Below are 63,552 nucleotides of genomic sequence, written 5' to 3' on the forward strand. Positions count from 1 at the left end.
CTCTCTTTGTCTCCGACCTCTTTCGCATCGCTCTCTCTTCCAAAAAAATTAAGATTCTACATCTGTAGTATTTAGGTTGCAGCAGAAATGTCCTACAGCGTTTTACCTCAAATCCATCCATCTATCCCAAATGGCACCCTATTCCCTTTGTAGTGCACTACTTTTGACCAGGGCCCATAGGGAAGAGAGTGAGGGTCCCTCCATTGTTTCTGCAGATGGGGGATTTGCTTTGATCCAATGTGTGTTCTAGCAAGGAGAGAACACTGAGAACCTGGTCATGATCCCTTAGCTCATCAGCCATAGACAGACACAGACTCATTCCCAGGCCGCTTTTGGGCCTCAAGTTTACGTTTTGAAGGTGAAGTCAAGCAAAAGCAGACAGGATTCCGTTTGCAGCGTACAAGGGTTCCCTTTTCATGTGTAGGGGAACAGCGTGAACACAACCCTGACAAATTACTTTTTCCTTTTCACCGGCTGTGACACACACACACACACACACACACACACACACACACACACACACACACACACACACACACACACACACACACACACACACACACACACACACACACACACACGTGTCTAAGTCACAATTCTGTGGCTGCCACCAACAGACGACAGGAGTAGATAGGGGGACTGGTTGTTATTTTTGGCGTTGTTACATTACCCAGCATGCTTTGCTGCCATCACCCCACCGCTATGTCACTGCGATGTTTGAGGAGAGGAGAGGTGTGAAGGCGCTCTAGCCAAGCTTTTCTCATTACTCTCCCTGGCCTCTTCACACTGCAGCTGGGATGAGTTTTTTGCACCTTTAGACCAGCTAGGATTACTCACTCACACACACACGTTCAGACTCACCTCAAACTCCCTTCCAAAGACTGTGAAATGACGAATGGGATAGAACATCGGGACTGGGCTGGCGACTGGGTTCAGGAGAATTACAGAGAGAGTTGTGGTTTGGTGAGCGAGTGTTGGGCTTATGGAGTTAGATAAGTATCGGGATTCGTTTTACTCCCCTATGCTATCCTACAGTATATTCCACTATACCCAGATGCTATGTTGCTGCCAAAAGTTCAGAGTTTCAAACTAAAAATAAATTGCAGTGGATATCACTCTTCCTCCCAAGACAGAGACTCTGGTCAAAAGTAGTGCACTACATATGGAATAGGGTGCAATTTTGGACGCGGCCAGGAATACATTTTTTCGATGACAACACATGATTGTTTTTCTGTTATGATACTGTACTGTACCTGCAAGGCTGGCTATGCAACCAATGTCACCCCCTGCTGATGTAACGCACGCCCACTGACAGACACGCCCTCCTAATGAGCGTTATGTTTCAATGTAGGTGGGCAACTTTCTAATAGGACTAAGTCCTCGCACGCTGTTGGGAAACTGAAAGAAAGAAAGAAAAAAAGAGCTAGAATTCGTGTTCAACTAGGAATGTAAACTGCTGTAAAAATATACTGTGTCTGTAAAATGTATATAGTATGTATAAGCTGGAAGTAGAATCCTAAGGTTTGCTCCAATTAGGGGAGGGATAGTAGGGTTAGGGGAAATAATAAAGGAAAATCTATATTTTTAAATGAATATACAGTTACAGTTAAAAGTTTTAGAACTCCTACTCATTCCAGGGTTTTTCTTAATTTTTTTACTGTTTTCTACATTGTAGAATAATAGTGAAGTCATCAAAACTACGAAATAACACACATGGAATCATGTAGTAACCAAAGAGTGTTACTTTTTACAAATATATTTTATATTTCAGGTTCTTCAAAGTAGCCACCCTTTGCACACTCTTGGCATTCTCTCAACCAGCTTCATGAGGTAGTCACCTGGAATGCATTACATTTAACAGGTGTGCCTTGTTAAATTAATTTGTGGAATTTTATTCCTTATTGCGTTTGAGCCAATCAGTTGTGTTGTGACAAGGTAGAGGTGGTATACAGAAGATAGCCCTATTTGGTAAAAGACCAAGTCTATATTATGGTAAGAACATCTCAAATAAGCAAAGAGAAATGACAGTCCATCATTACTTTAAGACATGAACGTCAGTCAATCCGGAAAATGTTAAGAACTTTTTGCAGTCGCTAAAACCATCAAGTGCTATGATGAAACTGTCTCTCATGAGGACCACCACAGGAAATGAAGACCCAGAGTTACCTCTTCTTTCAGATAAGTTCATTAGAGTTACCAGGCTCAGAAATTGCAGCCCAAATAAATGCTTCACGGAGTTCAAGTAACAGACACATCTCAACATCAACTGTTCAGAGGAGACTGCATGAATTAGGCCTTCATGGTCGAATTTCTCCAAAGAAACCACTACTAAAGTACACCAATAAGAAACCCATGCAATGGACATTAAACCGGTGGAAGTCTGTCCTTTTGGTCTGATGAGTCCAAATTTGAGATTTTTGTTTCCAGCCGTCGCGTCTTTGTGAGAAGCAGACAAGCTGAACACCTCCAGGCTGTGTAAGGGCTATTTGAACAAGGAGAGTGATGGAAAGCTGCATCAGATGCCCTGGCAATCACCCGACAATCACCCGACCTCAAGCCAATTGGGATGAGTTGGACCGCAAAGTGAAGGAAAAGCAGCCAACAAGTGCTCAGCATATGAGGGAACTCAAGGGAACTTCAAGAGTGTTGGAAAAGCATTCCAGGTGACGCTGGTTTAGAGAATGCAAAAAAAATGTGTGCAAAGCTGTCATCAAGGCAAAGGGTGGCTACTTTAAAAAAATATATAATATAATATATTTAGAATTGTTTAACATTTTTGGGGGGTTACTACATTATTCCATATGTGTTATTTCATAGTTTTGATGTCTTCATTATTATTCTACAATGTAAAAAATTGTAAAAATAGAAAACATAATTTGGAATGTGTAGGTGTGTTCAAACCTTAGATGGTACTGTATAAAAAAGTACATTGTTTTCCTTTTTTTATCATATATAATACAGTTGAAGTCGGAACTTTACATACACCTTAGGTTGGAGTCATTAAAACTCATTTTTCAACCACTCCACAAATTTTTTGTTAACAAACTATAGTTTTGCCAAGTCGATTAGGACATCTACTTTGAGCATGACACAAGTCATTTTTCGAACAATTGTTTACAGACAGATTCATTCACTGTATCACAATTCCAGTTGGTCAGAAGCTTACATACACTAAGTTCACTGTGCCTTTAAACAGCTTGGAAAATTCCAGAAAATTGTCATGGCTTTAGAAGCTTCTGATAGGCTAATTTACATAATTTGAGTCAATTGGAGATGAACCTGTGGATGTATTTCAAGGCCTACCTTCAAACTCAGTGCCTCTTTGCTTAATATCATGGGAAAATCTAAATTAATCAGCCAAGACCTCAGAAAAAAAATCTGGTTCATCCTTGAACAATTTCCAAACACCTGAAGGTACAACGTTCATCTGTACAAACAAGAGTACGCAAGTATGAACACTATGGGACCACACAGCTATCATACTGCTCCGGAAGGAGATGCGTTCTTTCTCCTAGAGATGAACGTATTTTGGCATGAAAAGAGCAAATCAATCCCAGAACAGCAGCAAAGAACCTTGTGACGATGCTGGAGGAAACGGGTACAAAATTATCTATATCCACAGTAAAACGAGTCCTATATCGACATAACCTGAAAGGCTGCTCAACAAGGAAGAAGCCACTGCTCCAAAACCACCATAAAAAGCCAGATTACGGTTTGCAACTGTACATGAGGACAAAGATCGTACTTTTTGGAGAAATATCCTCTGGTATATAACTATAACTAAATATAACTATTTGGCCATAATGACCATAGTTATGTTTGGAGGAAAAAGGGGCAGGCTTGCAAGCCAAAGAACACCATCCCAACCGTGAAGCATGGGGGTGGCAGGATCATGTTGTGGAGGTGCTTTGCTGCATGAGGGACTGGTGCACTTCACAAAATAGATGGCATTATGAGCAAGGAAAATGATATGGATATATTGAAGCAACATCTCAAGACATCATTCAGGAAGTTAAAGCTTGGTTGCAAATGGGTCTTCCAACTGGACAATGACCCCAAACATACATCCAAAGTTGTGGTAAAATGGCTTAAGGACAACAAATTCACGTTATTGGAGTGGCCACAAAGCCCTGACCTCAATCCCATAGAAATTTGGTGTGCAGAACTAAAAAAGTGTGTGCGAGCAAGGAGGCCTGCTAACCTGACTCGGTTAGACCAGCTCTGTCAGGAGGAATGGGCCAATATTCACCCAACTTATTGTGGGAAGCTTGTGGAAGGCTACCCAAAATGTTTGACCCATGTTAAACAATTTAAAGGCAATGCTACCAAATATTAATTGAGTGTATGTAAACTTCTGACCCACTTGGGAACGTGATGAAGGAAATAAAAGCTGAAACAAATCATTCTCTCTACTATTATTCTGACATTTCACATTCTTAAAATAAAGTGGTGATCCTAACTGACCTAAAACAGATGATTTTTTTACTAGAATTAAATGTCAGGAATTGTGAAAAACTGAGTTCAAATGTGTTTGGCTAAGGTGTATGTAAAGCTTCCGACTTCAACTGCATATGCCGTTTTGCAGATGCTGTTATCCAAAACATCTTACAGTAGTACGTTCACACATTTTCGCTCGGCAGGCCCCAGTGGGAATCCAACCCACAAAGAGTGCCTGTCAATATTGACATTTGTCACGATGTTTTGAGTGTGGTTTCTCCTCTAGTTTAACAAGGAAATACGTTTGTTTGATGGTTTTTCAATGTTGAGTTGTTTTCTACAAAGTGCGCCCCCACGCCGCCTCCTGCTGTGCGATTTGTAAGTGACAACAATAACACATTACTTCTAAGAGAGACAAATTCCTTTATACCAACCCCCATCTGTTTGGCTCCCTACTGACCCAGAAAAAAAGAGAGAATAAGAGCGAGAGAGAATAAAAAGAGGAAGCATAGAAAATAACTGCCCCCATATTGACTCTCGACTACCCTCATTCCAAGACTAACTTGCTGTGAGTCTGTTGTTATCCATTCCACTCATCCTATTTCAATGGTCTCCGTTAAACTCATAATGACTCAGGTTCCCATTCCTCCCTTCTTTTCCCAACCTCAGCCAATGAGCAAATAATAGAATGTGGAATCTATTTAGTCTTTCTATGGCTATCTATCTTTTCTACGGTCTGTCTCCTCCAGGCGTTCAAACTGGCTCTCTCATCCTCCGCCTGCTGATGATCACATAGGTTTCTGTAGATCTAAATGCCACTATGTCTATGGTCCTTCCCTGATTGACACAACAGTGACATTTCTATCTGTAGAATTTCCATTCTAACTCTAGGGCCGTTCCCTCCTTATCCCTCCCAGCTGATGACCAAACACCCGTCGAAGCGTCTGGGCTGCGGCTCCGAGGGAGAGAGGGACATCCGGGAGCACGCCTTCTTCAGACGCATCGATTGGGAACGTCTCCAGAACCGCGAGATCCAACCCCCCTTCAAGCCCAAAGGGGTGAGTCACACACACATACACACAACCAACCCATGTCTGATTAAAATGAGGTTTAAAAAAATTACATTGTACAAGTTGTTATTCGCTTTGGTAATCTATATTTCCTCTTAAATGCAAAATTATTGAAATGGTGGCGCAATCGTAGCTTTGTATTCATTGGTATGTTTGGCCCGTTGTCACGCACAATGGACATTTACTCCACTGAGGAGTGTGTGGTTGCTTACTATCTGATGCGATCTCAGTCTCCCATTCAGATGAGTAACAACACCCACTCACACACACACACTTTTATGTATACACAGACACATACACACACGTGAACATACTTACACACACACACACACACACACACACTTACAAACTATGCAAACGTGTACAATAGAGACACACACACACATAGAGACACACACCTGTGAATGTCTGGCGGCCATCTGTCATCATAGTAGGGCCCAGGCAGACTCCCACCTGGTCTGTTGTCAGATCAGATTGGCCTGCATCTGAATGGTGTCTGTTTGGCAACTCTCACAGGTTACAGTCCATTCCGGTCCAGCACCATTTGTTTAGCATGGCAAAACCCCAGTGGCTATGGTCTCTCAGTCGTCACACTGAACAAAAGACAACCTTTTCTAACGACAAAAGCCTCGGCATGGGCTACAATACAATAATGCTAATTTTATTCACATATACATTACCTTTCAAAAGTTTGGGGTCACTTAGAAATGTCCTTGTTTTTTAAAGAAAAGGAAAGATTTTGTCCATTAAAATAACATCAAATTGATCAGAAATACAGTGTAGACATTGTTAATGTTGTAAATTACTATTGTAGCTGGAAGCGGCTGTTTTTTAATGGAATATCTACATAGGCGTACAGAGGCCCATTATCAGCAACAATCACTCCTGTGTTCCAATGGCACGTTGTGTTAGCTAATCCAAGTTTACAATTTTAAAAGGCTAATTGATCATTAGAAAACCCTTTTGCAATTATGTTAGCACAGCTGAAACTATTGTGCTGATTAAAGAAGCAATAAAAGCAATAAAACTGGCCTTCTTTAGACTAGTTGAGTGTCTGGAGCATCAGCATTTGTAGGTTCGATTACAGACCAAAATGGCCAGAAACAAAGCACTTTCTTCTGAAACTCATCAGTATATTATTGTTCTGAGAAATGAAGGTTATTCCATGCGAGAAATTTCCAAGAAACTGAAGATCTCGTACAAAGCTGTGTACTACTCCCTTCACAGAACAGGGCAAACTGGCTCTAACCAGGATCGAAAGAGGAGAGGGAGGCCCCGATGCATACATGAACAAGAGGACAAGTACATTTGTGTCTAGTTTGAGAAACAGACACCTCAAGTCCTCAACTGGCAGCTTCAGAGGAACTCTGCCTAGGAGGCCAGCATCTCAGTCGCCTCTTCGCTGTTGAGACTGTTTTTTTGCGAGAAATTTCTAAGTGACCCCAAACTTTTGAATGTTAGTGTAAGGTCGTGGCCAAAAGTTTTGAGAATGACACAAATATTAATTTTTGCAAAGTCTGCTGCCTCAGTTTGTATGATGGAAATTTGCATATACTCCAGAATGTTATGAAAATTGGTCAGATGAATTGCAATTAATCGCAAAGTCCCTCTTTGCCATGCAAATTAACTGAATCCCCCCCAAAAAACATTTCCACTGCATATCAGCCCTGCGACAAAAGGACCAGCTGACATCATGTCAGTGATTCTCTCATTAACACAGGTGTGGGTGTTGATGAGGACAAGGCTGGAGATTACTCTGTCATGCTGATTGAGTTTGAATAACAGACTAGAAGCTTCAAAAGGAGAGTATTGCTTGGAATCGGTGTTCTTCCTCTGTCAACCATAGTTACCTGAAAGGAAACACGTGCCGTCATCATTGCTTTGCACAAAAAGGGCACAGGCAAGGATATTGCTGCCAGTAAGATTGCACCCAAATCAACCATTTATCGTTTCATCAAGAACTTCAAGGAGAGCGGTTCAATTGTTTTGAAGAAGGCTTCAGGGCGCCCAAGAAAGTCCAGCAAGTGCCAGGACCGTATCCTAAAGTTGATTCAGCTGTGGGATCAGGGCACCACCAGTACAGAGTTTGCTCAGGAATGGCAGCAGGTAGGTGTGAGCGTATCTGCACGCACAATGAGGCAAAGACTTTTGGAGGATGGCCTGGTGTCAAGAAGGGCAGCAAAGAAGCCACTTCTCTCCAGGAAAAACATCAGGGACAGACTGATATTCTGCAAAAGGTACAGGGATTGGACTGCTGAGGACTGGGGTAAAGTCATTTTCTCTGATGAATCCCCTTTCCGATTGTTTGGGGCATCCTGAATAAAGCTTGTCCGGAGAAGACATGGTGAGCGCTACCATCAGTCCTGTGTCATGCCAACAGTAAAGAATCCTGAGACCATTCATGTGTGGGGTTGCTTCTCATCCAATGGAGTGGGCTCACTCACAATTTTGCCTAAGAACTCAGCCATGAATAAAGAATGGTACCAACACATCCTCCGAGAGCAACTTCTCCCAACTATCCAGGAACAGTTTGGTGACGAACAATGCCTTTTCCAGCATGATGGAGCACCTTGCATAAGGCAAAAGTGATAACTAAGTGGCTCGGGGAACAAAACATCGATATTTTGGGTCCATGGTCAGGAAACTCCCCAGACCTTATTCCCATTGAGAACTTGTGGTCAATCCTCATAAGGCGGGTGGACAAACAAAAACCCACAAATTCTGACAAACTCCAAGCATTGATTATGCAAGAATGGGCAGCCATCAGTCAGGATGTGGCCCAGAAGTTAATTGACAGCATGCCAGGGTGGATTGCAGAGGTCTTGAAAAAGAAGGGTCAACACTGCAAATATTGACACTTTGCATCAACTTCATGTAATTGTCAATAAAAGCCTTTGACACTTGTGAAATGCTTGTAATTATACTTCAGTATTCCATCATAACATCTGACAAAAATAGCTTAAGACACTGAAGCAGCAAACTTTGTGAAAATTAATATTTGTGTCATTCTCAAAACTTTTGGCCATGACTGTACACATACAGTATGTGCTGAGATCTCCCAGCAATGAGAATATTCCCCAGAGATCAACATTCACAGTTGACATTCAAATGTGTAATTACAAAACAGTAGTTACATAGTGGAACAACCGAGTGTGTAATAACATCCGTAGTCACATATGTGGAATAACCTTCGGCAAGTTAGTGTACTTACATATTCCTTGTTCCAGTTGTGTAATAACTGATTCAGCAACAGCCCTATTACCATGGAATGACATAGTAGTTCTAGGTTTTACTATGTCAGCAGTTGTTACTGTTACTTACATCGTAATAGGGGCAACTTAATGTCAAGTGATATCTAATCATCTTAACGGATGCAACTACACCAACTGTGGATACGTCCCAAATGACACCCTATTCCTTACATGGTGCCCTATAAAGGGAATAGGGTGCCATTTGTAGAGGTGTGTGTTGGTGTGTGGACTCCAGTATGAGTATGTAGGTAGAGGTGTGCGTTGGTGTGTGGACTCCAGTATGAGTATGTAGGTAGAGGTGTGCGTTGGTGTGTGGACTCCAGTATGAGTATGTAGGTAGAGGTGTGTGTTGGTGTGTGGACTCCAGTATGAGTATGTAGGTAGAGGTGTGTGTTGGTGTGTGGACTCCAGTATGAGTATGTAGGTAGAGGTGTGTGTTGGTGTGTGGACTCCAGTATGAGTATGTAGGTAGAGGTGTGTGTTGGTGTGTGGACTCCAGTATGAGTATGTAGGTAGAGGTGTGTGTTGGTGTGTGGACTCCAGTATGAGTATGTAGGTAGAGGTGTGCGTTGGTGTGTGGACTCCAATATGTGGATAGAGGTGTGTGTGGACTCCAGTATGAGTATGTGGGTAGAGGAGTGTGTTTGAATGCAGGTGTGTGTAGATGAAAGGCAAGTGACAAGATGAAAGGAGAATGATAGATGGAAAGTAAAAAGATATATGGACAGACCTGTGTGTGTGTGTGTGTGTGTGTGTGTGTGTGTGTGTGTGTGTGTGTGTGTGTGTGTGTGTGTGTGTGTGTGTGTGTGTGTGTGTGTGTGTGTGTGTGTGTGTGTGTGTGTGTGTGTGTGTGTGTGTGTGTGTGTGTGTGTGTGTGTGTGTGTGTGTGTGTGTGTGGTGTGTGTGTGGTGTGTTAGAGAGAACTAAACCTCTTCCCCTGACCTATAATAACCATCATCCATTTCAATCCAACTCCACACAGGAGTTGTAACACAGGCACCACCAGGAGTCTATTACAACCAATTGGCTGTCATTAGATTCATCTTTACACCGCCATCCTGACCTGACTCTGTCTCTCTAATCCTCTTCTCCTCATCCCTCTCTCATCCTCTCCTCCTCCTCCGTCCTCTCCTCCTGAATCAATCACACTTCATGCCTGTTCTGACAGCTGGGAGATTGCCATTTAATAGCCAGGTACAGCGAGACCCAGATTATGAACACTGGAGGGTTTATCCATCTATCGGAAACAGAGCAGGACAGATAGAACGCAGGGAAGAATAACAAGAACACCTGCTACAGTAGCTATTTATAGATATAGCTTATCTAGACTCCTATTTAGAGAACCACTTGATATGTGGTTTAAGTTTGTAAAGATGGAAGTGGGTCAAAGTGGAAGGATATGAGACTTGCTGATTAATGGTGATGGAATCACTGTGGTCAGGGAGCTTACCGTAAAACTTCAATTAATAACCCAGGTGTTTATTTGCTTCAATCACTGAACACAACAGGTGCTTATTGGAGACAAACTTCTATTTGAGCCAGGTGTCTATTTCCTTAATGAGCACAGCTTTTGCTCATTTGCATGTATAATTCCAGCATTCACTTCCAACATTTTAATTCATTTCTTCATTCCCTGCACTAATGTGTTATCATTTACATGCTGTGTCATGTTTCTTTTGTCTTAGTATGCCTCTATTAATTTTAAAATAATAATAATTCCCTGCCAGAATACTGTAGGTCTGAAACGCACATACTGTAGGTCTGAAACGCACATACTGTAGGTCTGAAACGCACATACTGTAGGTCTGAAACGCACATACTGTAGGTCTGAAACACACATACCGTAGGTCTGAAACGCACATACCGTAGGTCTGAAACGCACATACCGTAGGTCTGAAACACACATACCGTAGGTCTGAAACGCACATACCGTAGGTCTGAAACGCACATACCGTAGGTCTGAAACGCACATACTGTAGGTCTGAAACGCACATACCGTAGGTCTGAAACGCACATACCGTAGGTCTGAAACGCACATACCGTAGGTCTGAAACGCACATACCGTAGGTCTGAAACGCACATACCGTAGGTCTGAAACGCACATACCGTAGGTCTGAAACGCACATACCGTAGGTCTGAAACGCACATACCGTAGGTCTGAAACGCACATACCGTAGGTCTGAAACGCACATACCGTAGGTCTGAAACGCACATACTGTAGGTCTGAAACGCACATACTGTAGGTCTGAAATGCACATACTGTAGGTCTGAAACGCACATACTGTAGGTCTGAAACGCACATACTGTAGGTCTGAAACGCACATACTGTAGGTCTGAAACGCACATACTGTAGGTCTGAAACGCACATAGTGTAGGTCAGACACAAACATACACACACAGATAAACACGTGAAAAATACTGTATGAACAAACTCACCAATCTACATTTTGAGATTGAGTCATAGACAGTCCCATCGTATGTATGTTTTTAGTGGTGGTGGTTGTCTGTGTTCTTTTTGGATTTTCCCTTTTAGATTCATGTGAGAAAGAAACATAATAGTATTATCTGATTACTAAAGAACAATTAGGACATTACTATAGACTAACTGATTTTGAAGGATGGATGAAACAACTGTAGTATTTTATGTGTTGTTGACCAAAGATACAGTGCCTCAAAGTATTCACATCCATCGACGTTTTCCACATTTTGTTGTGTTACAACCTGAATTTAAAATGGATTAAATTGACATTTTCTGTCACTGGCTACACGCAATACCCCATAGTGTCAAAGTGGACTTATGTTTTTTGATATTTTTACAAATGAATTCAACATGAAAAAGCTGAAATGTCTTGAGTCAATATGTATTTGTTTTTGCAAGCCTAAATAAGTTCAGGAGTAAAATGTTAACAAGTTGCATGATAAGTTTCATGGACTCACTCTGTGTGCAATAATTGTGTTTAACATGATTTTCTTATGACAACCTAATCGCTTTACCCCACACATACAATTATCTTTAAGGTCCCTCAGTCGAGCAGTGAATTTCAATCACAGATTCAACCACAAAGACCAGGGAGGTTTTTCCAATGCTTTGCAAAAAAAGGCACCTGTTGGTAGAAGGGTAAAAAAAGTTGACATTGAATATCTCTTTTAGCATGGTGAAGTTAATAATGACACGTTGGATGGTGTATCAATACACCCACAAAGACACAAGTGTCCTTCCTAACTCAGTTGCCTGAGAGGAAGGAAACCATTCAGAGATTTCAGCATGAGGCCAATGGTGACTTTAAAACAGTTACATGTCATAGGTGAAAACTGAGGATGGATCAACAACCTTGTAGTTACTGCACAATACTAACATAATTGACCGAGTGAAAAGAAGGAAGCCTATACAGAATAAAACATGCATCCTGTTTGCAACAAGGCACCTAAGCAATACTGAAACATTTTTGGCAAAGCAATTACATTTTTGTCCTGAATACAAAGTTTTTGTTTGTGGCAAATCCAATACAACACATTACTGAGTACCACTCTGTATACTTTTTTGCATAGTGGTGGCTGCATCATGTTATGGGTATGCTTGTTATTGTTAAGTCTGTGGAGTTTTTCAGGATAAAAGAAACGGAATGGAGCTAAGGACAGGCAAAATCCAGGAGGAAAACCTGGTTCAGTCTGCTTTCCACCAGACACTGGGAGATGAATTCACCTTTCAGCAGGACAAGAACCTGAAACACAAGGCCAAATCTACTCTGAATTTGCTTGCCAAGAAGACAGGGAATGTTCCTGAGTGTTACAGTTTTTACTTAAATCGTCTTGAAAATAGTTGTCTAGCAATGATCAACAACTGATGTGAGAGATTGAATCATTTTGAAAAGAATAATGGGCAAATGTTTCACAATCCAGGTGTGGAAACGCTTAGAGATTTAGCCAGAAAGACTCGGCTGTATTCGCTGACAAAGTATTGACTCGGAGGTGTGTGAACTTAAGCAAATTAGATATTTCTGTATACAATTTTCAATACATTTGCCAAAACTGCTATTGGGGTATTGTGTAGAGATGCGTTTAAAAATATATATGTAATCCAATTTGAATTCAGGCTGTAACAACAAGATGTGGAATAAGTTGAGGGGTATGAATACTTTCTGAAGGCACTGGATACTAGTAAGAAGATCATCAAAACAACAGTGAGATGCTGAGGTTGTTCTGTGGTAGGATAGAGAGAGAGAGGAAGAGTTAGAAATGGAGAGAGAATACTTCAGCAAGTATTTTAATAGAAACAGACAACCATTTATCATACTAAATAGAATTCCTTTAATATGCTTGAGTGCGAGTGGTTTTTTTTGTGTGTGTGACACAGAGAAATACCCAAAGTACGTCAAACGGTAGTTTACGAGCAATGCCATCTGTCATTAAGAGTAGCACAACGTAGTGTGTACAATGAGTGACGTTGTAACAAACATTAAACACCACGAAACTAAGCTACACAGCAGGTTTGAGTCAATTTCATTGGGGTCAACAGTCAGTCAATTCAGGAAGTAACCTGGAATTGGAATTGCACTTGACTTCCTGAATTAATTTAATAGAATTAGCATTTGCACACGGGGGTTAGGTCTCAAAGGCAAAAAGGGAGAGGATGAAAAAGAGGAGAGGAGGTGATGAGAAAAGAAGTGGGACAGACATGTATTGCCTTTAGTGGAAGATTTTGGAAAACGTGTAGGAGATTTTGTCAAGATCAACATGAGATGTGTGACTGACTGGCCATTGTTCAAACAAGCCAAATAGACACGACCGTATTCGAGGAGACTGATGAAAGAGGGGGATGGAAGGAATTTGTGCAATACTCCTTTCATCCATCTCTTTTGTGGACACCTTGAGAGCGAGGATGTGTGTGCGTGGGGTCGGTTTGACAAGAGGTCTGTGTTTGAGTGCACACATCGTTGTGTCTATAGAATGGAGTATGCTGTTGTTTCGGGGTGTCGTTTGGTACAAAAACCCATAAACGTCATCGTAATCTGTCAGCGTGAATTCATTTGCGCCTTTCCTTCCACAATATGTATTACAAGGAGATCTGTGCTGTTTTGCGCCATAAAGATGCCACCATATCCGTATGTGCCTTCTCTCTTCTATGTTGATATGTGTTGTGGCTGTTTTCCTCTTCTCTGTTCTACTGTGCCTTGACACAGAGTGACAGTGGGTGGCTGGGAGCCAGTGTCACCTGTCTGTCAGTGTAGGAGTCAAGGAGGACACAGGAGTACAGTCAGAGCCCCCAGGCTCACTGAACACACACACACACATATATACACCGCCCAACTCTGAATATAGGACAACGGGACTTATCTACTTTGAACAGACACATACCACCACCAGCGTGCTGTGTAGACGACCACACCAACCCAATCAATGGAGGTTTTCCAAGCACAATGGAACACACACAGACGTACAACAATGTAGACCTCCATAGGGAATCCATAGTGAATTCCACTCTGGAGAAAGAACTTCCACATCCAGACCCAGGCTTTCCATGTTAAAAAAAAACACTTTCGCACTATCATGCCAACCCAAACATTACCGTGCTGGCTCGTTTTTTTAACCTTTCACATTGTCCTTTCGGGCATGGTTCCAGCAACTATGTTGGGTGTATTTCTGAGGTGTCCTAATCGGTGATTGATGTAGATTTCGAGTCAATATATCACCAATCTTCCCCTATCTGCAAGTGTGGCCAATGGCATTACACCTTATTGACATGTAAATTCAACTAACCAATCTGAATAAATAAACATCCAAGTAAATATTTCTGCGGTAGCAAGAGGAAGCATAACCAACCCTGTTACAGGTGCGGAACGAGGCCAGCACAGTACAGCTTGCATCTGCTTGTCTCTGCTAAGTCATGTGAATCAAACCATATCCTTTTCCCATGCCGGCTTACAGTACAGCGAGAGATACAGAGAGGGAGGGATATTCCCTGCCAGGTCCCTGGGGAGGTTTAAAGCCCATTAAGTAGGACACACACACACACACACACAGTGTAGGTGGGAATAACTGATGAGGACAGAGCGAGACGAAGAGGTGCAGCAGGGTTTCTGGTGTAAACACAGAACCACACTGTGAAGTTGGAGAATAAGTCTTTAATTCCTCAGTCCCCACTGCCTTTGCTCTTTGTAATGCCCCTGTGAACTTTTGTGTTATTATAGATTTACCATTGTCACTTTATGTGTTTGACTGTATCTTTAGCAATGTAATGGTCCTAAAGCGTTTTGAGTTATCTATTTGAATTTACCCAATTAACCAAGGTACTGGCGACAATCCTTAGACTCTTAAGACCCAACCCAAGAGGGAATCACTGCAACCTACCAGTAGCCTCCAAAATAAACCACCATTTTGGGGAAGATTGCCTTTGAAAATAAATGTCCACCAAACTCTACAGGCCTTCACGTATCAATTGTTAGAAGGCACATTGTGTCATGAAGTAGAATTGAGGCCTTCACAAGTTCAAGCCACAGTGCCAGGCACTTTAAAGGGTGTCAGAAGTGTGAAGCTACTGACAGCAGTATTTTTGGTGTTGGCGGCCATTTTGTGCCATTTGCGTCCCAGTCGCCCTAATGTTCTTCAGTAATGCCGTAGGGCTAGAGCAGCTGCTCTTATTCAGATGTAATGACATACTGTCATGTAACAATCATTCAAGATGGATGCAAAATACTTAAGCAGACGTATTCTCCAGTCACTCTGGGTAAGGGCATCTGCTAAATGACTCAAATGTATAGTGTAAATCGATTTCTCTGCCCATTTTGCATTCAAGTACACAATACAATTGAAATAAACAACTGAATGCTGGCTTGACTCCATTGACAACTGTCATACTGTACATGCATACAAATCAATCACATAATGTACGTTTTCTTGTAGATGACAGAAATGAGATGTACACCCATGCTCCCAGAGCGTTCAGAGTTGACCTTGGCTTGTTAGCTGTGGAATGCTAATCCAACCACCCTCGCCTGATACGTCTCCATGCTATTGATAGGTTTGGATAACCCTGTCTTTACAGTCAGGATGAAAGCGGCTCCCCTTTTCTCACATTCAATAGCAGAGGTTTGCTCTGCTCTTGTCAACACGCCAATTAACGCTTTGACAATCCGCTGTTGCTATTTTGATTCAAGTGAACTTCCCATTTGTCACAACGGAATCAGCTTTGACAGGGGGGGGGGGTCAGATGTTACGTAAAACCTCTACATACAGTGGGGGTCAGATGTTACGTAAAACCTCTACATACAGTGGGGGTCAGATGTTACGTAAAACCTCTACATACAGTGGGGGTCAGATGTTACGTAAAACCTCTACATACAGTGGGGGTCAGATGTTACGTAAAACCTCTACATACAGTGGGGGTCAGATGTTACGTAAAACCTCTACATACATTGGGGGTCAGATGTTACGTAAAACCTCTACATACATTGGGGGTCAGATGTTACGTAAAACCTCTACATACATTGGGGGTCAGATGTTACGTAAAACCTCTACATACAGTGGGGGTCAGATGTTACGTAAAACCTCTACATACAGTGGGGGTCAGATGTTACGTAAAACCTCTACATACAGTGGGGGTCAGATGTTACGTAAAACCTCTACATACAGTGGGGGTCAGATGTTACGTAAAACCTCTACATACAGTGTGGTTCCGAAATTATTGTCACTCTTGATAAAGATGATCAAACTTTTGCTCTGCTCTTGTCAACACGCCAATTAACGCTTTGACAATCCGCTGTTGCTATTTTGATTCAAGTGAACTTCCCATTTGTCACAACGGAATCAGCTTTGACAGGGGGGTCAGATGTTACGTAAAACCTCTACATACAGTGGGGGTCAGATGTTACGTAAAACCTCTACATACAGTGGGGGTCAGATGTTACGTAAAACCTCTACATACAGTGGGGGTCAGATGTTACGTAAAACCTCTACATACAGTGGGGGTCAGATGTTACGTAAAACCTCTACATACAGTGGGGTCAGATGTTACGTAAAACCTCTACATACATTGGGGTCAGATGTTACGTAAAACCTCTACATACATTGGGGGTCAGATGTTACGTAAAACCTCTACATACATTGGGGGTCAGATGTTACGTAAAACCTCTACATACAGTGGGGGTCAGATGTTACGTAAAACCTCTACATACAGTGGGGGTCAGATGTTACGTAAAACCTCTACATACAGTGGGGGTCAGATGTTACGTAAAACCTCTACATACAGTGGGGGTCAGATGTTACGTAAAACCTCTACATACAGTGTGGTTCCGAAATTATTGTCACTCTTGATAAAGATGATCAAACTTTTGCTCTGCTCTTGTCAACACGCCAATTAACGCTTTGACAATCCGCTGTTGCTATTTTGATTCAAGTGAACTTCCCATTTGTCACAACGGAATCAGCTTTGACAGGGGGTCAGATGTTACGTAAAACCTCTACATACAGTGGGGGTCAGATGTTACGTAAAACCTCTACATACAGTGGGGGTCAGATGTTACGTAAAACCTCTACATACAGTAGGAGTCAGATGTTACGTAAAACCTCTACATACAGTGGGGGTCAGATGTTACGTAAAACCTCTACATACATTGGGGGTCAGATGTTACGTAAAACCTCTACATACATTGGGGGTCAGATGTTACGTAAAACCTCTACATACATTGGGGGTCAGATGTTACGTAAAACCTCTACATACATTGGGGGTCAGATGTTACGTAAAACCTCTACATACAGTGGGGGTCAGATGTTACGTAAAACCTCTACATACAGTGGGGGTCAGATGTTACGTAAAACCTCTACATACAGTGTGGTTCCGAAATTATTGTCACTCTTGATAAAGATGATCAAACTTTACATAAAATAAATAATTAAACTATTGTTTGCTCAAGAAATGGGATATGCATATTATTTTATACTGATACAATTGCTCAGAGAAAATTATTTAGTTTCAAAAGTAATATTTATTTTTTTAAATGGTAGGGGTCACAATTATTGACACCCCTAAAGATTCTTATAACTAAAGGAATAGTTTAGTGTTTGGTACATAGCATGCAATGATTACATCAAGCTTGTGACTCTACAAACTTGTTGGATGCATTTGTAGTTCGTTTTGATTGTGTTTCAGATTATTTTGTGCCCAATAGAAATGAATGGTAAAAAATGTATTGTGTCATTTTGGAGTCCGTTTTATTATGAATAAGAATATAATATGTTTCTAAACACCTCCACATGAATGTGGATCCTACCATGATTGCGGATAATCCTGAATGAGTCCTGAATAATGATGATTGAGAAAGTTATATTGTCAATGATCAAACCCTCATACATCTCACCACTACAATAACAGTGGAGGTTACCATGTCTTGGGGGTATGATCTTTGACCATTTGTACTTGTTAAACAAAACATTTTTTTCTGAGCAATTTTATTAGTATAAAATAGTATAATTTCCACATTTTTGTGAGCATACAATATAGCTCAGTATTTGAATAATTTTATACAGTCGTTATTGTTCATCTTTCTTTTACATTTACATTTGAGTCATTTAGCAGACTCTCTTACCCTGAACCACTAACAGTAAGGAGTGCATACATTTTCATACTGGTCCCCTTTGGGAATCGAACCCTACCAACTGAGCCACACTTTAGTGTGTCAATAATTACGGACCCCACTGTACATCCAAACAGGTTATCGGGTCAGGAGCGACTAAGACGTGTTTGACTGTAGAGATCCTGACATCATCTCCCTCAATTCCCTCTGTGACTCTTTGCAAAGTCGTCTTCGTACAGTACAGATTGCTGTTTCACAGCTGCACGCCAATGTTACTTTTTAAAACCATTGGATTCCGTTGCATTAAAAAACATTGTAATCCAGGTGACTGGGGTTTCCTCCCAAATGACATCCAATTCCCTCTACAGTGCACTAGTTAAGGGCCCATAGGGCTCTGGTCAGAAATAGTGCACTATAAAATGAATCGGATGTCATTTGGGACTCGTACTGGGATGTAGAGCATGTCATGTGATGTTAGCGTGGGAACAGGAGGGGGAGAATAGGAATAGAAAGAGCGGTATCCGGTGCGAAATGTCCTGTCTTTCCCTCCGTTCTCTCGTTTAGCAGACCAGGCGATGGAGGTGGAGGGATATCTAATCAAGCCCGGTTTCTATTTGCACATGTATTTCTTCTTACCATTGTGTGTTCCGTATGTTACAGTTGCAGCCACCTACGCCTCCCATTTTAAAACCTTTCTGTCTCTCTCTTTCTATCCCTCCCTCGCAGTGCGGCAAAGGGGCGGAGAACTTCGACAAGTTCTTCACGCGCACCCAGCCCCAGCTCACGCCCCCCGACCAGCTGGTCATCGCCAACATCGACCAAGCTGACTTCTCAGGCTTCTCCTTCATCAATCCCCAGTTCATGCACCCCTCCCTGGTTTCCCTGCACACCGTATGAGGAGGAGGGGGGGACCACGGACCCCCCTTCCTATCTCCGCTACCTACCTAGTACTAACCTTCCACCAACTGCAGCTTCTTGGTCCAACGTTACAACAATAACGTGGACGCTGATATCGACCACCATTTTGAGTTCCTCTATCAATGTATTAATGATGTGTCCTATAGGAATGGGACTTGGGGCTCTGAGTGAGAGGAGTTGGTAAGTGGAAGTGCTGTGTGTTTATGGTGAGGGGGAGGATGAAGGTTTGAGGAAGGAGGAGTATGTAGGGTTGATATACTTTCCCACCCACCTGTTGTTTGTATTCGAATGGGCAATTATTTTAAATCAACTCCTATTGAAATGAATCATGATATGTATTGAGATGACTGACCTGTTGTTTTGGATGTGTGGGGACAAAACCCATGAAACAATGCCAGTTTTTTTTAAACTGATTCTAGAGCGAAGGGTTAACTTGTTAAACCCTGTACTGGCTATACTAGTCTCCATTGAAACCCAAGGGAACTACAAACGTCATCTCTTGTTTTGAGATATTGGGTCAGAGTTTGAGCCAAATATATCAGTACAGGGAGACTCTGTTTACAGTCTTACCTTGTGTTGGTGAGATTTTATTTCAATATGTGTCATAACAGGTGCCCCTATGTTTCAATATGCATCAAATAATACACACCCAGTACGAATATCATGACACACTAACAATAACACGCACCTACAGATGTAGGCTCTTCATTTGATCACCCTATTGCAGGAAAACTTTCCTGCATTGCAAACTAAAAAGTGTAATGTATTTGACGTTTAGGCTTTTGAAGTCTGTAATTTCCACTTAGAAATGTCAGACTTTATTTTCCCTTAAAAATGTATCACCCCCTTTAAAAAAAGGCTATTAATTATGGTTCCACCTAATAATTCACATTTCCTGTAGCTGCAGGATTATTTTCCTGCTGTAGCAAACTGGCTCAAATTAAGACCGTGAATCTGTACACACAAATTACAGTTACACAGGGATATCTTGAACCTTGAACTACAGGTTGTATGGTTATCTTGTCATTAGGTTTACAACTGTGAGTGGACATTCAGACAGAACGCAGTAGAAGTTCTGGTTAGAGGAAGTAGGCAGTGCAACAGTCCCATCTTCTTTAAACACCAACACAAGAATCGCAGGTTAACAGAAGTATAAAGGTCGAGATCAAGTAACACTACTTTGTGACAACCTTTTTACTATCCTCCCAACATTGTTGTCACTGTTTGCCCACTTATCAAAAATGGCCATGATTCTCTTTGACGTGAGGAAGTCCTTCAAAGTTAAGTTCCTGAGGGAAAATTTTTGAGGATTTAGGAAGGAAATGACCTAGAACTCTGTTTTTTGTTTGTTTGAGAGGTAGCAACTAAATGAAATTGATGTTGAGTTATTGTTTGCTTACTCTATGAACCGTGCAGTATTATTGCATGCTTATACCCTTCTACATGGATATAACACCATTCTAACCATGTTGACTAGAGTATCACATTATTAAAACGTTTAGTTCCCTTTTCTGCTTTAATGTGATGTCATGCACCCCCCCCCCCAATTAGTTCTAATTAATATTTTAATGTAACACATACCAGTGTATTAATTCTTTTGTAAATATTCATGCGTGATTTAAAAAAAAGAAGTATAGTATCTCGCAGTTTTTATACCAACAACTGAATGTGATTTTATTACGTTAGATAGGTTAACATATTTCTATGTAAAAAAACAAAAAAAGTACCCCAAAATATAAACTTTGTAACGATTAGGTAATAAAGTCGGTCGGGATTAGCAAACCGAGAGAAACATCTGGACGTCTTTTGCAGATATTATCAAGCGTTTTCCGTTTGCTCTCATCTCAATCGCACGTATCCGATGTTCTTGAATGCGATCGTTGAGTGAGTTGACTGAATGTGTGCCTGGCTCTTGTATCTGCATGTTGTTGGTAGGGATGAAAAAAACGTGATCATGATATAAATGCTGCATGATACTCAGTACCAGTAACCAGGCCACTGGTCAGACAGCAAGGAGTCTCCGCCCAAACACAGATCCAGGATCAGCTGAACCGAAGCCATTCACAATTAGGAGACTATGGGCAAATCTGACTCCAGATATGCGGTTAGGGGAACTCTTAAAGACGTCTCTGTACTAGACCAGCGGGACAACTTGCTCTCTAGTGTGAAGGGGTTTTGTTTCGTCTTATCGTTAGTGTTTGTTCGTATAAAAAATTACAATTTACATTTTTTTTTTGGGGGGGTTATAGATTCTGCTCAAGTAATTCAGGAATGTTTCTCGGAATTATCACCATAGCAATTCATATCTTCACATCTAACTGTTGATGGATTTATACAATTCCCTTGACTTTTGCTCGTCTTTTGCTCCTTTTCCTAACCTTGTAACTGTGCCAATCCTGAAATAGCCAGAACCCGACAATAGAACCCGTTGCACTAGCTGTAGTCATACCAATGACGCGTCATTACCGAAGTCTTGTCAGTACCAAAATCTTGTCAATACCGATGTGTTGTCAATACACATGTTTTGTCGATACCGATGAGTACAGATGTCTCTCCCTGGTAGACTCTTAGTGATTAGTCCAAGAGAGTGTGCCAACGCCACATATCACAACGTCTGTCCGACCCGTGTGCTTCTCGCTGAAAATATGTAGCTAAGTGAATGCTAATTCAAATAATGTCGACATGGTACTGATGCCAGTCAATTTGGCAGTCGAGGGAGTTCTTGTAGTTTTTTTATTTTTATGTCACGTTAGTAGCCTACACCTGCGTGTGTGTTTACCTTTGTGCTTTATAGCCGGGCAGCAGTATGACGCTTCTGCAACACCATGCCTGCTTACCCCTTACCTTACCTCTCTGTGCCTATCAGTCAGTGTGTGTGTTTACATGTGTGTGTGTGTGAGAGAGAAGGAAGGAAAGCATAAATGGGTGGTTGATGAGTGATTGGGTGAATAAATGAGTGTGTGTGGTTGAGTGAATAATTGGTCTGTGAACAACCCCGTTCCTCCTATTGGCCTGTTAAACCCCCTGTCTGGGTAGCTCATCTCCTCTGTTCATCCTTCCATTCCTCCCCCCTTTCTCAGTGCCTGGGCAATCGATCCATTCTCTTATTGACAAAGCCCTCATCCCTTCTCCTTCAAGATCCAATCAGTTCATGATAGCAGTTTTGTGTGAGAAACTCACCTGCCCCTTCCCATCCTCCCAAAACACACTGGGGAGAGAATTGGCCAAATATGTTCGTTTTCACCTTCGTTTACATCCTGTGTTATATTTTCCTTTGCCTTAGCTCCTACGTGTGCATCCCAAATGGAACCCTATTCCCCATACATTGCACTACTTTTGTCTATAGGCCCTAGTCAAAAGTAGCGCACTATATAGGGAATAGGATGCCATTTGAGAAAGTCAGTCTCTAACCTCTCCCCCATTCTCTGTTGATTCATGTCCAAACCAAGCGCTTCTTCTGTCCCTGTACATAATGATTTAGATATCTACATAGACTTGTAAAAGAAAGAATATATTGTATTTTGCAAATGGTGTATGTTCGTCCTCCCCAAAACCCTTTGAAAGCGAGTCTGGGCTTCTTACCTTGTAATCAATAGTGTCATTTGTACCTACTGTATCATAATGCAAATAAAAAATACAAATAATGGCTATTCGGAAGCTGTTGTCTTTTTTACTTAAACAAACTCAACTCATCAAAATCCACTGTTATAAAAGGTTAGTTCCTGGGAATGACATTACTCGATTTAAATATACTGGGTAACACTTTACGGTCCATAATAAACCATTTAGAAGGCATTTACAAAATGTTTGCTCGCCATGTATTAGTCACTACTCCCACATTTGTAAATGTTAGTGCCTTTTGAAATTACACTGGTCACTCCAAACATTTTGAAAGTGTTTCTAAAGTACAAATGGCGCTCACTTTAAATGGCAAAAAGACTAATGATTTATAAATGTTGAACACACAATTTATAAATGCTTTATAACATGGTTTGTTACAGACTCTTAAAATAATGTGACATTTCTGTCAACTCACAATCATCAAGTGTTCTCAAAATTGTATTTGTTTTTCTAGTCTTACTCTGAGAGATGCATTTCCTGCAGAACCCCAATACCGCTGTCACCGTTTCCTCTCCTTCACTGCTGACTTGGACGGGAAGTTTGCAATTGATGAAACCATTGGAAAATTTGATTTGAGCAAATAAAGTATGAAAAGGCACAGAAATGGGGTTTTAGCTGTGAGGAAGAGAAGATGGCTTGCTTGGGGAAATGTCAGATGGCCTTGCCTGATTCTTTGACAGTCAACCCATCTACACTAACAGCACGAGCACAGAATACAACAAGGAAACGACTTTCACTAACAGTTGGTACAGTTGTAAATTGTTATATGAACACAGTCACAACATTCCTCATAAATGTCTGGTAAAAATGAAGCCTCCTGATTTATGATCCCTTACGGGAATCAACACATGCAACCAAGATGTATGACATAATGTCCACGATCTCAGTAAGCTTCAGTAACAGAAGTCCAAGTGTCTCTTGCCGTTTGGATAAGCGTGATGAACCTTAACCAAGGTTACCATCATATGCGAGGAAAAGGGGTGAGTACAGACATTAAAAGTTTAACAAGTGAAGCTCTCAGAAGAAGCGTGAGAATGAGGTGCTGAATTTTTCATTGTGGACTCTGTGGCACAATCAAAATCTTTGTCAGCTGCTGGCTTTCTCATTTACAAGCTGGTTGGCACAGGAAGGCCCCTGCAGATGTTCCAGTTACAGCGTTCAACCTGTACTTAATGTCTATCTGGCCCAGACCCAGGCTGTGTCTCAAATGGCACCCTATTCCATATATAGTGCACTACTTTTGACAAAAGCCCACTGAGTGTACCAAACATTAGGAACACCTGCTCTTTCCATGACAGACTGACCAGGTGAATCCAGGTGAAAGCTTTATAAACATCACCTGTTAAATCCCCCTCAATCAGTGTAGATGAAAGGCAGGAGACAGGTTTAAAAAAGAAGGATATTTAAGCCTTGAGAAAATTGAGACATGGATTGTGTATGAGTGCCATTCAGAGGGTGAAACATTTAAGTGCCTTTGAATGCAGTATGGTAGTAGGTGCCAGGCGCACCGGTTTGAGTGTGTCAAGAACTGCAACTCTGCTGGTTTTTTCACCCTCAACAGTTTTCCGTGTGTATGAAGACCACCCAATGGACATGGAGTCAACATGGGCCAGCATCCCTGTGGTACACTTTCGACACCTTGTAGAGTCCATGCCCCGACACATTGAGGCTGTTCTGAGAGCAAAAGGTTGTGCAACTAAATATTAGGAAGGTGTTCCTAATGTTTTGTACACTCAGGGTATATAGGGAATAGGGTTCCATCTAGGGCAGGGTTCCATCTCCTCTCCCATGTGGACTCATGAGGTCATTACACCTTTGCAACCAGATCAGACAAACAGAATACAGGAACTATAAAAGCTGTGGTAGGCAGGTTACTGTAATGTTTGTGTGTCAAATTGCTTACTGTAATGTTTGTGTACTTAATACTTAGAATTTCATATCTGTGTTTGTGTGAAAGCATTTGTGGAAGCAAATTATTGTACTGTGTACGCTACACTATATCCTGTGCATGATGTCAAATCAACTTTGATGTGGCATGGACAGGCATGGACAGACATAGACAGACATGTGAGTACTATACACCCACCTTATGCAGATGTCTGAGTAGGTTGATCATCAGCTCCATTGCTGGGTAGACTGAAGGACAGGCTGGTGTTGATGAAGAACTATGGTGTCATGGGCAGATCTGTTAGAACTTATCAGAAAGGGCAGCCTTTTTGGCGGATCTTACCAACCAGCCAGGGGCCAATCAATGAGGTGGAAGGAGCTACATTCATTTCATGTCAATTCAAGGGATGAAATTCAAATATTGTGAACAAGCAGATATACTGTCCATTCGAAAAGTATTCAGACCCCTGGACTTTTTCAAAATGTTGTTACATTACAGCTTTATTCTAAAAGTGATTCCTCATCAATCTACACACAATACCCCATAATGACAAAGCAAAAACTGATTTTTAGAAAGGTTTACAAATTTATAAACAAAACATTTGGAGAAATATCACACCAGACCCTTTTCTCAATACTTTGTAGAGGCATCTTTGGCAGCAAATACAGCCTTGATTTATGACACTACAAGCTTCGCACACCTGTACTTGGGTAGTTTCTCCCATTTTTCTCCTCAGATCCTCTCAAGCTCTCAGGTTGGATGGGAAGTGTCGCTGCACAGCCATTTTCAAGTCTCTTCAGAGATGTTTGATCGGGTTCAAGTCCGGGCTCTGGCTGGGCCACTCAAGGTCATGCAGAGACTTGTCCCGATGCAACTCCTGCATTGTCTTGGCTGTGTGCTTGGGGTCATTGTCCTGTTGGATGGTGAACCTTTTGCCCCACTCTGAGGTCCGAAACGCTCTGGAGCAGGTTTTCATCAAGGATCTCTCTGTACTTTGCTCTGTTCATCTTTCCCTCAATCCTGACTAGTCGCTGCCGCTGAAAAACATCCCCACACCATGATGCTGCCCTCACCATGCTTCACCGTAGGGATGGTGCCAGGTTTCCCCCAGACGTGAGTCTGGCATTCAGGCCAAATAGTTCATCTTGGTTTCATCAGACCATTATTTCTCATGATTTTAGAGTCCTTTAGGTACCTTTTGTCAAACTCCAAGTGGTCTGTCGTGCCTTTTACTGAGGACTGGTTTCTGTCTGGCCACGTTGCCATAAAGGTCTGATTTAATAGTCCCTCATTTTGGAAGGTTCTCCCATCTCCACAGAGGAACTCTGGCGCTCTGTCAGAGAGACCAACGTGTTCTTGTTCTCCTGACCAAGGCACCTCTCCCCCGTTTGCTCAGTTTGACCGGCAGCCTGCTCTAGGAAGATAATTGGTGGTTCCAAGCTTCTTCCATTTAAGAATGATGGAGGCCACTGTGTTATTGGGGACCTTCAATTCTGCATAAATGTTTTGGTACCCTTCCCCAGATCTGTGCTTCCACAGACTCTACAAACAAGCAAGATTTCTGGCTCTCACAGACCTGTAACTTCTTCTTTAAGAGGCTCCTCTGTCTTCCACTCGTTGCCTGTATTAATAGCACCTGTTTGAACTTGTTATCAGTATAAAAGACACCTGTCCACAACCTCAAACAGTCACACTCCAAACTCCACTATGGCCAAGACCAAAGAGCTGTCAAAGGACACCACAAACAAAATTGTAGACCTGCACCAGGCTGGGAAGACTGAATCTGCAATAGGTAATCAGCTTGGTTTGAAGGAATCAACTGTGGGAGCAATTATTAGGAAATGGAAGACATACAAGACCACTGATAATCTCCCTCGATCTGGGGCTCCACGCAAGATCTAACCCAGTGGGGTCAAAATGATCACAAGACTGGTGAGCAAAAATCCCAGAACCACATGGGTGGACCTAGTGAATGACCTGCAGAGAGCTGGGACCAAAGTAACAAAGCCTACCATCAGTATCACACTACGCCGCCAGGGACTCCAATCCTGCAGTGCCAGACGTGTCCCCCTGCTTAAGCCAGTACATGTCCAGGTCCATCTGAAGTTTGCTAGAGAGCATTTGGATGATCCAGAAGAAGATTGGGAGAATGTCATATGGTCAGATGAAACCAAAATATAACTTTTTGGTAAAAACTCAACTCGTCGTGTTTGGAGGACAAAGAATGCTGAGTTACATCCAAAGAACACCATGCCTACTGTGAAGCATGGGGGTGGAAACATCATGCTTTGGGGCTGTTTTTCTGCAAAGGGACCAGGACGACTGATCCGTGTAAAGGAAAGAATGAATGAGGCCATGTATCGTGAGATTTTGAGTGAAAACCTCCTTCCATCAGCAAGGGCATTGAAGATGAAACGTGGCTGGATCTTTCAGCATGACAATGATCCCAAACACACCGCCCGGGCAACGAAGGAGTGGCTTCGTAAGAAGCATTTCAAGGTCCTGGAGTTGCCTAGCCAGTCTCCAGATCTCAACCCCATAGAACATCTTTGGAGGGAGTTGAAAGTCCGTGTTGCCCAGCAACAGCCCCAAAACATCACTGCTCTAGAGGAGAGCTGCATGGAGGAATGGGCCAAAATACCAGCAACAGTGTGTGAAAACCTCGTGAAGACTTACAGAAAACGTTTGACCTCTGTCATTGCCAACAAAGGGTATATAACAAAGTATTGAGAAACTTTTGTTATTGACCAAATACTTATTTTTCCACCATCATTTGCAAATAAATTCATTAAAAATCCGACAATGTGATTTTCTGGATTTTTTTCTCTCATTTTGTCTGTCATAGTTGAAGTGTACCTATGATAACAATTACAGGCCTCATCTTTTTAAGTGGGAGAACTTGCACAATTGGTGGCTGACTAAATACTTTTTTGCCCCACTGTATATATATATTTTAATACATTTGCAAACATTTCTAAAAACCTGTTTTTGCTTTGTCATTATGTAGATTTGATGAGGAAAAAAATATTTTATACATTTTAGTATAATGCTGTAACAAAACAAAACGTGGAAAAGGGGAAGGAAGGGGTCTGAATCCTTCCCGAACACACTGCACTATACAGCACAAGGCTTTACAATGACTTCACCTGAATGAGCAAGAAGCTCATGATAGTCCCATGGAAACATATAACTCTCTGTCTCTCATTCTCTCTCTCCCTCAAAAGGTCCAAAGCTGTTACTTTTACTTTGTGAGACAGAAAATTGTACAAGTGTACATCATGCTCTTCAATGTTTATTAGTTTCAACATAAGTAACACCCAGCCATGACATCTTAGCACTCTGACGTGTGTGGGTGAGTGGGGTGGTGCGTAAGGAGAGGCGTCATTAGATTTGTTGAATCTCTCTCTCCCCTTCTAACACACTCTCTCTCTCTTAATCTGACTCTACATTTTAACAGCAATTAACCCTCTTCAATAAGAGAGTCTTTGCTGTCAGTCTGGTATAATTGAATTAATAAAACGCTAGTGATGAAGAGCCATGGGATCCCTCGATGCCTTATTAAGCCATCATGGTCCTGTCCCAAATGGCACCCTATTCAGTACACTACTCTTGACCAGGGCTCTTGAGGCTCTAGTCAACAGTAGTCCACTATTTTGGGGAAATGGGAAAGGTGCCATTTGGAACGAAGCCCATATCATTGTGTCAACGGCTTCCCTGAATCTGAATCTAATTAACTGTCTGCTTTGCTCTACCAGTAACCACTAGGGATGTCTGCTCAACATCTGAGCTGCTATAGTCTGGAGCCCTAAAAGTCTGTTCATTGCTCTAGTGTGAGTATTGGAATGGGAGTTTTGGAAGCTCTGTGAAAACAATGGCACTGTATGTTGAGGGAACTTGTTAAAAGGTCCAGCTCTCTCAAATCCAAATTCCTTGATTAAAATGAGAAACATTGTGTCAATATTGCCAAAGCATCAATGTATGCAATATTCTTGACATTGTAAGGTAATAATAAAACACTAAATAATCAAATAGAATAGTTAAAACGAAATAGAAATAACAATAGAATGATAAGTGGATAGTAATAGAAAATAGAATCAATAATTGTTTAAACATGGAAAATAACAAGCAACTATTATTACTACTAAAATGAATGCTACCACCACTGTTATTTACACTAATACCACAACTAGCCCTATGATTACCATTACCAATACTATCATTTCTACCAAAAATCTCTCTACACACACACACACACACACACACACACACACACACAACCCCTGTTTAGTGTTACCAAAGTGTAGTGACAGCCACTCCTCTTCCCCAGAGTGTGTAATCTCATTTAGTGTGCCACTGGTTTGAGAACCAGGCCCAAAACAATACTAATGATCTATTTATCCAATTATGAACACACCAACCTTGACATTCTCTCCCCTTCACTCTCAGGGTGCATCCCAAACAGCACCCTATTCCCTATATAGTGCGCTACTTTTGACCAGGGCCTCGGTGCATTATATAGGGAATAGTGCCATATTTGGGATGCAGTCTCAGGGCCGGTTGCTTCATATTTAATGTTCAGCTACGATGGGGATGAAGTATAGTGGTTCGGTAATGTCCCTAATGAGGGGTTAATGAGAGGAGTGGAGTTTTGAAAGGTTGCTGATGCTGAGTTATAGAATTAGAATTCCATTCAGTTCTATGTCTATGGTTGTAGCTACCACGGCAATTTGTTACTTCAAAAACGTTCGAGGTCTTTATAATCCATTAGGACACATATTTATATCAGCAACATTTTATACACTGCTTGTGGGGCATATTCTGGCCCTGTCCATTGAGCTGAAATGTTACCAAAGCAACGCTTTGACTGCGAAAGAACATGGATAGACGGGAAGAATAACAGGTCGTAGCTTCACTGATGCCAGAACAAACATACATAATCAGTTAGCTTTTGCGAAATAGGCCTAACAAATTGTGCCAGGAAAAGTAGTTTTCCCTTGGGTGGAGAGGGAAATGCAAGGGGCGATATAATAGCTGAGATGCAATGAGACATGTATATGTGGACAATCAACGTTTTCCAGCCAGCTTTTAATTATGGATACGACACTGATAAGCCATATGCTCGTAAATAATTGGATAAATGACCATATGCGTCTCCTTTGGGTGGGTCAGTGCTACATTTAGTTGTAATGCTTTGTAAATGTTATGCACACATAAATACCATAGTCAGACATAATGTTTAATAATGTAGTAAATAATTATAACTTAAAATGAAAAAGGTTATGATGCCAAAGTCACCCACGGGTACTTGTCTTGAATGTCACATGATGGAAGTTTCGTCGTGGGTTTGATGCTTGATTGAAGAGCTGTGTCGTATTCAGCTCACTCGAATCCAGAACGTTGATGAAGAAAAGTCTGTGGGTGCCAATCTCTTCACCGTAGTTTTATCCAAAAGAGGGACATTATTTGTGGTCTGCATTTCGCAAAAGCTAACTTTGATTTTGTTTAATCAGTGAAGCTTCGTAGGCTAACCATATCCCCAGAGGCTGCCGCTGCCCAACTGCTGGCGCCAGGCTGAAGTGGAGCGCGCAACGAGTATTGTCCTGTTGTGGGGCACTAAGTGCGCGACACATCCACTGCTTCTCCGCGAGTCTGTAGACAAGTGTAGAGCGACGCGAGAGGAACAGTATTGTAAGAAAATAGCGCTTTCCTCGACGAGACTTATTTGTGAAGGTAAACTATGTTTATTTGAATTATTTCCTTTCCTTTTGAAGTGTCTTTAGTAGGCTGTCCGAAATGGGTGCAGTTGACATATAGGTGCTCAGAAGCGCCTCTTTAGTTTGTTCGTCTCCACGTGATATACTATTGTTTTCTACATTCACTGCTTTGTAAAAAATAACTTATTTTTAGAAGCTTACGGTTATTCCTGGGATGTAGGCTCTAGCAATGTAAAAAATGTAACTCTAAAGGTCGAACAATGATACAATAAACACTATCCTTTGTATAAATATTCAAATCAGCTATTGAGTTTAATATAATAATAATAATATAATAATATAATAAGTTGATTGAGTTTAAGGTGGAAGGAAAACCTTCACTTCCATAAACAACTTTTTACCATATCGATGTGAATACGAACAGGTAGTTTTTACGACTGTGTGGGAATGATATTTTCAGCATGAACTAATGTGTAAGCATAGTTTTTTTTAAAGACAAGTCTGGAATTGACGTTGTAGATATAATTGCAAGCCCTTGCTTTGAAAATCGAAACGATATTGAACGCATCCCACTTGGTCATTTAATTTAGGTTTAGTGCATTACTGAAGAGCAGGACCAGGCAGACGTTGGTGGAAAGTGGAGTCCGTATCGATTTTGTTTGGTGGTTTGAGTATCTGTGATGCTGTTATACGTTTGATAGCATATTTCACTATCACTGTGATCAAACTCCCAAACCTGAAACGATCGAAAACGTTCTAACTTTACCTTACTGAATAGTGTTATTGACTGTGTTTGTTTATTCCATGTTTAACTCTGTGTTGTGCTTTGTTTTATCTTGGCCAGGTCGCAGTTAAAAATGAGAACTTGTTCTCAACTAGCCTACCTGGTTAAACCTGGTGATTTATTTATTTTTTATTTTTTTAAGTAATAGGATACATACACGTGCACATTAACATAACCATTGCCAGAGCCCATTGGGGCGTGTTGGGCAGCACATGGTATTGGCATGTGTGCTTTAGTGGCATGGGCACACAATCATGGAATAGTCCCAATCAGTATTATCCAGCGAAAGTCTAACAGGTTAGATGTAGATAATCAACAAAAACAAGGATCAGAATGAGAAATTGGGTGATTTTGTCTTGTGCTTTAATTACAGTTGATTATTATTTACAATCCTGCGACACTTGTGACAAAGGCGTTCCTTGCATGCCAGACTTGCCCTTTGCATCCCCAGTTTATACAGTGATAGTTGTCATAATCGGCAGGTAGCTTAGTGGTTAGAGCGTTGAGCCAGTAACCAAAAGGTTTCTGGATCGAATCCCCGACCTGACAGGGTAAAAGTCTGTCGTTCTGCCACTGAACAAGGCAGTTAACCCACTGTTCCTCGGTAGGCCTTCATTGTAAATAAGAATTTGTAATAGGATACATGCACATTAACCCAACTTGCCTAGTTAAATAAAGGTTACATAATCAAAGACCAACTAACTGTATCGTTTTGAATAAAACTGACTTTTAAAATAGCTGTTAAAGTCCTAATAACTCATTTCTCTCTTACTTCATTATCTGCCAAGTCTATACATGCCTGTAGCCTTGGAGACTGGCAGTCATGAACACGGACCAATGTTATTTAACCTTCTGGCGGTTACCACAGGCTAATTCACAGCTGATGTACACTGACACAGCGTCAGCATCTGCTTGACAGGGAGCTAATACCACTCTCCCTCTTTTTCTGTTGGAGGTCCCATATCACAGGGCCTGCCTCTTTTTGTACAGTCTGTCCGGCTGTCTGTCCGCTTTACACTATTACACTGTCTCAGCCAGCCTGCCTATGCTTCTGTCTGTCTGTCTGTCTGTCTGTCTGTCTGTCTGTCTGTCTGTCTGTCTGTCTGTCTGTCTGTCTGTCTGTCTGTCTGTCTGTCTGTCTGTCTGTCTGTCTGTCTGTCTGTCTGTCTGTCTGTCTGTCTGTCTGTCTGTCTGTCTGTCTGTCTGTCTGTCTGTCTGTCTGTCTGTCTGTCTGTCTGTCTGTCTGTCTGTCTGTCTGTCTGTCTGTCTGTCTGTCTGTCTGTCTGTCTGTCTGTCTGTCTGTCTGTCTGTCTGTCTGTCTGTCTGTCTGTCTGTCTGTCTGTCTGTCTGTCTGTCTGTCTGTCTGTCTGTCTGTCTGTCTGTCTGTCTGTCTGTCTGTCTGTCTGTCTGTCTGTCTGTCTGTCTGTCTGTCTGTCTGTCTGTCTGTCTGTCTGTCTGTCTGTCTGTCTGTCTGTCTGTCTGTCTGTCTGTCTGTCTGTCTGTCTGTCTGTCTGTCTGTCTGTCTGTCTGTCTGTCTGTCTGTCTGTCTGTCTGTCTGTCTGTCTGTCTGTCTGTCTGTCTGTCTGTCTGTCTGTCTGTCTGTCTGTCTGTCTGTCTGTCTGTCTGTCTGTCTGTCTGTCTGTCTGTCTGTCTGTCTGTCTGTCTGTCTGTCTGTCTGTCTGTCTGTCTGTCTGTCTGTCTGTCTGTCTGTCTGTCTGTCTGTCTGTCTGTCTGTCTGTCTGTCTGTCTGTCTGTCTGTCTGTCTGTCTGTCTGTCTGTCTGTCTGTCTGTCTGTCTGTCTGTCTGTCTGTCTGTCTGTCTGTCTGTCTGTCTGTCTGTCTGTCTGTCTGTCTGTCTGTCTGTCTGTCTGTCTGTCTGTCTGTCTGTCTCCTCTCTCCTATGGCACTGTCATAACACACTGACTCGTGACTCTTACATCTAAGTTCTGTTTCTTCCGACTGGCTCATTAGCCTATTCTGTCGCACCCTGATCTTTCACCTGTCCTTGTGATTGTCTCCACCCCCCTCCAGGTGTCGCACATTTTCTCCCATTATTCCCTGTGTATTTATACCTGTGTTCTCTGTTTGTCTGTTGCCAGTTCGTCTTGTTTGTCAAGCCTACCAGTGTTTTTTTTGTGTCAGCTTCTGCTTTTCCCCAGGGGTTTTGACCCTTGCCTGTATCCACCTGCCAGACCACTCTGCCTGTCCTGACCCTGTATCCACCTGCCAGACCACTCTGCCTGTCCTGACCCTGTATCCACCTGCCTGACCACTCTGCCTGTCCTGACCCTGTATCCACCTGCCTGACCACTCTGCCTGCCCTGACCCTGTATCCACCTGCCTGACCACTCTGCCTGCCCCTGAGAACTGCCTGCCTGCCTGTACCTTTGCCCCACCTCTGGATTACCGACCTCTGCCAGACCTGAGCCTGCCTGCTGTCCTGTTCCGATGCCGCTGTTGCTGTAATAAACATTGTTACTTCGACACGGTCTGCATCTGAGTCTTACCTTGATACCTGATATATTCTTCCTTAATGTGGGAACCTTAGTATTGTGCTGCACACAAAAGATACATGGCCAAGTTAAGCACTAAAGGAGAGAGTACTTGGTCTCATGACAAAGCCAGAGATTGTGCCATTTCTCCGGGTGACTGGCTGTGTTTTGCCATTTGCCCCTCAAACGTGACGTATGCTTCTATGTTATGATGAACCGTGGGAGAGTTCATCGCAGCATACAGTTTCAATGTCCTACAGCTGAGGTATAAAGATACTAGTGTATGTGTTTTATTTGAAGTGAAAATACATTTGAACAGATCACATATAGATTTCTGACATAATCAACAGTGGAGTAATATAATAAATAATAATAAGTGTCATCTGAAAGATTTTATTTGAGAAAATGATCACCACAGTTACTCATTTTATTTTTGGATCAGTTGATTGACAGGCTGCAGGCTGCTGACATTCTAGCCTTGTTTGAAGAGGCATAAATACTTTATTTGGATAGTCCATCTGTAGATGCTCTACAGATTATCTTTACGCTAACTATCTACTAACTCTAACCTTAACCCTTACCCTACCCCAAACCTTAACCCTAACCCTTATTCTAAACTTAACCCTAACCCTTATTCTAAACTTAACCCTGACCCTTATTCTAAACTTAACCCTGACCCTTACTGTAACCTTCGCAAGCAGTTGCTTATCAACAGAGTTTGCTGATAGTATGACCATCTGTAGAGCACTTACAGACGGAAAATCGGGACTATCCAAATAAAGTGTGACCGAAGAGGCGAGCACAGCCAAGAAACACTGGCTGAGATCTGTCAGGGAGATGCCTTTGGAGCAGCATAAAAGGCTTGGAGCGAGGCAAGCACTGCTCAAGCCTACTAACATGTTCTGACATGAACTGTCCCCGGGCACTCAGTCAGAGGCATTCCGTTGTTGCCTCTGAACCCTAAAGACTCGAGGCTGGTAAGATGCCCTCTGCAGAGTCTCCAGAGGTTTAACTGTTGGGTTGAGTTTGCGTTCAAAAATGAAATCCTCTTTTTGTTGTTGTGGAAATAGAAATCTTTAGATGGAGGGCCATTGGAATGTTGTTTTGGGAGCACGGTGGTGAAATAACATGACCTTTATGCGGTCCCCTTGCCTGGTATTTATTTTCGGGCTAAGCGACAGGTTTCGGGATATTTTTATAGCCAAAAATACAGCGTTACTAACAACAGTCTCTTGTGACGTATAGTAGATACTCTTGTAAGCATGGTGCTGGGGAAGCGTACCGGGAGTCTCGGAGTGTTTTGTAGGTCAGGAAGACTGTTTGACGTATGCGTATGACTGATTTAGCACAGCCCTGTAGTGCCTATGCTACTGTATGCTAGTGTTATATACAGGGGCTATGGAGGGTGATGATTGTGGCTAGCTAACTGCTAGCTCCCTCCATAGCTGTGTTGGGGCTCCATGTCATGTCCCCCATGTCCAGCCACTGTCCACAGGGCTCTATAGCCCTCTGATGCTGTCCACCCCACTGACCGCCAACTCGCATCAGTGGAACACACAAGCCATGTTACTCTGGAGACGGTGCATAGCGACATCCGGCCGTCATGGAAACTGGGTCAGTGGCTTTCACGAAAGGAGTGTACAGATGAAACCTTGACAGTGACAGAGAAATAATGTTTTTTTTCAAACAGACATTTTGGTTAACATTAATTTCTGTTCTACTACTGACAAATGTTTGAGTAACTCCAGATGTTATTGTGTTGGATTATAACCAGGTCCTAGTGTGACAATCACATTCAGTGGTAGGGACCAAGTCAGTTGTGTAATTGAAGCCTAAATGGCTGTTTATACTGTTGAATTTGCATGAGCTGCTATGTTCAGAATCCTTGGTATTAAAATGAGCAGGTATGTTCAGAATGCTTGGTATTAAAATGAGCAGGTATGTTCAGAATGCTTGGTATTAAAATGAGCAGGTATGTTCAGAATGCTTGGTATTAAAATGAGCAGGTATGTTCAGAATGCTTGGTATTAAAATGAGCAGGTATGTTCAGAATGCTTGGTATTAAAATGAGCAGGTATGTTCAGAATGCTTGGTATTAAAATGAGCAGGTATGTTCAGAATGCTTGGCATTAAAATGAGCAGGTATGTTCAGAATGCTTGGTATTAAAATGAGCAGGTATGTTCAGAATGCTTGGTATTAAAATGAGCAGGTATGTTCAGAATGCTTGGTATTAAAATGAGCAGGTATGTTCAGAATGCTTGGTATTAAAATGAGCAGGTATGTTCAGAATGCTTGGTATTAAAATGAGCAGGTATGTTCAGAATGCTTGGTATTAAAATGAGCAGGTATGTTCAGAATGCTTGGTATTAAAATGAGCAGGTATGTTCAGAATGCTTGGTATTAAAATGAGCAGGTATGTTCAGAATGCTTGGCATTAAAATGAGCAGGTATGTTCAGAATGCTTGGCATTAAAATGAGCACGTATGTTCAGAATGCTTGGTATTAAAATGAGCACGTATGTTCAGAATGCTTGGTATTAAAATGAGCAGGTATGTTCAGAATGCTTGGCATTAAAATGAGCAGGTATGTTCAGAATGCTTGGTATTAAAATGAGCAGGTATGTTCAGAATGCTTGGTATTCAAATGAGCAGGTATGTTCAGAATGCTTGGTATTCAAATGAGCTGCTATGTTCAGAATGCTTGGTATTCAAATGAGCTGCTATGTTCAGAATGCTTGGTATTCAAATGAGCAGGTATGTTCAGAATGCTTGGTATTAAAATGAGCTGGTATAGCCTATTAGCAACATCTTCAAACACAGTCGATGACATGTGAATCAAACTCTACAAATCCCAAATTACACTAGCCCATAGATCCTAACAAGGACGGTTCCAAGCAACCAATGGATAACACCATAGCCTAAAAATATCAACATCAAAAGACTAAACATAAATTCCATATGTGATCCTGACCAGTGACCACCCTTTTTCCATGAGGCTGTAAGAGTTTTTGGAACAGAGTTCTGATTCATTGCAGGTCCCCCCCCCCCCCCCCCCCCCATCATTGACTTTCCGACCGTTGTGTTGAAAAACGGTAGTTGGCTTTTGGATTGAATAGAGGCTGATGAGGCTGGGTGCGTGCTAATTGAATGGACAGCGAGAGTACTGACTGACCTAGTTCCATTAGTGATGATGCAGTGGGTTCCATTCCACTGGGGACAGTTAGATGCATGGTCAATCTGATATCTGCTGTGGCCATACAGCATTTACTACGATGCGGCCTCCGCCGAAGTCAGAGCAAACTTACTTTTTGCACTTCGCAGAGCTGTTGTCAAGGAAGTGAGTTTGTTTATACAGAACCTTCCCGCCCCAACCTACCGTCAACCAATCGTGTCAATGCGGAGCTGTACGGAGCCATCCGCGTTATTACAAAATTTGAGAGGTGCACTGCGATGTGGTACAGAGCTTGATTTGGCCTCTGTATTCCTCCGGAGCCTCCGTCCACATTTTCGGATCAAGCATAAATTGGCTTTTGGACTCCGCCCTCGTGTGGTGAGTGGCGGGAGACACCACAGAACAGACCTGGGTCATGTTCATAAGGCACCAACTGGAGAAAAATGAAACAGAACTGGGACTTGTCGAACAAGAAACTATAATTTTAGTTTTCTTTTGCAGAATATTTTAAAGCATTTTCTATTGCTTGCTTTTATGAACATAACCCAGAGTAGGTGCATGGTCAAAATGGCTTCAGGTGCAGTCAAATAAGACTGTTTAGGTTTCTATAGTAATAAAAAATACTAGACACTAAACAGAACAAGATTGTTGCTGTTGGGTGTTCATCTCTGTATTGGATTCCAGTCACAGAATGGATGTGCCCATCTTCTTCAAAGGTAGTTTGTTATAATGCAAAGAGGGATTATGAGGCTCTTTGGATCTCCCGGCTTAGGCCCTGGAAGCTTTGAACATCTAATGAGAAACATTGGTCAATAGACAGTTTTTCTCGGCTCAATCGCCATTCATAATCCCGTACGGGCAGGACCAATGTTTGGACTGAATTAGTATTCATAGTCGATTGAATGAGGCCTGTTGATCTCTTTGTGTGCGTGTGAATGGACATGATGCAGAATTTGGTTATTGGCTGTGGGTATCCTTTGATCTAATCTGAAAAGTGTGTGTGTGTGTGTGTGTGTGTGTGTGTGTGTGTGTGTGTGTGTGTGTGTGTGTGTGTGTGTGTGTGTGTGTGTGTGTGTGTGTGTGTGTGTGTGTGTGTGTGTGTGTGTGTGTGTGTGCAGATGCAAGCATGTGTGTTATGTGCATTTGTCAATAAGTTTCTTGGAAACCAATGACTCACACATAGAACTGGCAAGTTGGACATCATCATAGCTCCCTGTACTCCCCACTGTACCATGGCAACAGGTATTAAGCCTTTGCCAAGACTGTGCTTCATGTGGCGAGGACGGGACACAATGACACTCAAACAATGATATATTCCAAATTGTCAACTGGGTGGTTCTAGCCCTGACTGGAGATTGGCTGAAAGCTGTGGTATATCAGACCGTATACCATGGGGTATGACAAAATGTATTTTAACTACTCTAATTGTGTTGTGTCGTGACTAAGAACAGCCCTTAGCTGTGGTTTATTGGCCATATACCACAACCCCTTGGGCCTTATTGCTTAAATAGACTCCCTGTTTGGATTCTGTATTTTGTCTAAGATGTGACACTTATAAGTGGATCCATACCAATCTAGGAAACTTGTTTAAATAAATAAAAAAATCCTAAATCAAAACACCACTAGCTACTGATGATAAGCATTGAATTGTGCTATCCTTTGGGTGGGCAGAGCAAATGGCTCCTCAAAAGGATGCGGCCACTAGGATAATGATATCCAAGGGATTCGGAAATAACTCAAATATTACATATTAATCTTTTCTTTCTCATTTTCATGTTGAGTTAGAGGATATTGTTCTGCCCTAATGGCAACTATTTCACCATGACACTTAGACGTCAACTAGATTAGACTGCATTCCCACTTCTGACTGCCTGGTATTTTCACTGTAGAAAAGATAAGTCTGTCTGGATATTTCTCCTAGTCTTTTACTTGTATATGGGCCAAAAGTCCACAACACCCTGCACTGGTTGCTTTCTCCTGGTATAAGAGTTCATGAATATACAACAGAATATCTTTGCTAATAACTTACTGTGGAAGTAGCTGTTTGGACACTTCATAGAACCAGTTAACTAGCATTAATGTACACAGGCAAATCTGTACAAAAAAAACGAGAAAAAAATCTTCCCTCAACTGAAAGCTTTAAAATATTTCTACTCTATTTCTTCTGAATTTCAGGTCCATATTGGTTCAAATCCTAGAAGTCCTCATCTTTTAGCATCAGATAGTGACGATGTAGCAAAGCCAGGCATGGCAAAGTTATCCCTGCCTCCACTTGTCTCTGGTCCATTCCATATGTCTTGGGCCCTTCTTTCCCCATCCAAACACTTGTCGAGCCCCTCTGGCAACCAGCCTCCCCATCTGCGACAGCCAGCCCGAAAAGCCTGCAAAAGTCACCTTCCAAATACAGTCCCATAGAGTTGGAATGGAGAATCACACACTTTTACCCTATTCCCCCAGCCACTTTAATATGGACGGACTATTTCTGACTGATGGCACAAGGACTAATGACGTCTGTACATTTTTAAACCATCTTGCACTGATGACTCGTGATCAACAGTCAGGCTTGTTCTGTCATTTAATGTTCTGTCATTTATTCGGTCATTATGTTTTGTATAATTTAGTATTCTGTCATTTGGTGCTCTGTCAGTGTTGTGATTTAGTGTTCTGTCATTTTGCATTGTCATTCAGTGTCCTGTCGTTTAGGCATAGCGTTTTGTCATTTATAGTTATCTATTATTTGAAATGTAGTTTTGTCTACACCAGGAGGTAGGCCTTCTATACATTGAAGCTCAAACTGCCTTGATAGATCTCTATTTTTAGAGGTTTGGTAATGATGCCGTGTGTGTGTGTGTGTGTGTGTGTGTGTGTGTGTGTGTGTGTGTGTGTGTGTGTGTGTGTGTGTGTGTGTGTGTGTGTGTGTGTGTGTGTGTGTGTGTGTGTGTGTGTGTGTGTGTGTGTGTGTGTGTGTGTGTGTGTGTGTGTGGGAGTAACGAGCGCAACTGGATGCTAGCATCGAATGTTAACCACCCTATGATAAAACACAGTAGCCTGTCAATGAATGGCCTTGTGCGTCACACGCAAGCTAGTGCGTCACACGCAAGCTAGTGCGTCACACGCAAGCTAGCGCGCCACACGCAAGCTAGTGCGTCACACGCAAGCTAGCGCGCCACATGCTAGCAAAGCCACTGGTGTTGAAAGGCTGGTATTAATATCTAAGTGGACGTGTGGGTAAGAGCTGTACTGAATGGGGACTGATTGGCTACCTGATAATGGCCCTCATTTGCTTTCCCCTCATTGCTTACACCTGCTGGACCTTTGTGCTAAAAAGTCCCATTTGATTGACTGGTGAGTCTATGGCTGTGTCCCAATCACTTTATCACCTCCTCGTCTCCTTTCCTAGCTGACCAATGGTAATTTTCCACCTCTGAGTGAGCTACATGGCCCAAATGTACTTTTGGTCTGAAGAGAAGGCCTATGGACCTTTTTGCCTTCATCCACTTCTAATTAAATGGAATTGATTTTCTAATTGTCCAAATTATAAAGTGGTTAATTGGTAATGATAGAATAGGCCAGTCTCATTACACGCATAGCTGCACCATAGTGAGTCAACCGTAGTGGGAGAGATGTTTTGCATCCACAGTCAGAGGTCAGATGAGATATTTATATTACCACTGTCACACCAATGGCTCTGACTCAGTCCTTTGAAACAATGAACTTGCAAAAGCCCTTTAAATGAGATGCATTAGTCATCTTATGCATTCGTACCCATATATTATCAATATCGTGATACAAGGGGCCGTGAGGCCATGTTATCAATATCGTGATACAAAGGGGCCGTGAGGCCATGTTATCAATATCGTGATACAAAGGGGCCGTGAGGCCATGTTATCAATATCGTGATACAAAGGGGCCGTGGGGCCATGTTATCAATATCGTGATACAAAGGGGCCGTGGGGCCATGTTATCAATATCGTGATACAAAGGGGCCGTGAGGCCATGTTATCAATATCGTGATACAAAGGGGCCGTGAGGCCATGTTAACAATATCGTGATACAAGGGGCCGTGGGGCCATGTTATCAATATCGTGATACAAAGGGGCCGTGGGGCCATGTTATCAATATCGTGATACAAAGGGGCCGTGAGGCCATGTTATCAATATCGTGATACAAAGGGGCCGTGAGGCCATGTTATCAATATCGTGATACAAAGGGGCCGTGAGGCCATGTTATCAATACCGTGATACAAAGGGGCCGTGAGGCCATGTTATCAATATCGTGATACAAGGGGCCGTGGGGCCATGTTATCAATATCGTGATACAAAGGGGCCGTGAGGCCATGTTATCCATGCCGTGATACAGGGGGGCCACGTGAAGTAGAGGTCGGAATGGCTGATTAATTAGGGCCGATTTCAAGTTTTCATTACAATCGGAAATCGGTATTTTTGGGCGCCGATTTGCCTATTTTATTCATTTATTTTTATACCTTTAACTAGGCAAGTCAGTTAAGAACACATTTATCACACACTTATTTTCAATGACGGCCTAGGAACGGTGGGTTAGCTGCCTTGTTCAGGAGTAGAACGACAGATTTTCACCTTGTCAGCTCGGGGGATCCAATTTTGCAACCTTACAGTTAACTAGTCCAACGCAATAACGACCGTCCACAAGGAGTGCCTGTTACACAAATGCAGTAAGCCAAGGTAAGTTGCTAGTTAGCATTAAACTTATCTTATACAAAACAATCAATCATAATCACTAGTTAACTACACGTGGTTGATATTAATAGATATTATCTAACATGTCCTGTGTTGCATATAATCTGACTAAACATAAAAGTATCTAAGTATCTGACTGAGCGGTGGTAGGCAGAAGCAGGCGCGTAAACATTCATTCAAACAGCACTTTCGTGCGTTTTGCCAGCAGCTCTTCTTTGTGCATCAAGCATTGCGCTGTTTATGACTTCAAGCCTATCAACTCCTGAGATGAGGCTGGTGTAACCGAAGTGAAATGGCTAGCTAGTTAGCGCGCGCTAATAGCGTTTCAAACGTCACCCGCTCTGAGCCTTCTGGTAGTTGTTCCCCCTGCTCTGCATGGGTAACACTGCTTTGAGGGTGGCTGTTGTCGTTGTGTTGCTGGTTCGAGCCCAGGGAGGAGCGAGGAGAGGGACGGAAGCCATACTGTTACACTGGCAATGCTAAAGTGCCTATAAGAACATCCAATAGTCAAAGGTTAATGAAATACAAATGGTATAGAGGAAAATAGTCCTATAATTCTTAGAATAAGTACAACCTAAAACTTCTTACCTGGGAATATTGAAGACTCATGTTAAAAGGAACCACCAGCTTTCATATGTTCTCATGTTCTGAGCAAGGAACTGAAACGTTAGCTTTCTTACATAGCACATATTGCACTTTTACTTTCTTCTCCAACACTTTGTTTTTGCATTATTTAAACCAAATTGAACATGTTTCATTATTTACTTGAGGCTAAATTGATTTTATTGATGTATTAAATTAAGTTAAAATAAGTGTTCATTAAGTGTTGTTGTAATTGTCATTATTACAAATACATGTAAAAAATATATATATATTTTTTTAAAGCAGATTAATCGATAGCAGCTTTTTTGGTCCTCTAATAATCGGTATCGACGTTGAAAAATCATAATCAGTCGACCTCTAACGTGAAGCCATGCAAATCGTTGCAAAGAAAGAAAAACAAAGCCTTAATAGACTGGTATTTCTCTCACACACACACTCCCACTCAAAAACAGCCAGTGAGAGTAAACAGACAACTCATTATGTAAAAGGACTGCCTTTTCAACACATATCCCCATGCATGCCCAGAAATCAGGCTTCCAGCTCGCGTGGGCAACAGCTCCTGCAACCAAGTAATCAGTGCTGCTCATGACTGATGAGCATCAACATCAATATGCTGTTGCATATGTCACACCATCAAAGTGTAAGAATGCTGGACTTTTGCTTGACTGGATCATGTTGTGTTAATCAGATGGGTCTGGACTGGATCATGTTGTGTTAATCAGATGGGTCTTGACTGGATCATGTGTTAATCAGATGGGTCTGGACTGGATCATGTGTTAATCAGATGGGTCTTGACTGGATCATGTTGTGTTAATCAGATGGGTCTGGACTGGATCATGTGTTAATCAGATGGGTCTGGACTGGATCATGTTGTGTTAATCAGATGGGTCTGGACTGGATCATGTTGTGTTAATCAGATGGGTCTGGACTGGATCATGTTGTGTTAATCAGATGGGTCTGGACTGGATCATGTTGTGTTAATCAGATGGGTCTGGACTGGATCATGTTGTGTTAATCAGATGGGTCTGGACTGGATCATGTTGTGTTAATCAGATGGGTCTGGACTGGATCATGTTGTGTTAATCAGATGGGTCTTGACTGGATGATGTTGTGTTAATCAGATGGGTCTGGACTGGATGATGTTGTGTTAATCAGATGGGTCTGGACTGGATCATGTTGTGTTAATCAGATGGGTCTTGACTGGATCATGTTGTGTTAATCAGATGGGTCTTGACTGGATCATGTTGTGTTAATCAGATGGGTCTGGACTGGATCATGTTGTGTTAATCAGATGGGTCTGGACTGGATCATGTTGTGTTAATCAGATGGGTCTGGACTGGATCATGTTGTGTTAATCAGATGGGTCTGGACTGGATCATGTTGTGTTAATCAGATGGGCTGAATTATGGAATATGAGGAGTAATTCACAGGCCTCCCCAGCACTATTAGTGGTGTGTGGTTTTGGCCTGAGGCAAAGCTAGGGCAGACAGACCTACAACTGCAGTTCAAAGTTCAGCATTTTCAAAATCAGGCCAATGTTCATGAAGCAGGATACACTGTATGGCTCTTCTAAAAGTATTTTGAGAGATCAGGGCACTAGGCTAGATTTAACTTACTTTAAAAAAATACAGCTAAACAACTGACAAAGTAATACACTAATATAAAAGTACACTCAACTATGATACACCGATTTAGATTTTTAGGATGTAAAGGCTAGCAGGGTGGATTACTGGGACATTTTTTACATATTGAGACATGCCTGGCAGGCAGAGCTGCCTCCCAGGTAATGCTCATGGCTTAAGTTTGTCTGGCAATTGACAACTGGGACGCAGACATGACCATTGGGTCTTAGCCATTGTCTTACAATTGACCATTAGGACATAGACATGGCCTTATCATTGACTACTATGACACCGACCACTACCTTTTTCTATTAACTCCATCCTCTCTGTCTCCCTGCAGCTCCTCTTTCTGCCGGCGGCGCCTCCTGCAGTTGTGGATGTGGTATGACCCTGTGTGGCAGGAAGGTGTTGACAGTGCTAAGCAGCGTGTTCGCTGTGTGCGCCCTGGGCCTGCTGGGCATCGCTGTCAGTACTGACTACTGGCTCTATCTGGAGGAGGGCGTCATCCTGCCCCTCAATCAGAGCACTGAGTTACGCATGTCCCTGCACTCGGGCCTCTGGAGGGTCTGCTTCACAGCTGGTAAGTTTCTGGTTAGGGGTAGACGTTGCCCCCTTAGTTACAAATCTAGGATCAGTTCAGATTAGAGATGCATATGTCCCTGCAGTCAGAGCTGAAAAAAAAGATATATGCTTTGTCACCAACACCAGATAGGTACAGTGAAATGTGTGGTTTTACGGGATCAGCCATACACTCTTAGAAAAAAGGGTTCCAAAAGGGTTCTTCCGCTGACCCCGTGGAGAACCTATTTTGGTTCCAGGTAGAACCCTTTTGGAACATGCAACTTAAAAGGGTTCTCCTATTGGGACAGCCAAAGAACCCTTTTGGTGGAACCATTTGGGTTGTATGTACCTTTTCTACAGAGGGTTCTACCTGGAACCAAAAAGGATTATATCTGGAACCAAAGAAAGGTTATTCTATGGGGACTGCCATATACCCCTTTAAGGTTCTAGATAACACCTTTTTTTCCCTAAGAGTTGAGTTTAGTAGTACGGCGCCCCTGTAGCAAATTAGGGTTAATTGTCTTGCTCAAGGACACATAGTCAGATTTTTACTTTGTCGGTTCGGGTAATAGAACCAGCTTTCGGTTACTGGCCCAACGCTCTAACCGCTAAGCTACCTGCCACCCTAGATGTTGCCCCTTACCCTTAGGCACAAATCTAGGATCAAGGTATAGTCTGCCCCTTAGGTGTCCCGAGATCATCATAACCATTCAGGGACACTGACCATTGTTTACTTCAGTATCTGAAGTTCCTACGTCTGATGACTGGTAGCGTCTAGCTGGCCTCTGTGCCAGTCTGTTTCTGTTTTGGTAAGTGATGACAGGAGTTGGCGAGAAGGAGAAATAGGCTGGCACTGCAGGCTGGTTCACTAGACTCTTGAGAGTCAAATGTTCATCCTCTTCTCTCTCCACTCCCTCTCGGCTACGTCCCAGTGACCTGTCCTTGAGTTACCCTGTCTCCCCATGTTGGGTTATTACCATGTCCTATCAACTCAGCCTGGCTGCTCTCTCTCTAGGACGCTGACTGTGAAAAAAAATCATGCTCTTCTCCATTCTCTTTTTCCTTTGTCACTACCCCATGTGTCCCATTGCTGACGTGTTCCTCAGCGCTGGCCAATGCCACTCGTCATTCCAGTATACAACACCTGCATTATTATCCAGGCCCATAAACTGGCCCGCTTTCTGAAGACGCAGTAGTGACCCTACTAGCCAAGCTAAACCAACACCCCTGTTCACCTTCTCCTTCTACTCTGACTGCTAAAAGCCTTGTTTCAAGGGGAACTAACACAGGCTTTTCTTCACCCCGCATGGTTACCTTGTGCCCTATCACAGGGAAGCTCTACCCCTTCCGGCCCCACCCCGTCACTGCACTGAGACGCCACCCCTTTTCTCTCTGAGCGACGCTATCTTTCAAAGTGTTTCCAAGCAGTAAAACAGGTGTTCACTTCCTCTCTGATGTACTGTCGTCTGTCCCAAGGTAGCTGAGGCTGACACAATCAAATGTAGCCAGTGCATTAACTAATGAGCTAACATGTACTGTATTTAAAATGTATGCACTTGCCAAGTAATATTTGTCAGGACAATAAACAGGATTTGTTTCTATATTGCCATTATACCAGTGACGGCTGGTGGAGGTAGAAATGGGGAGGACTGGCTAATTTCTCCCCTCACCAGCATTATACTTCCCAGGAAGTATCACAAAGTGACATGATGGTACAAAGCACATCCTAGGTACTTCCATGTAAACATGTATTTTTTATCCCTCTGTGTCCTGACCTCCACATGTTCTCAAGCAACACACTGTCAACATGACATGTTTCTGTGGTGATTAAATAGCAAATGTTTTTGCCTTGGTCCAAAAGACCAACTTCCAATGCAGGACTAAGGAGCCATTATTTGTGTTTTAGCGGCGATTTAATGGCCTTGTTGCTAAAACTGCTCCAGCTAGCTGTCTGTTTGACCCAGAAACTCTAGGCTTATGTTTAGTTAGGGACAGACACACTGGGCCCATCTGACTCGGTACTGTTATGATACATCATTACAACATAAAGAGTGAATGGGGGCTGTGTTATGCCCAGTATTGATGCTGCGGAGCGTCCGTTGAGTGGTAGTGTTAAATGCAGCTGTTGGTTCCAGTCTGTTTGATTTGTGCTTGTATTGACTCTGGTCAATCCACTGATGTATAAAAGCTCACTTCTCTCATGTCCATGAGACTGGGAAGAAGATGTTCTGACTAGGCGTGCTATAGTAGTTTAGAAATGGCAAACGGGTCACTGGTTGATCGACATGCACATAAGACCAGTTTCCTGGACTGGAAGACCGTTTTCGAGGAGATTTTCCATTGAACATGCTTTTTAGTCCAGGAGTATGCCTAATATGAGTCCAGTAAACCACCTCATGACGAGTAAGAAAAATGAAGGGGATTTGTTATGTTGAGTTAGAACAAGCTGAAATAAGCCACCTATCGACTTTGGACCATAGACATTAAAACCAGTAGATAGTGCTAACGCTAATGTCATCCATGCATTCCGTATGGACAATTTGAAGGGCGCCATATTGCTGAATGGCACTTCCTCGTAGCCTACCCACCTGTGACTGGTCTGTTTCAGTACATGGTCCTGTATGACAACAAATGTAGTTGTCAGAATGGATCACTGTTTAATTCAATCTATTGATTTGTAGCAAACTTTCAAATAATTCACGTTGGGTTCGAACTTGATCATAATAAACTAATTTTAGAGACCAAAACCTCCCTCAAAATTTTGGGGGCGTTCTGGCGATTTAGAATTTATGTAGGCTTTCTTAGGCAAACCAGGGCTTTTGGCACCTCTAGGTTGCTACGAAGTAGACGACCAGCAGAGCTTGTTACTTCGCACTCCAGACCAGAAACTGGGGCCCTGCAGGGGTACTGTACACAAGTACAAATACATGTCATTTTCTTTCATTCCACCAAACCATCTAACCATGGTTCACCTGTTCACCACGTCCTCCTCCTGGCCTAACCAGGTACAATGCTGGGTGCTTTAATTTAAATGTTGTTTTTCTGGGCAGAGCTGAGTAGTATTTATGAGCATATATACTGTAGTATGTCTAAAAGTTGCAGTCTGATTTGATTCCTTTTATTATGTAATACATTTTACTGCAGTCCATCATCGCCACAGCAATAGTTGTGCAACATCATTATAAATCCATTTGCTGCCATCTCTATATAATTGTGACTTGTCTAGTGTTACTGTTAATGGTGTTTTTCATCATTGACACAATATGGCATGCGTTCCAAATGCCCCCCTTTTCCCTACATAGTGCATTACTTTTGACCAGAGCCTTGGTCAAAAGTAGTGCACTATTTATGGAATAGGGTGCCATTTGGGACAGGACATTATGGCTTAATAAGGCAGCGAGGGATCCCATGGCTCTTCATTAGCCTTCTAGTAATTAAATTATACCAGACTGACAGCAAAGACTCACTTATTGAAGAGGGTTAATTACTGCTAAGATTCTGCAGCGTGAGAGAGAGATTCAAACCCACGCACACACATACACACACACACCATCACCTGTGGGTAGGGTGAAATTAAAATAAACACTCTTTCGTCACAGGACAGGGTGATAAAATGTCATGGCTGGGTGTTGGCACAAACACTTGTATCTTCCTCTTTCCTGATCTAACAACCCTGGTGTCTGTCTGTTTAAATCCATTAACACAACTCTATGCAACAATTCTCTGTTATGTCTATTCACAACTCTATGCAACAGTTCTCTCCTATGTCTATTCCCAACTCTATGCAACAGTTCTCTCCTATGTCTATTCCCAACTCTATGCAACAGTTCTCTCCTATATCTATTCCCAACTCTATGCAACAGTTCTCTCCTATGTCTATTCCCAACTCTATGCAACAGTTCTCTCCTATATCTATTCCCAACTCTATGCAACAGTTCTCTCCTATATCTATTCCCAACTCTATGCAACAGTTCTCTCCTATATCTATTCCCAACTCTATGCAACAGTTCTCTCCTATGTCTATTCCCAACTCTATGCAACAGTTCTCTCCTATATCTATTCCCAACTCTATGCAACAGTTCTCTCCTATATCTATTCCCAACTCTATGCAACAGTTCTCTCCTATGTCTATTCATCTACATTCATGCCATTTAATTCCTGCACAATTCCATTGATTAACTCTACTTACCCCCTTTTTTAGCGATGAGCCCCAAGTGTGTTGGCTTTGTATTCACACGTTAAAGGTGTAGTAAAGGGTTAATAAATGCCTTCTCCTTTGCTTGTGTTGTAGGAGATGAGAAGGGCCGTTGTTTCACCATTGAGTATGTGATGCCCACCAACGTGCAGCTGACGTCGGAGTCTACAGTTAGTGTGCTGAGTAAGTGAAGACTTGTCATACGCTCAACTCAGTGTCATCTTCCTCTGTTCCGAGGACATATCAAGTGTCTTAGAGTAGGAGTGCTGATTTAGGATCAGTTTGACCTTTTTAGATCACCATGTACAGTATGAGATAACATGGACAGGCGGATACGTTAGGAATACGGACTCTGGTCCCGAGCACAAACACACCTGTTCTGTTGTGGGAGGGCATAAAGGTAGGGCCAAGAGTTTTTCCTGACTGTATGACCTGGCAAGTCATTAACGATCATATAACCAGAGCCCAGAGTTTTTTCAGATCAGATCACATGGTCAGGAAGAGCTCCTGGCCTAACTCCTAGGCCGCCAGACAGACTGCTGTCACTTTAGGCCTCAAGATATTTCTGTTGTTAAAATACATTTAAAAAAAAACTTTGACTTAAGTTCAGTGATAGATGAGGGGTATGCCTGAGGAGAGGAAGAACGTGCTTCATTGTCAATCGCAAAGGGTCCATTCTGATAATGTCAAACAAAAGGCATGTTGAATTATCATTATGACAAATAGTGAATTCTGTGGACAATGATGCGATGCACATACTGTATGTCATATACTTATGTCATTCCCCTAGAGAGACCGAAGGTACTCATGGTATGCATGGTGTATGCCAGGGGTAGGTAACTAGATTCAGCCGCGGGACAATTTTTTTGTCTGAGTGGATGGTTTATTATAATAATAGTGCAAATTGACCACAAGCCCAAAAAGAGATTTTGAATTTGAAAATAACAATTTCATACCTTCATTACATTGAGACACGATCACATAAACTCAGCAAAAAGAAACATCTTCTCACTGTCAACTGCATTTATTTTCAGCAAACTTAAATCTGTCGTTCTGCCCCTGAACAGGCAGTTAACCCACTGTTCCTAGGCTGTTATTGAAAATAAGAATCTGTTCTTTACTGACTTGCCTAGTTAAAAAGGTTAAAAAAAATAAAAAGTGTAAATATTTGTATGAACATAAGATTCAACAACTGAGACATAAACTGAACAAGTTCCACAGAAAAGTAACAGTCAATATCTGGTGCGGCCATTGCATCTCCTCCTCATGGACTGCACCAGATTTGCCAGTTCTTGCTGTGAGATGTTACCCACTCTTCCACCAAGGCACCTGCAAGTTCCTGGACATTTCTGGGGGGAATAGCCCTCACCCTCTAATCCAACAGGTCCCAGACACTCTCAATGGGATTGAGATCCGGGCTGTTCGCTGACCATAGCAGAACACTGACATTCATGTCTTGCAGGAAATCACGCGCAGAATGAGCAGTATGTCTGGTGGCATTGTCATGCTGGAGGGTCATGTCAGGAGGGTCATGTCAGGATGAGCCTGCAGGAAGGGTACCACATGAGGGAGGATGCCTTCCCTGTAACACACAGCGTTGAGATTGCCTGCAATGACAACAAGCTCAGTCCGATGATGCTGAGACACACCACCTCAGACCATGACGGACCCTCCACCTCCAAATCGATCCTGCTCCAGAGTACAGGCCTCGGTGTAACGCTCATTCCTTCGACGATAAACACAAATCCAACCAAAAGACAAAACCTTGACTCGTCAGTGAAGAGCACTTTTTGCCAGTCCTGTCCTGGCCTGTCTCCCTGTAGCGCTGTCTTAGGCTTCTCACAGAATGGACATTGCAGTTTATTGCCCTGGCCACATCGGCAGTCGTCATGCCTCTTTGCAGCATGCCTAAGGCACGTTCACGCAGATGAGCAGGGACCCTGGGCATCTTTCTTTTGGTGTTTATCAGAGTCAGCAGAAAGGCCTCTTTAGTGTCCTGTTTTCATAACTGTGACCTTAATTACCTACTGTCTGTAAGCTGTTAGTGTCTTAACGGCCGTTCCACAGGTGCATGTTCATTAATTGTTAATGGTTCATTGAACAAACATGGGAAACAGTGTTTAAACCCTTTACAATGAAGATGCGTGGATTTTACGAATTATCTTTGAAAGACAGGGTCCTTAGAAAGGGATGTTTCTTTTTATTGCTGAGTTTGTCTTTTTTTAGTGGAAATACTTGAACAGATTTGGTCAATGAAACCAATTTTTAGCTGAATGTTGCCAACCCCTACCGTATGTTCTGTGTAAGAGAAAATGTAGATCCATACGGCACAGGCTTGGGATGGACTGAATGGATGTAAAGTAGAGTAGTGCTACAGTGGTCCCAACTGACACACATCCACAGAATCCACACATCTCGCCCCATATAGATGTATGTTTATGCTATTCCTGACTTGCCTCTGAGGCATGGCTCATTCCACTCTAACAAGGGATAGGGAGGGAGATGTGAAAAATGCAAGGCGCAATTTCATTTGCGAGAGATGTCCCTCAGGCCAAATGCAGATGGATACACACAGGATGGGTAATGCTCAGACAGGCACTAGGACCCTGGAGACACACTGTCAGAGGAGACGCAGTTTGAGTATATGTAAAATACAGTGAGAGAGATTCCCATAAGGCCTAAAGTGAAGAAGGGGAGAATGAGGATTTACAAAACTCAGAAAGCAGTAATAAGACCTGTGGGGTTCTGTCTCACAATTTAAATAATTTGCAAAAACCCAAAGACCAGACCAATATACTACCAGACACAATTGTATTCATTGAACAAGCATGGGAAAATGGGAAACAAACCTTTTACAATGAAGATCTGTGAAGTTATTTGTTTTTTTTAACGAATTATCTTTGAAAGTCCTGAGAAAGGGGCGTTTTCTTTTTTTGATGAGTTTATGATGACGGGAACCGAGAACTCCTCGCCATTTAAGCTGGCTATCGAAGAGTGGGTCCACTGTTTAGAGAGAGCTCATCACCAATTCCTTGTCCTTACCGACCGCCGAAATTTGGAGTACTTAAGAAGTGCTAAGAGGCTCAACCCCAGACAGGCTCACTGGGCGCTCTTCTTCACCCGCTTGAACTTCACAGTCACCTATCTGTCTGGCAAGAAAAATGTGAAGGCCGATTCCTTATCCCATCTATTTGACTCCCCTTCCTCTAACCCGGCTCCCGAGCCCATCCAGTCTCCGTCTTGTGTCGTGGGACCCATACAGTGGGAAATCCAATCAGCCATCCAAGAGGCCCTAAGCCACGACCCAGCACCTCCCGACACCCCTGCAGGCAAGACCTACGTTCCGGCGTCCGTCAGACCCCAGCTAATGCAGTGGTACCATACCTCGCTGAGTTCTGGCCATCCCAGGATCACCCAGACCACGGAGCTACTGACACGCAAGTTCTGGTGGTCATCCCTAACAGCAGACGTCAGAGATTACGTGCTTTCCTGTCCCGTCTGTGCATGGGCAAAGAGCCCTCGCCAACTACCTACCGGTAAGCTTGAGCATTTACCTACACCACACAGACCATGGTCCCACAAACCATGAATTTCCTCACTGATCTGCTAAACTCTTCAGTTCTCCAAGGTGGGCCGACTCATCCCCCTTCCGTATCTACCTAATGCCATGGAAATGGCCGAGTGCATGTTCCAACAGGTGTTTCGTCTGTATGGGATCCCAGTTCGTCTCCAGAGTGTGGTGAGCCTTCTGCGACCGGCTGGGGGTCTCCATCAACCTATCCTCCGGATACCATCGCCAAGCCAACGGGCAGACGGAACACCTGAATCAGGAAATAGGGAAGTACCTTCGCCAACACTGCACCCACCAACTACACGAGTGGAGTCGCTATCTAGGCTGGGCCGAATACGCACAGAACTCCCGGGTGCACTCCATCACACTCCTTTTCAGTTTGTCCTCGGACACCAGCCCACGGGTTCCCATGGGAGACAGAGCCCGGAACTGTGCCTAACATCGATGAGTGGTTTTGACAGTGTGAGCAGGTTTGGGAGACCGCACATCGGCACCTACATCAAGCTTCCCTCTCCCAGAAACGGTTCGCCGACCTACTCCGCTCTTCCAACCTGGACAACGTGTGTGGCTCTCTACCCGGGACATTCAGTTTCGTGACCCCTGCAAAAAGTTCAGTCCCCGGTTCATTGGTCCTTTCAAAATTACACAACTCATCGGACCTGAAGAACGGTGCTGGATACCCGCCCAGGACATCCTCGACCCAGCTATGATCCTGGATTTCTACCGTAACCGCCCTGACCGCCCAGCTCCATGTTCCCAGGAAGGTCCCCTGCTCAGCTTCCTAAGCCGTCAAGAACCGCCCATGGAGGGGGGTACTGTAACGTCTGCTTCCAACTCACTCTCAAACACGTAGATCCCCTGAACGCAGCTCACTTTCCAGCCCACTTTCCAGCTCACTTTCCAACCCACTTTCCAGCTCACACTCTCAAACACATAGATCCCCTGAACACAGCACTCTCTCCAGATCCCAATCACCTGATTACTGATCACCTGTTCACACACTATTTAGGTCAGCTCTTTGCACCCCATCATTGTGAGGTCTTTCCTGATCTCCTGGACAACGTTACTAGCCTTTTCCCTGACTGTACTGTTGCCATTTACAAGCCCCTGTGTATGACCTTCTGCCTGCCCCTGGACCCAGCTACCTGCCTCCTCCTGTGGTCCTTTACAATAAACACCTGCTGCGCCCTGTGCTTGAAATCAGCTCTGTCTCCCATCTTGTTCATTACAGCTGTAGCATAGACCTGCCTCTTTACCCAGGCTATGAAATTTGACCTATGGTCTGCTCCTGCTTCATAGCATAGTTGTTTATGTATTTATTTAGCCTGGCAAGTCAGTTAAGAACAAATTCTTATTTACTACGATGACCTACCAAAAGGCCTCCTGCGGGGACGGCGGCTGGAATTAAAAATAAAAAAATTTAAAAGATATAAATATAGGACAAAACACACATCATGACAAGAGACAACACTGCATGAAGAGAGACCTAAGACGACAACATAGCAAGGCAGAAATACAACATGATACATGGTATCAGCACAAAACATGGTACAAACATTATTGGGCACAGACAACAGCGCAAAGGGCAAGAATGTTGAGACAACAATACATCATGCAAAGCAGCCACAACTGTCAGTAAGAGTGTCTTTGCCATGATTGAGTCTTTGAATGAAGAGATTGAGATAAAACTGTCTAGTTTGAGTGTTTTGTGCAGCTTGTTCCAGTCGCTAGCTGCAACGAACTAAAAAGACGAGGAACCCAGGAATGTGTTTGCTCTGGGGACCGTTAACAGAGAGTGACTGGCAGAACGGGTGTTGTATATGGAGGATGATGGCTGCAGTAGATATCTCAGATAGGGGGGAGTGAGGCCTAAGAGGGTTTTATAAATAAACATCAACCAGTGGGTCTTGCGACGGGTATACAGAGATGACCAGTTTACAGAGGAGTATAGAGTGCAGTCATGAGTCCTATGAGGAGCATTGGTGGCAAATCTGATGGCCGAATGGTAAAGCACATCAAATCGCTCGAGAGCACCCTTACCTGCCGATCTATAAATTATGTCTCTGTAATCTAGAATGGGTAGTATGGTCATCTGAATCAGGGTTAGTTTGGCAGCTGGGATGAAAGAGGAGCGATTACAATAGAGGAAACCAAGTCTGGATGTTACTTTAGCCTGCAGCGTTGATATATGCTGAGAGAAGGGCAGTGTACAGTCTAGCCATACTCCCAAGTACTTGTATGAGGTGACTACCTTAAGCTCTAAACCCTCAGAGGTAGTAAGCACACCTGTGGGGAGAAGGGCATTCTTCTTACCAAACCAAACCACATTTGGACCTGTTTTGGAGGTGTTCAGAAAAAGGTTAAGGGTAGGGAGAGCTTGTTGGACACCAAGAAAGCTTTGTTGTAGAACATTTAACACACAATCCAGGGAGGGGCCAGCTGAGTATCTGTATATAAATGGATGAGAGAGCTTCCTACTGCCTGAGCTATGTTGTTGATGTAAATTGAGAAGAGCGTGGGGCTTAGGATTGAGCCTTGGGGCACTCCCTTGGTGGCAGGCAGTGGCTGAGACAGCAGATTTTCTGACTTTATACACTGCACTCTTAGGTAATTAGCAAACCAGACCAAAGACCCCTCAGAGACGCCAATACTCCTTAGTCGGCCCACAAGAATGGAATGGTCTACCGTATCAAAAGATTTGGCCAAGTAAATAAAAATAGCAGCACAACATTGCTTAGAATCAAGCGCAATGGTGATATAACCATAACCTGGGCAGAAACCAGATTGCATACCCAAGAGAATACTATAGACATCAAGAAAGCCAGGGGAAAAAGAGGGCAAAACATTGGGGATAGTCACATTAAAGGGGTGGGAGATGAGGAAATGTTGGATGGGCAAGAGGCATGGATGAGTCTTAATGAAGTAGTGAGTAAAGAACTTAATGAGGTCTGACCCACAGAGAGAGAACTGCTCCTTAAACTAACTTTGGCCTTCCTGATAGCCTGAGTGCACTTATTTCTCATTTGCCTGAACGAGAGTCAGTCAGCCTGAGTATGCGTATGCCGAGCCTTTCACCAAATGTAATTCTTGAGGTGGAGTAACTCTAAAAGATCACAGTCGAACCAGGGGCTGAACATGTTTTTAATTCTCATTTTCTTTATGGGGGCGTGTTTGTTAACAATACCACTGAAAATATCAAAAACGAAGGTCCAAGCGTCTTCGATAGAGGGGATCAAGCAGATTCTATACCATTTTACAGAGGCCAGTTCACGAAGGAAGTCTTGCTCATTAAAGTATTTTAGCAAGTGTCTATGAAAAATCAGGACAGGTCGTTTCACTGAGCAGCCATTACGAACACAGGCTGTAAAAAAGTGATCACTAAGGTCATTACAGAAAACACCAGAGTGATACCTATCAGGATTAATTGTGAGGATAACATCAAGAAGAGTAGCCTTTTCTGGGAGTTGGAGTCATACCTTGTGGGATTGGTAATAATCTGAGAGAGATTTAGGGAGTCCCATTGCTTTAGGACTTGGTCAGGTGGATTAAGCCTGTCCCAGTTTAGGTCACCTAGCAGGACAAATTCAGACTTAGTTTAAGGGGCCAGGAGAGAGCTTAGGGCAGGTAGGGTACAGGCCGTTGCTGATGGAGGACGATTTCACCCAGCAACAGTCATCAAAGAGCTATTTGAAAGTTTAATACTTAAAACCAGCAAATCAAATTGTTTGTGGACAGACTTGGTGGAGACAACTGAGCATGGAAGGTGATCCTTGGTTCAAATTGCCACTCCCCCACCTTTGGAAGATCTGTCTCGCTGAAAAAGGTTATAACCAGAAAACATCCATATTCAAAACACTCTCTTAACCACGTCTCAGTAATGACCAACACATCTGGATTGGAGCTGTGAACCCACACTTTCAATTAATCAATTTTAGGTCATAAGCTTCTCGTGTTAACGTGGAGAAAACCCAGGGTTTTACGAGAGCAGAAGTCAGTGAAGCAGATATTAGAGCACAAGTCAGAATTGGGGCTTGCAGTTATATTAGTATGGTTAATGGAGAATCCAGGGAGAAACTATTCTCACAGTGGGGGTCCCAGCAACATCTCCTTAAATTGAGATGCCTGTGGAGACATCCCAGGCAGTGGAACCACCCCTTGGTGTGTGCAAATGGAATGACACCAGGAACAGAGGTAGCTATATTGCTCCTTGTTTGTCAGAGACCTCAAGAGAGAAAAGCAATCAACTGTGGGAAGTTGAAAAAAAGTTACAAAACCAATTTAATCAGGAAACAAATCTAGTGTTTGCTATATGCTATTCACTGCTTTAGGGTTATTTTACTGAGTCAATCAAATCATGTTGTGCTTTATCTCAGTGGTTAGATAATACATTTAATTGACTCGTATATTTAAACTCTTCGCAGAACACAGACTCATCACAATAGATTGACTTGAATGAATTGACACAATTGACTGAATAAATGAATGAACAAACGAACAAACTTAGTAATTGTATCCTCCATTCTTTCTCCTTTCCCTGTTCCAGAGATGATCCGTTCAGCCACTCCCTTCCCCCTGGTGAGTCTCTTCTTCTTGTTCATTGGTTTTGTCCTGAGCAACATCGGACATATCCGGCCCCACCGCACCATCCTGGCCTTCATCTCCGGAATCTTCTTCATCCTCTCAGGTAAATGACATATCACTTCTGTGAATGCATTTTGTTGAAACGAGAGATCCTTCACATTATTTATTGAGTTTAAGTGCCAGTTTCCTGGACACAGATTGAACCTAGTCCTGGACTAATGAACTATTTAAATGGAGAATCTCTGTTAGGCGGAGCGGCACAGGGGAACCCAAGAGCAGACTCAGACGAAGAAACGGGGATGCAATGAACCAAGGTATTTAGTGTAACACAGGGAGATATGGAGTGCAGATCCGGGGAAGCTCGGATGAGTTGTAGGAAACTAGATGTGGAGGCTGAGGTTGGAGTGAGCTGGGTTGGGACAGGGTCCAGAGGGGAATCCAATGGAGTGGTGGTGTGGTGAATCCAGAACAGGGTAGCAGGGTGGTGAGATGTGGGACAGGAGCTAGAGTCAGAGCAGCAAAATGAGCAGAGATTACGTTCTGGCAGAGTGGAAGTGGCAGGACTGAGTATTTGTAGAGGTCTTGATTCTGGAACGGGTTGCAGCTGGTGGGGATCTGCTCTGACTCCAGCACACCTGTCTCCAACCACACAATCAGACACAGAGAGGGAGAGAGTGTACTGGGGGAGTCGCTGCAGGTCAAGGAGACACCGGATGAACACGAGGGCGTAGCAGGAGCAGATGTGACAGATCTCCATGGACAATGTGTGTTAGTACAGGACTAGGTTTAATCTGTGTCAAGGAAACTGGCTCAATATGGTTTCCTTTTAAATCCCCAGGACACATTCTTTGGTTTTTCATCTAGTAGTGATTTGCATGCACAATTGTTACTGGCATTACCATAGAATGCAGCCCTTGTTGCGTAGTAACAGGAAATTGGGGTCCTGTATCAGTGATCACACCATGAGAGCTATACTACCTATTTCTATTTCTAATGGAATGTTGCATATCATTAACATACTGTACAAGTACGCAAATATATCACCATAGAATTACAACATCCTGCTTATGCAAAAGAATCTGTATTCTTCCTAACACTTGCTCTCTCTCTTAAACACACTCGTTCTCTCACCCCCCCCCCCCATTTTTTTTCTCTCCGTCCCTCCTCTCTCTCTCTGCTAGGTCTGTCTCTGGTGGTGGGCCTGGTGTTGTACATCTCCAGTATTAATGATGAGATGTTGAACAGGACCAAGACCAACGAGGCCTACTTCAGTTACCAGTACGGCTGGTCCTTCGCGTTCGCTGCCATCTCCTTTCTGCTCACTGAGGTAACTTCCTCCTTGCTTCTTCATTACATTGTGGGCCCGATCCCAAATCTACCCCCATAGCCTAACCTACCCCCCTAGAGCCTATGCATTTTGCTTACACCTGTCAATGTAGAGTAGTACATAGGGCAGCATTTCCCAAACTGCACGTTTTGGTTAATTTTGCCCATCTGATTCAAATAATCAAAGCTTGATGATTGGTTGATTATTTGAATCGCCTGTATAGTGCTAAGGAAAAAAATAAACGTGGCATCCCGAGGACAGAGTTTGGTAAATGCTGACATAGGGTCTAGGGGTCTATGTAGAACAAATATTTTGCGCAATGATACCCATATTCTTAAGTCTGATACAGATAAGGGGACATCTAGGTTGATTGGGCAATTAACTGTTCCTCAAGGCACAACCCTGCAGTTGTGATATCATTTGTTGAAGAGGATACTGTAAGTTATCCTGCTCCCTTGCATCTGTCATGTATCTCCAGACGGCCGGCGTCATGTCCGTCTACCTGTTCATGAAGCGCTACACGGCCGAGGAGATGTACAGACCCCACCCGGGCTTATACGGGCCGCGCCACAGCAACTGCTCCGACTACTCTGGTCAGTTCCTCCACCCGGACACCTGGGACCAGCACGGCCGCAGCCCCTCCAGCATCTCCAGCGAAGCCTCGCTCCAGATGAACCACTCTCTCCACTCCAACTACCCAGCGCTCCTCAAGTGTCCCGAGTATGACCGCATGTCCTCCTCCCCATGCTGAGGCCTGCGTGAAGCCCTGGAGCCTGGGCAGTGGGTTGTAAACACATCCCCAGGAAGGGAGAGTCTGACTGAGGTGGTAGACTAGGTTGTTCGGTCTAGAGGAGGGCGATTGAGAGGGCTGATGGGGAGGCGCCTAGGCTGCGTTTTGTGAGAGAGGGGGGGGTGGCGTATCTTTTTCCATGTGTGTGACGACCTCTTTTGAAGTCCTCTTGTAGTGCAGTTTTCTGAATTTTGACACATTTGGGAGATGGCGACCCCCACAGCCGACCTTCCATTTCTGGTTTTACTCAAAGTACAGTAGAAGTAGTGATTCTCAATCAGACCTTGTTCACCTTCGCCGTACAGTACGTTCTCCATCTTGGTCAATATAGAAGCCGATATCTCCCCGGTAACCCACGTAGGTCTTCTGTCAACTGTATAACTTGTAAGATAATATACTATAAGTGGGTAGATTGAAAGTGAAACGTTTCTCTCTTTATTATCTATTTATTTTGACTGTGGGTTTAATCATCCCGTCAGAGAGCAGGATGTTCATTACACGTCATTTATCAATTTAAATCTTTTTTTTTTCATCGTCCATCTCACGCTCAGCACTGTTGTAACTGTTAATAAAGACAGAGATAATGTTTGTATATGTTTGAATGGAAAGAAACCAGGAAGCTACTACTACATCCATGGAGTCCCTGCAGAATTACAGGATGTACATAATGCAGTGGAAAGGGGGGGGGGGGGTAAAGGGATGATGAAGCTAAAGGAGAGAGAAAGGAGAATAGTGTGTATAGCCTCAGAACATGGTTTGATAATCATTGTGACCATCAGATATGGAGAGCCAGTTTGAATGTAATGTAGCTGATGAAGGATGCAAAGTTGATATAAGCTAATCCTGATTTTGCTGTTAATAGTGCACCAGTCACATATACACTACTGGTCAAAAGGTTTTTTATTTTGTTTTGACTATTTTCTACATTGTAGAATAACAGTGAAGACATCAAAACTATGAAATATCATATACAGTATGTAATCATGTAGTAACCAAAATATTTTATAGTTGAGATTCTTCAAATAGCCACCCTTTGCTGATGACAGCTTTGCACACTCTTAGCATTTTCTCAACCAGCTTCACCTGGAATGATTTTCCAAACGTCTTGAAGGAGTTCCAACATATGCTGAGCCCTTGTTGGCTGTTTTTCCTTCGCTCTGCAGTCCGACTCATCCCAAACATCTCAATTTGATTGAGGTCGGGGGATTGTGGGGGCCAGGTCATCTGATGCAGCACTCCATCACTCTCCTTCTTGTTCAAATAGTCCTTACACAGCCTGGAGGTGTGTTGGGTTATTGTCCTGTTGAAAAATAAATGATAGTCCCACTAAGCCCAAACCAGATGGGATGGTGTATCGCTGCAGAATGCTGTGGTAGCCATGTCTTAAAGTAACGGACTGTTGTTTCTCTTTGCTTATTTGAGCTGTTCTTGACATAATTGAGAGAATGCCAAGAGTGTGCAAAGGTAAAGGGTGGCTTTTTGAAGAATCTCAAATCTAAAATATATTTTGTTTAACACTTTTGGTTACTACCTGATTCCATATGTGTTATTTCATTGTTTTGATGTCTTCACTATTATTCTACAATGTAGAAAATATAAAAAATTAAGAAAAACCCTTGAATGAGTAGGTGTTCTAAAATGTTTGGCCGGTAGTGTACCTGTAAAAGAATCTGCTTTTTGGCAATGGAGTAAATCAATGGAAATGTCAAATGTATACTTAAAACAAGTTTTCTATCAGATTGCATATGCATAGTTACATAGGGGGGTCAGGTAGCCTAGTGGTTAGAGAATTGGGCCAGTAACCGAAAGGTTGCTAGATCAAATCCCCAAGCTGACAAGGTAGAAATCTGTCGTTCTGCCCCTGAACAAGGCAGTTAACCCACTGTTCCTAGGCCATCATTGTAAATAAGAAATTGTTCTTAACTGACTTACCTAGATAAATAAAGGTTAAATACAAAATTAAATAAAAATAAATGTAAGCAGTTTGTCTTTGGATTGTTGTGTGTGTCCCAAATGGCACGCCATGGCCCTGGCCAAAAGTAGTTTGCTATGTAGGGAATAGGGTGCCATTAGGAATTTGACATTGATTAATTAAGGAGAGACCCTGTTAGAAAAAAATCTTACTGTGTTAAATGTGACTAACTTGAAAATACATCTTGTCTCATATACATATATTTAAGTTCTAGTATTTATGCCATAGTAAGACCTCATTATTTGTTCAATCTTTGTATATTTTAAAGTCAATTATCAATCTAGAGGACACAACTATTGTCGATGTTCAATGTTGCGACTGATGTTAATATTGTTAATAAATAACAATTACTATGTTTTTTTCTTGTTATGTGGTCTCATTGACAGCCTAGAGGTTTCTACCCACAGGGGGGGAATAGCAAAAAAGGAGAAGGGTATTGGAGTGGAGAAGCGTGTGGCTCAGTCTGAAAACATCCGATAGTGTTGTGGTTGTTCAACAGGCAACATTTCTACATTGGATCTTCATAAAATACATACGGCATGTTTCCACTTGATAGCTTTGTTCAGTTTGAAGGATAAATCATATATTTTGAGAACAAAATCCAAATGTTAAAACTGCCAAACAAATATGAACTATCTCCACATTGTCAAACACTATTTGAGTTGTTTCTTCAGATAAGAACAGTCTTTTTGTTACAATGTATTTGTGTTAACATCTGTATATATTTAATCATAAACATGTACATAGACTGAAATACATTTTGTATAGACTATTACACGTGTAAGTTATAACCGTCTGGATGTTCTACTCATTGGTAGCCATGGTAAGCCATAGAACCATTCATTTATGCAGTATTTATATTATGCCTGTGGTTATAGCTGCTTTGCCTCTTGCATCGCATATTCAAATAATATAATATAATATTTGTTGTAATACGCATAATATTTTAGAAAATATTCAAGTCAGAGAAGAAGTCATTGGAGATTGTTGAAATTGTTGAAATGTCATTTTTTAAATTTTTACAAAGAGTAATTTTCATGGTGTTCGATGTGCAATCTACTGTATTATATCTCTGTTGAAAATAAATAAATAACTGCTGTATTTGATGAAGCACCTCAAGGTGGAACTTCTTGTCTCCTCTTAAAATAAATGAATGTGTCCACTTTATACTGCACTACCTCAAGAGACAGATTATCTCAAATCAAATGTTATTTGTCACATGCTTGGTAAACAACAGGTGTATACTAACAGTGAAATGCTTACTTCCCACCAACGCAGAGAGAAATAATAGAGGAATAAATCAAAAGAGTAATGATATGTGTCAGGATTATCTGTTGATTTGTGTGATGTGCTGCACATGGTCTCCCTGTAGTATGGTGGTTCCAGGGATACTAGGACTCCTGTGGGGGTACTTGGCCTATCCGTAGGGGTAAGATTCGTGAGACCATAGGACTACTGGTAAAATACACATGAGGGGGTACTTCAGGGGTACTCCAGGCAGAGAGAACTTCAGTAACCAAAAAAGGTAGGGAACCGCTGGTCTAGCAGTACAGTACAGTGCCGCATATTTTGTACACTGCATGGCCAATGCTCTTTACTAGTATAGTAATTGATGAAGAATTCCCTTTAGACTATTGAGATGTGCCCATTTTACACTTGTCCCCATTTTAAGAGTATTGAGATGCACCCCTCATGAGTTTTGTGAAGTACCCTTGAGTATTGAGATGCACTCTTTTTAACACATAATGGGGGCTGATTAAGACCCGAGTGATGCGTACTTAAATGGAACATAATTCTGTTACACTTTCTCAGTGTAAGAAATTAACGCTTGTAGTGTTACATTAAATACTTTTTTGGGGTGTTTTAACACTGTATGGTGTAAAGCCTAATTAGCATATTTCTCAGGTTGCATTTTCTTTTTGAATAAATTAAGTTAACACCCATGACTGTATTTGTTTGTGACAGAGACATGATTGTTGAACTCTTTCCTTTTAAAGGCCTCTGGCTTTCCCCAAGTGAGTTCCTGGGTGAATGTTATCATTAAAATTATACTCTGACAATATATTACATGTATCATAAGGTCTTACTTATTGGCCTAGTTGATGATCTAGTTTAACCCTCACATAGTGGTGTTAGGAAACCGCTTGTTTACAGGCCACATCAGGCCTGCAAGTCACATTATGCTGGCTTGCAAAGTGATGTTTAATTCCTATTGGAATCCAGCTAGAGTTGGACTTTTTATTCATTCACCCGCGAGCTGCATTCAGAATGATTTAGTTTAGTTTATTAATTCGGCCATTTTAAAAAACAAGCACACATAAAACTTAAAAGCCATACATGCACATTAATAAAATCATCCAGGATAACCCACAATAAATGTCTGGGACTTATTTCCATTGTGGTCCTCTTGAGACAAGATGGCTAGACAAGATGGAACACAGTACGGCAGTGAAATAATAAAACAAAAACAGAGAAGAAGAACATCGATCTCATCATTCCAACATCATAGGGCTTATTCATATGGGCACAGAAGACAACAAACATATTTTTACTTTATTTTTAAATCTGTCCAGAGGAGACTTCATTAAAAAAAACTACCGTAACCATTTAAACCGGAACAAGCATTTCAGTAATAGGTGCAATAAATCAAATTAACTGATTGGATTATTTGTTTTAAATGTAGTGTCGGGTTCGATCCTC

The 63,552-nt window shown here is 42.5% G+C and overlaps 2 protein-coding genes across 3 annotated transcripts in view; both read left to right on the top strand.

Annotated features, from left to right (window-relative positions):
* LOC124004184 (protein kinase C alpha type) overlaps positions 1-22,895 on the top strand; it is a 220,711-nt gene extending 197,816 nt beyond the window's left edge. For both annotated transcript variants that reach the window (XM_046312951.1, XM_046312952.1), the window contains 2 exons: positions 5,355-5,495; positions 19,054-22,895. In XM_046312951.1, the coding sequence (XP_046168907.1) occupies positions 5,355-5,495; positions 19,054-19,224 (312 nt within the window). In that variant the 3' untranslated portion in view covers positions 19,225-22,895. The remainder of the gene's footprint in view (positions 1-5,354; positions 5,496-19,053) is intronic.
* A 7,039-nt stretch (positions 22,896-29,934) lies between these two features.
* On the top strand, positions 29,935-59,557 carry LOC124003815 (voltage-dependent calcium channel gamma-5 subunit-like). Its single transcript, XM_046312407.1, has 6 exons — positions 29,935-30,484; positions 44,196-44,435; positions 48,708-48,794; positions 56,726-56,866; positions 57,945-58,090; positions 58,569-59,557. Exons 2-6 carry the CDS (start codon positions 44,240-44,242, stop codon positions 58,839-58,841), a joined length of 843 nt encoding a protein of 280 aa, XP_046168363.1. The 5' UTR covers positions 29,935-30,484; positions 44,196-44,239; the 3' UTR covers positions 58,842-59,557.
* The last annotated feature ends 3,995 nt before the right edge of the window (positions 59,558-63,552 follow it).

The sequence above is a fragment of the Oncorhynchus gorbuscha genome, linkage group LG18 (genome assembly GCF_021184085.1).
Source record: "Oncorhynchus gorbuscha isolate QuinsamMale2020 ecotype Even-year linkage group LG18, OgorEven_v1.0, whole genome shotgun sequence".
In the NCBI taxonomy this organism is placed as follows: domain Eukaryota; kingdom Metazoa; phylum Chordata; class Actinopteri; order Salmoniformes; family Salmonidae; genus Oncorhynchus; species Oncorhynchus gorbuscha.

What these genes read in the sequence shown, in the direction of transcription:
- LOC124003815 (XM_046312407.1), top strand. Translation starts at nt 44,240, where the DNA reads ATGACCCTGTGTGGCAGGAAGGTGTTGACAGTGCTAAGCAGCGTGTTC. An exon ending in GAGGGTCTGCTTCACAGCTG is followed by an intron (nt 44,436 to 48,707) that starts GTAAGTTTCTGG and finishes CTTGTGTTGTAG; the next exon opens with GAGATGAGAAGGGCCGTTGT. An exon ending in TCTCCTTTCTGCTCACTGAG is followed by an intron (nt 58,091 to 58,568) that starts GTAACTTCCTCC and finishes ATGTATCTCCAG; the next exon opens with ACGGCCGGCGTCATGTCCGT.